This window comes from Mytilus californianus, unplaced genomic scaffold, assembly GCF_021869535.1.
Source record: "Mytilus californianus isolate M0D057914Y unplaced genomic scaffold, xbMytCali1.0.p SCAF_3, whole genome shotgun sequence".
NCBI lineage: Eukaryota > Metazoa > Mollusca > Bivalvia > Mytilida > Mytilidae > Mytilus > Mytilus californianus.
The window spans coordinates 45,410,100-45,482,188 of record NW_026262679.1 but is presented as its reverse complement, the minus strand read 5'-3'; the positions used below and the strand labels follow the sequence as shown (position 1 = coordinate 45,482,188).

General features: G+C 31.7%; 2 protein-coding genes across 6 annotated transcripts; one reads left to right on the top strand and one right to left on the bottom strand.

Annotated features, from left to right (window-relative positions):
* The first annotated feature begins 17,377 nt into the window (after positions 1-17,377).
* On the top strand, positions 17,378-46,375 carry LOC127734672 (mucin-2-like). 5 transcript variants are annotated; one of them, XM_052244669.1, is made up of 23 exons: positions 17,378-17,493; positions 19,994-20,104; positions 20,391-20,525; positions 21,661-21,711; positions 23,027-23,137; positions 24,921-25,070; positions 25,747-25,806; positions 26,989-27,012; positions 29,986-30,258; positions 31,463-31,495; positions 33,208-33,237; positions 34,547-34,573; positions 35,086-35,427; positions 36,629-36,670; positions 37,353-37,484; positions 37,764-37,811; positions 38,700-38,729; positions 39,178-39,354; positions 40,124-40,171; positions 41,241-41,306; positions 41,533-41,649; positions 45,625-45,756; positions 46,253-46,375. In XM_052244669.1, exons 1-23 carry the CDS (start codon positions 17,400-17,402, stop codon positions 46,324-46,326), a joined length of 2,307 nt encoding a protein of 768 aa, XP_052100629.1. In that variant the 5' UTR covers positions 17,378-17,399; the 3' UTR covers positions 46,327-46,375. The 5 variants fall into 5 exon arrangements, with proteins under 5 accessions (XP_052100629.1, XP_052100631.1, XP_052100632.1 ...); XM_052244671.1 differs by lacking the exon at positions 25,747-25,806; XM_052244672.1 differs by lacking the exon at positions 39,178-39,354.
* A 9,899-nt stretch (positions 46,376-56,274) lies between these two features.
* On the bottom strand, positions 56,275-70,889 carry LOC127734678 (uncharacterized). The gene is made up of 8 exons (XM_052244678.1): positions 70,798-70,889; positions 64,322-64,432; positions 63,894-64,028; positions 61,584-61,634; positions 59,999-60,109; positions 57,969-58,118; positions 57,191-57,271; positions 56,275-56,356 (listed from the first exon to the last, which is right to left on the bottom strand). The coding sequence occupies exons 1-8, from the start codon at positions 70,886-70,888 to the stop codon at positions 56,325-56,327; spliced, it is 762 nt and encodes a 253-aa protein (XP_052100638.1). The 5' UTR covers position 70,889; the 3' UTR covers positions 56,275-56,324.
* Between the last annotated feature and the right edge of the window lie 1,200 nt (positions 70,890-72,089).

The window sequence follows — 72,089 nt, the reverse complement described above, 5'->3', positions numbered from 1 at the left end:
GTTGGAGAAAGTAAGATTTCTTGAGAAAGCTACTAGTTTAAGGCAAGTCAATTGGTCAGATATGTATTGACTAGTCCTCCATTTGCAGAAAATCTTCAATAGATTTGGAAACTAGAAAATTTGCCATAGCCTTTGGGATGGCATGACGTCATATTTACCATAGATTTGGAATCTGCCATAGAACTGTAACCCGCCATGCATGTGAGTCCTACACATAAACTAGAATGCATCCAGAAATTTTCTTCTATATTAGAGGAGTATAAAACCTTGTAATCTTCAAAGTATGATGTACAGTTGTTTATCATAACTTTTGTTTTAGAAAATGTATCATGCAGAGGAAAGCTAGTATGTCGCTTTAAAGTAGATCAAATGCATCGAAACGCTTTAGATACCACTGCTATGTTTGTGTTTTATATACTTGATTCGTTTTGAATATCGCGAAGTTAAATCATTAGTAGCAATTAATTAAAGTAAAAAATGACATGATTAGAGACATTTACCAATCCGAAATGCCTTACCACTGTATGTTTGATCAGCGATTTTAAAGAAAATAAAAAAATGGTTTACACGACGAGTGTCACCAGCGAAGCAGGAACTGCTTTTAAATCCAGAGCAGATGAGTTCATTTCCTTTTTAGAGGGGTTTGTATTGCTTATATTTCCCAGATTTTATGGTTTTTAAGTAAAAGCGCATATCGTCATTAAAAGTTGAGTTTTAACATATCGCTTTTGTAAACCTAACGGCGCTTTTTTTTCGATAAAAGGAAATGTGAGGAAAACGACAACGAGACAACAACATAACAACACAAATAACCAAAAAGACATCTTCAATTATATTTTACATTTTGTATATATATGTTAATCAGTCCCATGTTTGATTTTTCATATCACCAACACTTGCACGGATCATCTCACGCTAAAACTTATATAACAACCATTGGTATATTTATATCAAGCACGGACAAGAGGTTTCCGAATATAACATCCTTGGATATACCGAATTTGGATAATGATATCCTTAACATATAAACAGTAAAATATAGTACAGATCTCAATGAAATACAGGTCATGGTAGAATATCATGTTTTACTTCGAACTCTCGTTAGTTAATTGTTGGTAAATATCCTAGCAGCCAATATTATAGCAATATTACACGAGTACGTAAGTTTGGATATTAAATCGTCTATAGGTACGTCTATATGTATGCGAATTTTCTACTCAAAGGTCGCTACCGGCATGTACGAAATGTCTTGATGAAAACTGTATTAAATGATTAAACTATTCGACAGAAAATCGTTGAAAGGACTCTTCTCTTTTCTACACTAATGGTATGTTTTCAAATACACCTGCATCACGGGAGCAGTTTACTTCGTCGCGTCCGTTCATCCGTCTGTCCACAATGTAGCACATTTGTGTCTCATTTTTTCTCTCTGCAACATGTCATATTAGCTTATAGCTGTATGGCACCAAATTGATGGGTTTGCACATCCATACGACACGTTTTCTGTTCCTTCGATGTTCTAGTGCTTGTTTGCAACTAACTTATTACATTTGAAACCTCCCACAGAAATTGTCATAACAGTTTCCTCAGTAACTTCATCATTATTATAGCATCATCTGCATTCTAATGCCAAATCGTGAGCAACTTTTTCAATTCTTACGATGTTCTACTTCCTGTTTGCATAAGCCAACAAGGTTTGTCATTTTCCTCTCGTACGGTTTCTATTTTCTCAGAAAAATGTATGTTAAATAGGTATCTATGTACTATGCTACAGATACATTGACCCTCTTCTAAAACTATTCTGACTTTATTTTTCACAATAAGAGAAGACGATTTATTTGGGTTTTCAGCAAAAAAACGTAGCTACACCAAGTAACTTTTGCAAAAAACATTTAAACTATGTTAGTGTATAACCAAATACAGAAAAAGGGTGGTGGGGTTGATCGGGTCAACAGGTACCTGTGAAAAATTGCAATATAATTCATAATATATATAGGCAGCCTAAGGACAAGTGAATCTAAATTGATGTTTATATCGTGTTCCACGGACAACCAGGTATCTTTCATGGAATTATTTGAAACAGAATAAATGATATTTTAAATATCTGTCTAATATATTTATATTAATTTTCATAATAGACTTAGATTTCCTTATGAAGTTTTCTTGTTATCTGAGATACGATATTTTATGTCAAGTATTCAAATTCAAGACCACTAATAAGTTATGACAAGAATAGGAACGAAAAGGACATTTAGGCTTTTGTATATGTATATATTTTATGATGGGTTTTCCCCATTGAAAAAAACCCACTGGTCTTTTGAGAAATTAAAATATGAAAAAACAATGAAATATATGGTACCTCAAGAAATCTAATTTAAGTAATATTCCACAGTTTTCAACCCTGGATCAAGGAAAAAATAGTTGAAATTTTTTGTCACTTGGTTTATGAATATATTTTACGCTTATTGGTTGGGATTTCCCAACCACACCCAGTTTTTTTTTTGCAACTCAAAGGATAGAAAGGATAGTTTTAAATGATATCCATATGACACTACTTATAGTTTGACAAATGATACCCGAATTGCCGCCCAACAAAATACAACAACAGATTTTAGAAAACACCTTTGGAAATGGGGTAGACAGGCGAAAGATACCAAAGGGACAATCAAACTCATAAGTCGAAAATAAACTGAAAGCGCCATGGCTAAAAAAGTAAAAGACAAACAGACATACATCAGTACACAAAACACATCACAGAAAACTAAAGATTGAGCAACACGAACCCCATCAAACACTTGGGGTGATCTCAGGTGCTCCGGAAGGGTAAGCAGATCCTGCTCCACATGTGGCACCCGTCTAGAATTAAAGACTATCTCATATTGTCGCTGTGCAAGTAAGTTTCATACAAAAGCTTTGTGATTCATATCATATCTTATATCAGAGGGGCGTCATCCCCGAAAATGGGAGACGACCGGACCACATCTGATTAACATAGAAATATTGAATAAATATTTTATCTTTTCCGTTGTTCTAACAAGAGCTATTACTTTTGATAAAACAGGAACAGTGTCATTATCTTAAATTTTCCAGATACAGTAGCACTTTCAAAAGGTATTTTGTAGTTATTGATTTGGAATCAAATTTTAATTGCGTGTATTTTTCTGTCATCAAATTGATTCCTTATCACTGCTTTTGTATGGCAATACGAATCACTTCTATGTTAATATATAATGACATGTGGGGTAAACATTTAATAGACAGCAACCTACTTACGCAATTAAATCAAATTATATATTTATTTTTGTTTTGTTGTGTTCTTGGATTGCTGTCTCACGGACGTCTACCAATTGAAATGTCTCTCTATATTAAAATCTAGGGGATCTGATACGGTTTCCGATGATTGACATGCTATTTATGTTGGTATATAACCAGCGTCTTCGTAAAGGGAACAGTGCTACTGTTGAAGTAATTGTAAAATATATTCATTATTCACTCTGAAAATTGGCAAAAGAACATTGAATGCTCTGACATTTTATACCTTAATTTACATGGACTTATAGGTGAAGTCATTCTATGACAACAAAACTAGTAAATGAATGCATTTTTTATAGACGTTATATATGTACTTTTAAATATTGGACAACGAAAAAAATATTAGCATTAACGGAATGCAGTAATGCAGTGGAAGGCAACTTTTGTTATAAGTATAAATATTTAATCTACTGCATTTGATGTCTTCCGTAATGAATAAAGATAAGCAATAAAGTTTTATTACTTTTGGAACACTTAAACGATTTGGAGTGTCATTAGGTAGTAGATTTTATTTAATTATCTTGATTTTGTTATTGTAATGATAACTTTATACTTTGAATTTCAGACTTTGCCTCTCCGGTCACCTTAATTTCTTACTAATGAGCGATAATTAAATTGTTTGTTTCATTCAGGAATCCATAAACGCTCTGTGTGATATTTGTCGCAGGACTCCATACGATATGCATGTTTTTGATTTAAATCAGAAAAGCCTCTTTGCTATCTACATTGCACTCTTGCATGTTAAAAATTAAAGCTGAAGTTAATGGTTTATCATGACATTATAAGACGAAAAATTATACATTTAATTTCAACGACAACATTTTGCTCCAGAATATAATTAAAGAGCATTTGAAAAATGCACTGACATTCATAATACGTTTAACAATGAAGAAAAAATCAATTCGTTTTCATTACTCTATTTAAAACCATTGAGAATTTGCCATAATTGCTCGTAGATGTCTTTTTTATTTAGCCTCATTATCGTTATTTAGTTAATGACAACGTTTCACAACTACCACCCATCTGTACGTCATTTCGGTGGATAATCTTATAAACGATGTCATGAGCAGCACACAGTAATTACACCGTAGGAACATTATAACAGACACCACTGGGAGTTGTGATAGCATTGTTACAGTTTATCTTTAATTACCAACGTTTACTTGGTCTTCAATTGCCCTCAGAGAATAAAAAATGCAGAAAATCCCTTAGCTATCTAGTAATAGCTGCAGTACGTTAATGAGACGGAAACACACCTAATTATTGGTTAGTTATCTTGGTGATAGGTTTTTCATGCTAATCAGCTTACAGTTCCCTAGAGTTCACCTTTTTTCTACCAAGGAATAAGATATGAGCGTTTCAAATAAGTATTATCATCTGTTTTAATTGTTTACTACTTGTACACGAAGATACAATGGTATTTACCGAGAAACATCTGTAAAATGGTTTCGGTTTTTGTCTTAATTGTTCGAAGATGGTGACGTGATGGGAACAAAAACACAGACCAAAAATAAACTACATTGCTTTGCCCTGGGTCAGAAAGAGAAAGTGATACTTTATTGCAGGTATGCAAAACATGCTGCTGTTAGTAAGATATTCTCTGGCGTGGAAGTAGTGTTTTAAATGCACTTCAATAATCTACTTAACAATAAGATCGACCACGGATATTTAGTAAAGTAAAAGAGGACCGAGCGTAAATGTCTAAGAGACATCTACCCGAACCCCCAATATTAACAGTAAAATGAATGTCCTTGTTTTAAATGAACGTAATATTTGCAATATTATAGTATTTTATCTAAGTGATATATACTTCATTAATTGATCAAAACTTTTACAACATGTTATCAAAAGTATATAGATTTATGAATATTGTGAAAGCCGGTATGATTTCTTCCGCATTATATAATTAAAAGTGGTATCATAAACTAAATTTTTAGAGTAATGTTATTTATGAAGCTAACAAAGTTAAGGAAGACTGTCATTTAAATCGTTTCCTTTGGCTTTTAAAAACACATTCATACAGAGTTACGCTTATACTGTTGTTGTTAATTCATTGCGTCTAGGTATCTTTTTTAAAATACTAATTCGCCTATCTATATTTTGAAAGAAAACTTTGAAATGTTTCTTTCACATTTTCTGCAGTGTTATTCTTTACAAATGTTTCCTTGAGCGTTATACAAGATCATGTCTTCCTGTACTGTTTATGAAATTGCTCCATTATATCTACTTAAAAGTACAGCCACCGGTATTTTTGTAATGGACGGCAAAATTTCATATCAGGAGCTAGGTCACTTTGAGTTTCATTTTTTGCTTTTACAGTAACTAGGCGTTTATTGATGCAGTATTTCATTCTTATTATAATTCGTGTTAAAATGCCAGTTGGATATTGGTGAATACGAGGGTCACATTCTACTCTATCAAATGACTCATGGAGTAACTTTCTATTTGCTAATGTTACCCTCACTTACACAGTAATCAATAAGCAATGATATAAAAGAAACAATTTAATTTTAAATTAACAATTTAAAAGACAATAATAACAGAATACTCAGTATGATAAATTAAATAAAACACACATATAAATATATATATATATATAGCCGAGATTACCCTTCTTGGTCTCGTCTCGGTTGACTATGTTTTTCTCACTGTAAATTTCTGCTCTATCCGACCCAATCGGCAAAACTTGGCAGATTCCGCTACCCTAGATTGTAAGATATGCCGAGGTGAGCCGAATGCTCTATCACCCTCTCAGCTGTGTATTATTTACATATTTTTTACTTTTTTTTTCTATTATAGCAGTGTTATATACTAGAGTTAAGTTGTTCTCGAAGTATTGATATTTTTGTTCATTATTCTATTTGGCTCTTGTTGTTCCACTGGTCAGGTTTAACATGGAAGAGTTGAGCGCTAAAAATATTTAGTTTAACCACTGCACATGTCCATACGCGTGTCCTAACTCAGGAACCTCGTCGGTGGCTGTTTTTGGTTATATTAGCTTAATGTGTTTTTTCATTATATTTCGGAAATTTGGTGTTTAATCACATATATCGATAATCTCTTGTCAAGTTTCAAGTTTCAAGTTTTATAAGTTTTTATTTCTCAAGACCCTTAACCAGGGTATGTGAACAAATGCAATTGAACGTAAATTAACATAATTTAACAAAATAGGTTGATTCAATGAACAAGTTAACATATATACATGATAGGCATTTCCAAATATATGGAAGACAGACATATTATATAAACATAAACATCATATTTGAATAAATGTACGAATATACAGTTACTTCAATCATTTACTAAAGAAAGTATGATTTTATAAAATTTTGCAGCTTTGAAAATAACATTATAATTGTCTGAGTTAAATAAAGTATGAAATTTATCAACATTTTGATTTGTAGTGAATTCTTTTGGCAATAACTTTTTCCTCTCGTTTTTGAAATAAAAACATTGGAATAAATAATGAAATTCGTCACCTAATGAGTTACAGTCACAAATATCACAAATTCTATCACCTCTTGCTATTCCCCAAAACCTGCCCATGTCAACTGGCAGTTTATTATTAGCACATCAAAATTACATACAGATTTCCTTAAATCTCTAGGAAGTTCTATTAAATATTTCTCAAAACAACGGTTTCTTTTAAAAATTCTATAATTGAGACATTTAGGTGATTCATACACAGTAGCATACCATTTTTGTTTAAATTGGTCACATAACCTTTGCTTTACAATCTTAGCTAGGTTGACAGATTTAATCACATGTTGAGTTAACCAATATTCAGAACAACCACATTTATTTAGAGTATGTTCAACACAACGTATCCATTCTGAATGGTACATATTTGTCAGATTTATTCACAAATCTTCTACATGTGCAATCGGGTGATTTTGAGTTTGACAAATTGGATCAAAGAAACTGGGTGCTATTGAAGATCATACATGAAGGTCTGGATGGGGTCCTTCATTTCTTTAATTTTTTTTTAATATTTAGACGATTTTCTTTTCTTTATCTATATTTACCCTTATTTTCTATCCTTTATATTTCTGCATCCCATTATTCTCTATATGCTTCATATTTTTATTGAGTTTTCTTTATTCTTTATATTTTTTGCCCTTTATTCTGCAAGAATTTACCCATTATTTTCTATTTTGTAAATCCCACCCGGACCCTCGAATATTGGCTTCGTTTTCTGTCTTATCTTCACCGTATATTCCGAATTGAATCTTCAAATAAATATTTTAAACTCATCGGTTGTTCATTGCTTATGAAATTGTCACCATTATCCACAATATTATATATATTTTATCAAATTTGTGATTGTAGAGTTCAATGAGTTCTGTAATATAATTCTTGAAATCTTAATTTTCATAAGTGAACGGCAACCTTTATTTTGATCTTGTACAAAAAAAAAGCCATTTATCAACTGAAATGAGTGTTTATCGCTGTTTTCACCTTGTTTTAGTTATACGGTGTAAAATATTAGAGTAAGTTGGAGTTAAATAATTTAGGGCAGTTTCATTCTATTTTGTATGTATGTATGTTTGTTTGTCGCTTCTTGTTAATTTGTTAGGCCAATTGGGCATTAAAATAAATATTACAAAATTGACTTAATAATATTAACGTTTTTTTTATTACCGAATGTACAGATCTATGTGTTTCGAAGGGGTTCATTTAGCAGGAAATGAACCGATTCCATTATAATGCAGCTTATCAAATAACAGCAAATAGCGACACCTGTCTGGAGGTAATCTGAATAGGTTTTTAACGACTTCGCGATTACGTAGATTTCTGGCGTAATTCACTAACAATTTGATGCAGTTATGTGTGGCACATTCTCGATACTTTATATCAGTGCTAATAATACCTGAAGCATTTCATCAAAGATAATTTCTAACTACGGAATGATTATTTTCTTCCCATCGGTTTAACGTATAATATAACTTTTCGATCAAAACAATGCAAAGAACGGTTCATACATTTTATATGTAACGATGAATCCACCTTCTTTTTTCTCTTTTTCAATAACAGGTTTTTGCTCATTGTTGAAGGCCCTATATTTGTTTGCATCGCCGTTCTTTGGTCTCTGGTCACAGGCACTTATCTCTAAAAAAAATTGTCACGTGTCTCTGGTGGATGGTTGTCTCATTGACAATCATACTACACCTCCTTATTTTTCAACGACATTCAATATCGAAATAATTAAAATTTTCAGCAATAGTTATGTACGTTTAAGGATGGCTTTTTGTGTTTGTTTCAGACTTTAATACGTTTCAGAATGGCTGTGCTCTTTACGTTTTGTTTATTTGTTATTTATCAAAAATCCATCGATATGTGCGAAGAATATGAAATTGGGAGTTGCAAATATTTACGATTTAGAGCGAAGACTGGTTACCTCGGAATAGGAGAAATATGCTCTAGGGTTTGCCGAAATATGTCTTCTTACGAACTGTTACCTTGAAAACTAGCATGTAAAATAAAAAAAGATAAAAATAAAAATCTTCTTATTTAAAAAAAAAAACCCGAGTTATTTCACATTTATGTACATACAAGATTCGGGGAATTTTTTGAATATGAATAGAATAGAATAAACAGACAACATCATGACAAAACATACAAATCTATATACAAACAACAATTCACAAAATACTACACGGAAAACTACAGGAAACGCAACAATACATCGGGAATTAAATCAGTTGTCATGGAATGATATTATAAGCAGTTCTTGCATGCATCCCTTGAAGATGTGATACTTTGAATTTAAGTTTAAAAGACTTGAATTAAGGGGAAAACGCCCCTACCACTTTCAATACTATGTTTTCAAATAAAATAGCAAGAATAGAAAATGAACTTGAATAACGATCTGTTTGTGACCTTGATTTATTAATACTTAATTTTCCTCAAACGTATATATGAGGATCGGATGAGAACTACGCTTATCCGCGACACGAGGAATTATTCATTTGTTAGATTTATGTTTAATAGCATTACATCTTCGGGAGTACATGTATATATCTCTCAATTGAAACGATATGCCAGATATTCGTTTCTTATCATGATATCCTTGGAAGAGGATTTCTGCTCACAGGAAAGGTTTACAACCAAGTGTGCCTAATTGGTAAAACTGAAGTCATCCCTTTGAAAGTTGTACGCTGCCATCATGATTTGTTGGACTGTTATGGAACATCTATTTCACAGAAGACCATGGATATGTTCCACTTGTCTTAGCCTCATCTTAAACGGATATTAACTTACTTGATATTACTCCTGAATGCGGAACGTTAAAAGGTTCTGCACACCTTTAATAACAGACTTGTTTGTGTACTGTTATGAATCACAGTGTATGACCAAACACAGTAAAGACCCGTCTAAATTGCATTTAATTGATAAATTCAACAACACTTATCGTAATTTGAAGATAATTTTTCGTTAAATAATCAAGAATTTTCTAAACATACCGCCGAAATTTAACCAAAGGAACCTACTTTAAATAAACAAATATAAACGAAAATAAATGTTCTTTCCTAGATTAAGATATTTCAGTTTTACACAGAAAACTCTACACAAAACTTTACGACAAAAGGGACGATCTTTCGTTCCCTATTGTTAATTTTCCTTTTTTGGACGGTGATGTTCCTTTGGCACCATCTTACGGTATTTATATATCACAACTCGTTCGCTATGCCCGTGTCTGTTGTGACGTTTAGGATTTCAATGAACGTAGTCTATGTATTACTGGTAAATTATTAAATCAGGAATTCCGTTACAACAAATTACTTGAAACCTTTACAAAACTTCAATAGATTCAAAGATTTGGTTTGGAAGTTTGGCTTTACCTGTAAAAAACTGATTTCAAACGGGATAGCACATTTTAATTTTTTACGGAGATGTTGTTTACAGAGCTCAGAAATTTAGATACGATCAGGGTAAACTTATATATTGATCCTTTAGATAAATTTATTCTTAAAGGTTACCAGTCCAACACTGTAATTTGATCTTTGAATATTGTTTTTATTGGTATAAATATTGATTTTGTAATCAGTAAATTAAAATCAAACTAAATGTTATCTTTATATACATATGCACACTCATGACTCTATAATCTTTCGATACCTGTATCTTGGCATTGCACAAGGTCAAGTCTTTCTATGGCTGTTAATGACTTTACACTAAATCCATTGGATTTTGGATGTGAACTGATTGGTATTTTAGTCTCAGATGCATAATATCTTTTATTAGTTATTATTGGCTTTGAACTAGCTGTCAGCAGCTGCGAGTACTCTCAGATCTGTACTTAGTGTCTTTTTTGTTGTGGGGATGTATACATTTAAATACCCTACCACATCAGGTCTGTTTTTTTTTGTTAGATGTTTTCTGTTTTGTATCGATCTGATGAGTTAAATCCTTCTCAACTGATTTTTATAGTTTGTTCTTATGGTGTACTGTTACACCACTGTCCCAGGTTTAGGGGGGTGGCGCCAGCAAACTAGTTTAACTCGCCGCATTCTGTATGTGTATGTGCTTGTCCCAAATCATGAGCTTGTAATTAAAATGGTTGTCGTTTGTTGTTGTATACCATATTTGTTTTTTGTTTATTACTTTGTTCATAATTCAGGCTGTTATTTTCTCGTTTGAATTGTTTTAAATTTGTCATTTGAGGCCTTTTATTGCTGTCTACTGTAAACCAACTTATTTTCGCGGATACTTTATTTCGCGTTTTACCCTTTCTAGTCCACTTTGCGGCTATTTAATTTCGCGATTTTCTAATTTACTTGATGTGGTTTAATAAGGAAAGATCCATGTTTTACATATTCACGACGATTTATATTCGCGTTATTTTTCTACTCGCGAAAAATAAGTTGGTTTACAGTATGCGGTATGGGTATTACTAATTGTTGAAGGCCGTATGGTGACCTATAGTTGTAAACTTTAATGTAATTTTGGTCTCTTGTGGAGAGTTGTCTCATTGGCAATCATACCACATCCTCTTATTTTTATAATTAGATTGTTTTTCATGAAAAGAAAGATAACTCTTGAACGATTTTCAAACTGTAAGTTCTCATTTTTGTTTCATTTAAAGTAATAGTATTTTCTGAAGGACGGCATATGATAGCCAAATATCTTATTTACTGTTGGATCAGTTAGGAAATTATTGCGGGCATTTATTAATGCAAATTGTCAAAAGTTGACTCAATTTATTTACGAATGCTAACCGAATAAATTTGTTTTCATTCAAATATGGATTACTACACTTTTATGCCTCGTCTACGATTAAAGGGGACAGAAAAGATAACACCAATAAATCAATCAAATCGTCTATCAGTTCGTTAGTCCGTCCCTTCCGCAAAATGATAAAGTGTTTGTTTTAAGTAGTGTATCATTAGTGGTCATATCTAATTATAACTTATAACATATGTTTTTTAAGATGTGAGCTTTTTAAAAAAAATGCCAAATTAGAGTTGAGTCCAGGTTTCGCGGTTCACTAAATATGGAAATGTGAAAACGCGATCGGGGCATGGTGTCGTATGTATAACTGAATGCATTCGTAATTTTGGCACAGATACAAACTTCGCATTCAATCCAGAATTTATAGTATATTTATAAAGATTTTCCACTACAGTTACGGAAGATATGAAACATTAACTTTTCATTGGAACGATGAACATTATATATTATATAAAGAATGCACATATTGATAAATTTTAAGGTATTTTCAACCGGCAATGTTATACAATAAACAAACATATGTGTTCCTTGCACACAATGCCCCGGTCGAATTGTCACATTTCCAGGTTCAGTAAACCTTCAAATATTGATAAAAACTCTAATTTGACATATTTTTGAAAGTTCACACCATAAAGAACATAAGTTGTGTCTCAAGTTTTAAGTTGAAGCTACCGCAACTTCATGGTAAAACCACCTTAGCATGAAGGAACGGACGAACGCACAGACCGAAAACCATAATGCCCCTCAACTATCGTAGGCATGATATGCAAATGTTTCAAACTGACAGAAGCGGCTTTAATAAGAAAAAAAGCAAATATATGTGTCCATAGGACACCATATAACGCGTTCAGTAAATCAGAAAATAGGGATAAAAACCCATATATTTAACAAAGTTCACATCATAGTGAATATATGTGTGTCTTTCTTGGTTGTGATGTTACACTTTTTTTCAGGGTAGGGTGAAGGTTGGCGCCTATTAAAACGTTTAAACCCGCTGCATTTGTTTTCACCTGTAACCTGATGTTCAGTGGTTGGCGTTTGTTGATGTGGTTCATAAGTGTTTCTCGTTTTTTATATAGATTAGACCGTTGGTTTTCCTGTTTGAATGATTTTACACTTGTCATTTTTGGGGCCCTTTATAGCTTGCTGTTCTGTTTGAGCCAAGGCTCCGTGTTGAAGGCCGTATTTTGACCTATAATGGTTTACTTTTACAGATAGTGACTTGGATGGAGAGTTGTCTCATTTGCACTTATACCACATCTTCTTATATCTACTTATAGTAAAGTTTACATATATATATATGACCATAACTTCGAGGTAAATTAAACTAAAACCCTAATCTTAAAGGGGACGGACCGACATACAGACTGGAAAACATAATGCCCCTACAATTGAAGAGGGCGCATAAAAACAGATTCCCGATATATTGCTGTATCCCTCGGTGCTGGAGATCTTGTATAATATCTATCCTTTATGTTTGGAAGTCTTTTAATATTAATATTAACTTATTATTGAACTTTTACTTATATTTACACAGAGTTTATGAACTAAATGGTCTTTTGATGTCATATCAATTTAGTGCAGGTACAAAACAAAAATAAGACCCACAATCTTCTGAACGTGACTAAACAGAAAGATTTTCTACGCGATTCTACAATAGGTACAAACAAAATCAAAGTACTATGCGAACCCATACATTCAATTTATCATTGATTTTAAGTGTTAAGTTTAAGAGGTAGACGATAGAAATTAGCAGCTTTCATAAATATTTGATAAATAGCTTACATTCATGTATACTGGGTCTGACAATATGTTTTTTAGAAATAAAAGTCCTTGCTACGAAGTTAGAATATATTTTGAAAACAGACACCAGAAGAATACACCAAAGTGTGTACAATGTGTTTTATATATGTACTATTATAGATATTTTTGCGTTTTTCAAATATTCGGTTTCCATGACAAAATAAAATGGTTTATATTTAGAAAAATGTATGTATAGCATAGCCATACGTCGAATCATATTAAATGGTTTTAACAGATCACCGAATAGTTTGAATTTCTATCGTTCTCTTTGGTCAGCCGACGCACAGGCCGGAAAACCAACATAGTGCTCCTACTATCGAAGAGGGAGTAGAGAGAAAAAAAGATCCAGATATCAATAAAAAAAATATAATTGCTTTATCCCTCGTGGCTGGGGATCTTATATAATAACATCCCTTTTTGTTTGGATGTTTTTAATTTCAATATTAACTTAGCATTGAACTTTTCTAATACTTATATTTACGCAGAATTTATGTACTAAATGGTCTTTTGGTATCATATCAATTTAGTGCAGGTTCGAAAACAACTACAAAACAAACTCACTTCTCACAACACAAAACACAGAAAGATTTTCTACACAATTCTGCAATAGTTACAAACAAAATCAAAGTACTATGCGAACCCATACTTTCAATAAGTATTTAGTTTAAGGAGTAGACAATAGAAATGCGCAGCTTTCTAGTTTCAACCATACCCGATATATAATTTATTAATAGCTTACATTCATGCATACTGGACCTGAAAATATGATTTTAGAAATTAAAGTCCATTCTTCGAAGTTAGAATTAATTTTGAAAAAAGACAAAACAGAAGAATATATCAAAGTGCTTGTAATGTATTTTATATATTCCCTATCCTATAGATATATACTTTTTTCAATTATTAAGATTCCATGACAACAAAAAAATGGTTTGCATGTTAGAAAAATTCGGACTACATTCGAGGATTTTAGATACTATACATGTATATGCATATATTCGTATGTCGAATTGAATTAAACAATAGATTTTTGTAGTTTTAACACATCTCCAAATAGTTTAAATTTCAATCGTCCTCTTTAGTTATCGAAGCAAACAATAAGGTTTTATCTTGTTCAGTATATAAAATGAAAGAGAACAAAAGCGACTGGTTTTAAACAAATATGAAAGTTGCTAGTTTCAAAGGATAATACAAGTCCAAGAAGCACAGTCGGACGTGCGACGACAGGGCCCTGAAGTGTGCCAGGAAAATGAAGGCTACTTTTTGGTAAAGCAACATAGATATATCACACAATTTTGGCATGCGTATAAATCTAAGTAATTTTCATCAGAAATTACATTGTAAATGAAGCAAAAGCAATCAAAAGTACAAATGTTTTTTATACTTGTAGACTGTAATACTATCTTTTTTAAAATTTATATTATTAAAATGTGCGAACTTTGGTGGACAGTTGTCTCATTGGCAATCATACCACATCTCCTTTTTTCATTATGGTGGTACACATTTATTTATCACAGGCTAGCGGCACGTGATTTGAGTATCAGATCAGCTTGGAATTTGAACTTTAGCTGTTAGTAACGACGAGTACACTTAAAAGTCGGTATTTCTTGTATCTTATTATATCAGTAGATATTGTCGTCCTTCATTATGAGATACGTCAATTTCAATTGGATGATACAGTTTCGTGCATCGTTTTCTTTTTCTTTCACCAACACTTTCATAGGCAGAGGGGGAAAGCATTTACAATCTTGTTTAACTCTGACACACACTACATGTAACTATACCAAGTAAGCCTTTTGCAGAGTATTGTCTTCATCCATTATATTTATTTTTTTTCAATTGTCATTTAAGGAGGTCATTAGTTTTCTCTTTAATTAGTCCCCATAGAACTTTTATCAGCCTAGCTGACGTCATGGACAATTGTACATTATTTTTGTCTTTACATACGATGATCTGCATATTACTAGTAGTAAATATACTAATCATCAAAAGAAACGATACACAAGTTTGAACTCCAATTTATCATAAAATATAATAAATAAATAGGAAAAACTGTTAAATTATTCAATAAAAAACATTCAATTGCAAAGCAAATGCATATAATTAAAAAAATCTGACCAGATCGGAAAGTGAGAAAATACCGTGTTATTCAACACAGGGGTCAAATTTATCTTGCGGAAAATGATGACAAAAGTCGGCACTTAATTTCGAAGATGAGAATTAGGTATTCAAATATCTGAAAAGGCATTCAAAATTTTCAAGCAGACCATGTTGAAGTTTAAAGTTTTAAGTTCTAATATCGATTTTTGAATTTGGGGTGAAAATACTATTTTTGAAATAACAAAAATTGCAAAAAAAAAAAAAAAATATGCGTATTTGCCTTAAATCAATGGTTTTGATAAGAAAATATTGCGAACCCAATGAAAGTTTTCCACAGTGCCATCTCTATCTTGACCAGGTATTTAAACTTTTGCAAGTTCACCTGTCCTATTGAATAAATACAATAGCTATTGTTCTCTGTGTAGTTTATTCTCTGGGACCTTTAAATTTCTTCTAAGAGAAATCTATCATTCATTGATTAAATTACCTGAGTAAAAAAAAATTCTTACATGTAGACAAAAATACTTTTTTTATACTCATTAATTGCGTGTGATGATGTAGTTATTCAATATTAATAATATATTTTCATTCAGTTTAATATAAACATTGATTCAATCATAAAAAGTTGATTTCTGACAAAACTTTCAACATTGTTCCTTTTAAAAAAAATTTGTTTGACATGAATAAGAACTTGAAAATAATGATGTTTCAAATTAAGATCTTCTTAAATGTATTCTATAACCAAACAAAAAAAAAAATCAAATTTCAATAGAAACATTGATAAAACTTTTTTTAGAAATCAACTTTTTATGATTGAATCAATGTTTATATTAAACTGAATGAAAATATATTATTAATATTGAATAAATACATCATCACACGCAATTAATGAGTATAAAAAAAGTATTTTTGTCTACATGTAAGAAATTTTTTTTACTCAGGTAATTTAATCAATGAATGATAGATTTCTCTTAGAAGAAATTTAAAGGTCCCAGAGAATAAACTACACAGAGAACAATAGCTATTGTATTTATTCAATAGGACAGGTGAACTTGCAAAAGTTTAAATACCTGGTCAAGATAGAGATGGCACTGTGGAAAACTTTCATTGGGTTCGCAATAACACTCTGTAAATATTAGACCAATTGGGCAATTATTTACCTTGGTACAGTGTATCCAATTTCATTATATATGGAAAATACATTGCCTTGTGTCGTTTCTTTTGTTGACTAGTATATTATTTCCAAGTCGTTTGGCCGGTAGTGGAAAATGTCTTATATACAATCATACTACCACATTTTATTTGATATAGCTAGAAATCATCAAAATTTAATACTTGAACATGCCTCAGACGATATTTTTTATAAATGCGCATATGGTCCAACAAATTGATTGACAGTTTACAAATCACTTTATAGAAAACTAAAGATTGTGCAACACAATCTCCACCAAAACCGGTGTGAACTAGGTATCTTGTTATTTTGCAATGAATATATGAATGAACAGGAGATGTAGGTTATATACGTCAATGAGAAAACAAAACAAATAATCAACAAGTGCTTATATAATATGCCAAGCTTTAAAACTGTTCCTTGTCTAAAAATAAAAACATTGCGAATATATAAAACAATTTTGTCAAAAGTTAAAAAAAACAAAACACAAATCCAAGATCCGTCCTATATATTTTCACTTAACTCTCTATAGACCTGAGATTGTTTTTATTTTTATTTCCTCTGCACCGTTAGAACTCTCTCGTTGTTTTATTGACAACAATAAGAATTGTATACATTAAATTTATAGGTTACTCTGATTTGACCCACTTTATGGTGACTATTTCGTGTCATATCGTACGTGAACCCAACATATGGCGCTATCTTATCGTCTTTAAATTTCCAAGTTTTCAATGTGGACATTATCTTGTCAGTCTTTTTGGTGGCTCAGCTCGGACAGTACACAATGTGGACCTCGTTAATATTTTTGTCTCTGGCCTTTACTCAAATTTATGGCCAAGGATTTCAATTATTTTTTGGAACAACACAAGGAATAACTGGTAAGCCAACAATTATCATTCATGTTCTTTATCATTCTTTTGAATGAGTTACTCTTTCTGTATTTCATTGCAGAAATATGCAAAGTGAGATATATACATGTACATAAAAGATCTGCACGATGCCATTTCACGCGAACTCATTACTATCAGATATATGATATTGATTTGCACGATGCCCTTTCACGCGAAATTAGTATTGCAGATATATGAAAATGCTTTGCACGATGCCCTTTCACGCGAAATCAAGACTACAGCGCTATATGATATTTGTAGTCCGTCTCTTATTATCGTAAACCAACACATTTTATGTCGTATTGTCTGAAATAAATAATATCTTTAAAGATTTTTTCAAAACGCTGTTAAAATGCATTTTAAAAAGCTGCCCACACTTTCGGACCAAGATTAAAACTCAGGTGAATACACAATGTATTGTTTAAAGATACATATAAGTATTAGATAATCCCTATATATTACTATTACAGTAACCCATATTTAATATTTGTAGGAATAAGACAAGAGGCGTGTTGAATACAAATCGATTAGACAGAAACGCTAATGTACATACAAAAGCATGCATTAACTAAAATGTAATAGATTCAAATAAAATATAGGTTTCGATGGGCACAGGACGTTTGCGCCTTTTTACCTGTAACACGAAAAGATATTTCAAACACTATGATATTTGCGTTTTAAACGTTGATACGCCTGTATTTAATTGACAGGACATTTGCGCTTTTACCTATGAATTGTAATTATTACGCATATTTCGAGAATCTACGACATATGTCAAAATCTGCCAAATTAATGTTTCCTTTAACTTGTGTTAATGAAAACATTAGTTATCCAATTTCCGCATACCTTTTTTTTCATTTAACAGGTACACAGAAATTGGGGTTCTTTTTTGGAATAAGTGCAATTAAAGTAGTAAATGTATTAGACCAATATATCGACATATTGAAAATTAATCTGTAGCATAATTAGAAAATAATAAAAAAATGTAATATTGATAGTTGTGATTACTATAGTCAACTCATCTTTTATTGTTTAAAGGATACCGTATATTGAGGGCCACATTTGACCAAAAATTAGTTACAAAACTACGTGAAATTTCAATAACTATAATGGTTATGAGCAAAATCATTACTGCAAGGTCTATCAGTCACAAAATTCTAAGGATGACGAATAACATTCTTTTTAAACATGACACACATTACATTGTCTTGACACACATTTGAGAGTGAATACGAGTAATACAAAAATCAAGTGAATATTTATGATAGGGCTATTAGTCGAATAGATAAACCCGATGGAATATCTGATATGTTACTTGTTCTCCCACGCGGTCTTATTGTGACTCCTAAATCAGCCTAAATCAATGCATTTTCATGACACTTAAACTGGCCTTTTATATTGTTATCAAGCTCGTTCTCCATGTCCTCCATTTTGCTTTTATTTCGAGAAATGTTTTTTCTATGACGTACACCTACTTTAATTTTGACCTCATTGCTTCTAAGCTTTATTTTATGAGTGTTGTATCATGTCAACCGTAAAAGAGAGGCGAAAGATACCAAAGGGACATCAAACTCATAAGTCGAAAATAAACTGACAACGCCATGACTAAAAATGAAAAAAAAGACAAACAGACAAACAATAGTACACAAAACACAACATAGAAAATTAAAGACTGAGCAACACGAACCCCACCAAAAACTGGGGGTGCTCTTAGGTGCTCCGGAAGGGTTAGCAGACCCTGCTCCACACGTGGCACCCGTCGTGTTGCTCATGTAAGTACAAACACGGTGATAAGTCTAATTCAGTAGGTCATATTCGGGGAAAGGGGACGGGATTATAGTTACGACAATTGGAACATATCCGTCGTCATCTGTGAAACAGATATTCCATAAAGGTCAAACAACTCCGTTATATAGAAATAAAAGGAATATAGATCTTTTAGTAAATGAATTTTAGTCCTAAACGGTCATTTTGATCTTGACAACATCTGAAAAGTCTGAACATATATAATAAAATCATGTTCAGTCTTTCAGTCAATTTCAGACAAATCGACTGTGGTTAATTCGGTACTGTTAAAACAATTCCATGCAGTCAATTGAGCATTTTTTTTTCAGACAAGTCAGTATGTTATTAGTTTGTACAGGTAAAATCAACCACTGAACAGTCTGAACATAAACTGAACAGAGCTTGATTAACTAAAAGCGAATTGTCTGAATAATACTGTATTTACCGCAGCGAGTAAGTCTAAAAGTCTGAAAAATACTTAATGATTTATTATTCAGTCTTTTAAGAACTATTTAGATCAAAATGACCGTTTCAGATCTTAATCGGTTTACAAATTTCAGTGCAAAAATTATCATTATCACTGCCTATCCTTTACACATGGTACAATGTTCATTTGCATATGCAAGTGTGTTTCATTATAAATCTTGTTTGAATATGTTCTTTCCAAATTTGATTTTAGAATACTTGTTTAATTCTATTTCAGAATGTAAAGACAAATTACCAAATTGTTTTGCATTTAAAAAAGATTCTTGTAAAGCACCATATGAAAAATGGGCTCATGATTACTGTCCACTGTATTGTGGATTCTGCCAAGGTAAGACCATCATTATAGAAACAAACAAAAAACATAAACAATGTAACCTAATATACAATTTTCCTATTGTTGTGGAATTCGAAGTTGATTTATGTTTTCAGCATTTATTTTCAAGAAAGAAAGCTCCCAAAGAAATTGGTGAGAAAATCGATTTGTTACTTAAAATCAATTGGTATTGCTAATAGACGTGCCGCCAACTTTCGGAACTTGGCTATTGAAAAAAAACCCGCATAATTTCGAGAACGCGAGTTTTTGTTTTAGTGAAATTCATATTCGTTTTATGAAGGTCCACCAACTCCAGCACCAGCTTGTGAAGACACGAAAAGTGATTGCGATTCATACCAAAAAAGTGTGTGTACTGATGATGTATACAGACAATGGAGCTATGATAATTGTCGGTACTACTGCCGACTCTGTACACGTAAGTCTAAATATACAATTTTCATAGGTTTTGATTTAATTAACGTAATCGAAGCCAATACATACAAAACTTCAATCTCGTTAATCTCAGTGCTAAAAATGACTACTTAAATTAAAAATCAGCATACAGACTTATCTACCACTTTAAGATAAATAACTGTCAACCAAAAAGAGTGACATGTAAACAAAACAACGGAAGAGAAAAAAGGCAATCTATATCAAGGGAATTATATAGTTGTTGGGATCGAATACGAAAAGTCGAACAACAGCACCACCTGATTTTAGCAACATATTATTAAAAGCCTTCTGATACAAAATGTCATACGAATATACTTTGACTTTTCGTAAACACCATTTTCCTCAGAGATATAAATTGAAAATACATTATAAAATCATACAAAGGGAGACAAGTTTACACTTTTGTGAAACTTAAAACACTATTTATTGTTTATAGTTTAATAAAATCGCATAACCCCAACTAATGTCTTTTAACATGTCTTTTTCTTAACACTTTAAAATTGTTAACCTTTCAGTGTTCTCAATTTTTATCAGTTGAACTGAACCTTTAGTTTCCAATCTTTTTTTTTTAATTTGAAAATACTTTGTCATTTGAGCTGATTCTTAAATGTCAAGAAAGGCATTGATTACGTGAAATTAGAATTATTACTTATTATAATTTAGGCAACATTCAGTTTTTTAAATATTTTGAAATGTAGCATTATTATTTAGCGTAGGATAATTTTTCATATAATTAAGTATTTGGGTTAATAATTGAAGAACGGATTTAAACCGTATCTACAAAAATTTCAAAAATTTCAAGTTTCGGTTTAGTAGTTGTATTTGAACAGAAGAAGGTTTTTATAATTTCATTTTTTTTTCTTTGAAAAATTGGCAGACAATATTTCGTCTAATCCCAAATCACAAAACGTTTCTAAGTTTAAACGCTCGTAAGCCAAAAAAAAAAAAATGAAATTAACAGATAAATAAAATGATAGATATAAATACAGTATTACATTATCTATTGATTATTTTATCAATTTTTTAATTAAAAAAAAAACTCTACAAAAAGTTTGTTGACTATCATTCGCCACTGCCATATTTATAAAGATGTTTATTGCACAAATACTTTTCTTCAGCGGCACAGCTAGCCTTGAAAGACAGTCAAATAACAACTTTACCGCCAGCGTGTAAGTATATACATTTAACATGGAAAAGTATTTTGTTTAATTTTATACAGTGTGCAGTTAACTTGTCTATTTCTTTTTAACATTAAACGCTTTTAGGTACATTAAGATTTTTGCAAAACTAACGAATTTTAGACGACAGACACGGAACAATTTTCCCTGTCACATGTAAAGGAAAGGTTGAACCGCTCCCTGAATTTTTGTGGCTTTGGCTGTGCGTGATGTAAAATACGCAGGCACGTCCTGCTCGAGCCTATCGGAATGGGGACGTCAAACCCGATGCCTCGTGTAGGGAGGGTACCACGCCCTATTCATGTTTAGAAAACATTGTAACAACTCTTCGATGGGTCCGTAGGTTGCTTGTTTTATTGTCCCATGCCAACATAATCTCTTTCCAGTGGCTGTCTAAATTTCATCCCGGTCGACCCATGTGGCAGAACTTATCTTTGGTATGTTTTGTAAATGTGTGTTCATCCTGAATCTGCATGTAACATTTGCCATTGAAGGTAAAACAGGCATCAATCAATCAATACAAAATCTTCATGGATAAATTTTATTGATTTACTAGAATAATATTTGGGCGTTTTTATTGCTACAGCTTAAGGGTCCGAATAAGCACCTTTTTCAGTGACCATTTACCTTGTTGTCGGTCTACAATACCTATATGGAAACTGCATAACATCAATTATTTCGTCTATACAACTTAAAGCTGTACATATTTCGTCTATATATAATTTAAAGTTGTACTCATTTCGTATATATAATTTAAAGTTGTACTCATTTCGTATATATAATTTAAACTTCAACTCATTGGCGATTTGGAAGTGATATTTTTTGTACGATTCTAGCACAGTGTTCTCATAATCTTATTCCCAATAACACATCTTGCTTCAATATGAATTTTATTCTAACTTGAAATAAATAAACAAATATCAGTCTTTACAGGAAACTAAATCATTAATTAGCGATGCGTTTAGGACAGAATTAACTCAAACGAATACTGCAATATATAAGTTTAATATTGTGACTGGGTACCAGGACTAAATGTGACAGCGTTTACTTTCTTATATAAACTATTGTTATGTTGAATAGATTTCTGGTAAACTGAATATATCCTGATACGAACTGCGTTATGTTACAGAAAAAAACCCACAATATATAATGACACCAACATCAGCTTAATAAAGAAAAGAAAGATACCCATGATTTAGGAAGCAGTAACAACATGTGCTTTAAATCATTAAAAAACATAAAGAAACATATATTGCGTGTAAGCATGTCGTGTAAAATACTAAATGCTACATGTTTATCTTTTTAGTATGCGTTGATAAACTTGATGACTGTAAATTGTATGGTAAAGATTCATGTACTGGAGAATACAGCGGCTGGGCTAAGGAGAACTGTAGACGTTTTTGTGGATTCTGCGTCGGTAAGTATACACAAAATAGCAATAGTTTTATGAAGAGCACTTTCCTGTTATGCAGTATATCACGGAACTTGTCTACAACAATCAATCACAAGATTTAACTTATACGAAGCATTGAGGATGTCGATGAACATGCGCATATTTTCTCCCGAAATTTCCAGATCCTTCTGTTTTGCATTTCGGCAGTTAAAATTTGCTAAATAGCTACAAACGTTTATTTGTATTTATACATCCATGGCGTTTAAAAGTTTAGGTTTGAGCATTCTTGATGAAGACTCATTGGTGGCCTTGGGCTATTTTCTGCTCTTTGGTCGGGTTGTTGTCTTTTTGACACATTCCCCATTTCCATTCTCAATTTTATTGATGAAGATAAATAAAGAAAAGCACTTCGATTTCGGATACTCAATATCTATAACGTGTTATTTTCCTTTACTAGCACTGGGCTGATACCACTGCTGGTGGACTCTTCATTTCCTTATGGCTTCATCAGCCAAGTTGTTAGTGCTTCAGTACTGACATGATTAAACATATTTTTTAAAATAGATAAAAACGAAATTTTCAAAAACATAAGTTTCCAACTCCCCAAGGTAATGTTGACCTTTGATTGATTTGGCTATTCTTTTATGTTCCTTTTAGGAATAAAGCAAATATTTATACATGCCTGGCTGGTAAATGATTAGTTTTGAGCTATACACATAATGTATATAGTGTTTTCATTTTTAAATCTTTTGAATGGGACTCTAGCTTGCTCCTCATGCCTCAGCTACCTCTACTGACTATTTTTGACGTTTGACATATATCATAAACTAGTTCGTCAACACACGTGAACTTTTTTTGTTTATAAAAACTTACCTTATAGATTACTTCATCTTTCAATGCAATGTTAGTCTAAGAACATTGATAAAATTAGAACAAAATGAATCTAGATCCGTTCGTAATGATGTCAACATGCATCACATATGAAGCTTACGTAAAACTAAGACAATGCTGCCAACCATTTCTGAAAACGATTACCTTTGTCTTGTCTATATTAACAATGATATTTCACTTTTTACAAAAATGAGTGTTTTCAAGTAGAAGATGTAATGTTTTGACATATCTTCAGAATAGGACAGTATCGTCTGCAAGCATAACATATATCCCTTTATATTGTCATTATCAATTGGAATAGTTTGCATTATGTCATTGATAAAAAATTAAAATAAAAGAGGAGATACCGCTTCACCTTGTGTTTTCCCGCATATAAATTGACAAAAACCACATTCGTTGCGAATACTTCAACGAACAGTTTCACAGACAGCCTTTAGAATTAAATACTTTTTGTGATAACACCGCTTTGTAATAGTTTGTACCATTGAAATATCCAGAAATCCTTATCAAATGTCTACAAAATTCAACGAATGCGCAACAAGTTTAAATTTCTGTTGTAGAATAAATAGTTGTGTTATGATACCGTGCAATACAAATATAGCGCCATCAGAAGAGTAGTCAGGGCGAATCCAAACTGGTTATTGATAAGTTGTTCTTCGTCCTAAGTCAAATTTACTGATCGGTCAGATAATATAGCTTTAAAAAGGTTTGAAAAAAAACCTCACCAAGACGATAAGCAATTACAAAAGTAAAAGTTAATTGTAGATGATTTATTAATTCATATATAATGAAGATAAACTTTACATATCGGTTTGGTTAATAGCAAAAAATGTTCGGGCAACAGTTTGTCTGTCGATCATATTAACTGGTTATGAATTAAAACACGACACATTACATTTTTATGTATATTTCATAGGTCTACCCACACCTGCACCACCATGTAGAGATGTTATACCCAATTGTAATCGGTACCAAAAGAATACATGTACAGACATTAAGTACAAAGGATGGGCGGAGGAAAACTGTAATAAATTTTGTGGTTTCTGCTCTGATGGAAGTAGTAGTGGTAAGCAGACGATTACCGGCCATTTACAATTTATGTATCGAAACCTTTTGTTTGTTTGTTCTACTCAAATTATTTTTGAAACAATAACTATATTCATCCGTTTATCCAAGAAAACTAATAAAACAATTATTTCTTTTGATTTAACGGTCTATCTTGTATAATGGTACACAAAAATTCATTGTACCACTATTTTTTATTTTGTATATTTTATAATCAGGCTGATGTTTGTATTTTCTATCCGTTTAATTCATGCCTTGTTTTGCTTTTTGTTTGTAAACACTGTGTTGTTGACCTCACTGTTTTTCAAGTGTGTATTAATGTACTGTGCAGCTTATTAAGTTGAATGTTATTTATCTTCCGAAAAGGTAAGCTCATATAGAAATACTAGAATAATTAAGCAAAACCAATAAAGACCTCCCAATAAGTAAAAAATATATTTTCAATATTTTTTTAAGGAAGGGGGGATGGGTCAAGTAGATTAAATACAATGTACTTGAACTTCAGATACACAAAATTGAAAAAAAATTGAGATATTCTTTACATACCTTGACAAATGAAAATACAAAATCAAAAACTTTAAATTCAAAATAAAATTGGAAATACACGACTTCAATACTGTTTTGAAATATTATCAGAACGTTGTGAATCGTAACTTAACATTGTCATGACACTGTAGGTAATCAGCCATCTGTAACCTCTGCTCCAACATTTGCACCACCATTTCCACAAGCATCAGGTAATCAACCTACCCCTTCAGGTACGTTTTTAGGTTTTTTTTATACCCGTCTTCACAATATTTGATGGGTAAGTTGGTGAGTATGATAATTCTGTTTCCGTTCAATCTGATATAGGTAAACAAAGGTCATTAAACTCCCATATCGGTCCAATTACTTTCAAAATTTATTTTTTACAGATATCAATATACGATACAGATACATTTTGTAAGCATAATAAATAATCTTCTTCTTCAGTTGTTTTTTTTCTTAACCACAAACATTAGTCTTATCACATATAATATATGCAAAACGTTAACAAAAACTACGAACAAGATAGGATTTGCATAAACAAGTTTGGACCAAATGGGACTCTTATTGACCTCTCTCCTTATGCAACAGTTACCGGTATTTGAGACAGGGATATTGTATCTTTGTCATTACCTTAATATGTATTTCTTTGTTATCTGTTAGGTTTTCTCGAAGTTAATACACAGTGATTACAATGTGTAACGATACATTTGTGTGAAGGTAATACTATATGTTATTCGGGATCTTCACAGAGGATATGGGCTCATATTCCTAGTTACTCTTTTACTATTTTACTCGGGCACTGACTGGGAATTTAATCCCATATCCCTTGTGAAGCCCGAATAACAATTATATTATACTGGAGTGTCCTGATTTAAACACTTATTACCAATTTAATCTTTGTTTTCCTTCACAGGGGATATGGGTTCATATCCCCTGTTTAGGTTACCAATCAAATTGCAGGATTAGCCAGGATGTTTCACTCCAGTATAATATACAGTGATTACAATATTTAACGATATATTTGTGTAACTGTATGTAATCGTCATCCAATTGTTTCAGCTGCCCAAGATTGTAAGAAATTTACATTATATATGTTTTGATAAATGGAATTATTAAAATTCTTAATTTTTTTTATATAAAAATAGATGCTGCAATGAGTTACATGTAGCAATGCTACATTTATTTTTGACTTAGATTAACCTAGTCAAAGAAGAGAATTAATTTATTTTTGTATAAAAAAAATCGCTTCAAATAGCAATTACCTACCGAATCATATTGTAAGACTTATATTGACCTATTTTCATTCAGCGTGTAGCTTATTGACAGTTACACACGTTCTATGTCAATAATTGTACAAACATATTTCAATGTTCATTCTTTTTTACTTGTAGGTACAATGGCACCTCCTTTACCTGGTAAATAAATAATTATTTATCAAGCATTATATGTAAACATTATTAAAAATGAAAAAAAATATCTGATTTTCCTTGTCATTTTCATCACCTATTCATCAATATATGCACTTCATCTAGGTTTTTGAAATATTTGTATTATTCATTCAATTTAAAAGTTTTTTCCTTTAAGATGTAGTGCCTATGACGAAACAGCCAGATGATTACATATTTATTTAGATTTCCATATCGTGTTTCATATAGAGGCTTAAATGACTGTTTCATTTTATGAAGCCAAGTGTTCACATATTTTAAAGATTAAGAAATCTCTCTTTTTAAGTACATATTAAGTATGAAGTTTGCTTGTTAATCACTGCTTTGAGATTCTTTACACTCGACAATAAATTTCTAATCTTCTATATATATAAGTACCTTTTCAAAAATATTTGATTTAACCCAATAATACTATGCTTATACTAGTATTCGAAATCGTTTCCAGTAGTCTAAGCAGACAGTTTAATTCCTTTGTTCATAGTTGGAGTAAATATTTTACAGATGAAATGTCATAATTTGACATTGATTGCAATGCTGACAACATATTTCCAATCTTCCATATTTTTGTTACCTTCATGACAGTTGTCTACATAACCAGATCAAAACTGAGGTCCTCAAATATATTGATTTGATCATCCATCCGGCTTATTGAAAACACATAAATGATGTATATTGATGTTGTGGATTATATTTAGAACAGTGTTATACTGTTGTTAACTTTCTTTTTACTAGTATTTGTTTTTTGTTTGTTTTTTGTTTGTTTTGTTTTTTTTTGTTTTGTTTGTTTTTTGTTTTTTTTTAGTGTTTGTTTAGTGTTTTTAAAGGGGGAAGGGATTGTTTTTTTTAGCTAATAATTGAATCTTAACTAAAAATTGAACTTATATTTTCCTATTGATTGTTTATATATATAGTACATTAATAAATTCCTACTAAAATGCATATTGTTCACATCTTTGTTTTATGGTCTTTCATGATAGTTGTCTCATTGGCAACGGTAACACATATCAAAATGTACTAGGCTTTCCAAACTTATGAAAGGTAAACCAAGAAACACTGAAATCGGCGTTTTACTTTTTTTTAATGCATAATGATTCCTTGTCCAGTTTTCCCTGAAAATGGGCTGACAAATATTAGATAATTAAATCGCTATGTATAACCCTACTGAACTAAACTTATGGAACTTAATATGACATGTTTTCTGAATAAAGTAAGTGATAATTTTATAATTCAGTGGATTTAAAGTATGCTTCTTATACCTTTACCTTATTGTATGTTTTGCTTTGAGTCAAGAGCTTGGTTTAACCTTTGCTTAATTTCTCAACTTGCACATCCAGTTATTGTGTACGTGCATAAAAGTTTCTTTGTCAAGCTTGCTATTTGTACGTTTTGATTAATAACAAATTACAATTTTTATAGAATACATTGAATAATATATGCTTGTATATTCCACCAATTTGACTAAACTTTATATTAATCTTTGTGTAAGTCTGTTGAATACGAGACAAATGACGGTCTGGTGCTTCGATTGATCCGGCTACCCATGGACACCGTTGTATAACCAGAAATCACATATTCATATTTATAATTACCAAGAACAAAATATACCAGATTGTTATATATTTTTTTTAAATGTATTATTCAAACTTCTATTGTGTCTTTGTTATTTTCTGTTGATAAAAAATATTTTAATGGAAGGTCAGCATAAGAATAAATTAAATAAAGATGTAACTGAAAGGTCTGAAAAAGCTTTGAAGTCTGTTCAGCTTTATTTGTTTTTGCGTTAATACATCTAGTATTATACATTCACCGGTGCTTAAGGTACTAGGTGTTCTAGTAATATGAATTCAATTTTATCAACTGCAAAACAATAGAGAATTATTTATACTGCATTTGACTTACATCTCTCTGATATTGAAATTAGGAAATCAATTACTGAATAAGCAAAGATAAGAGTTGCACACATATGACGAAAATCTTGCGAAACACTTTATCCTGATATTCGCCGAAAGATCTAAGACGATGATTCTTAGCGCACACATTTTATAGGCCCCATGTATCGACCTATGTTGCCATCTTGATTGCTGGAACATTATCATATCTTGATAACAAATGTTTGCCCATATAGACCCGACTAGACGTTCGTTTTATCGTTTTCTGTAACGAACAAAAGAAACTATAACTAAAACTTTGACTGTTTATATATTGTGTATTTTTATCTGTTCTTCTCATTCATGAACACCATTGTCACCTCATTGATCATTTATAATAGCAATTGATAGAACATCGAGTGGTGGGCACAGCTTCTGTAATAGTAAACGTTGCAATATAACTCTTCCGCCATCATTCAAATACCTATTATCATACTTTATCGTTTTATTCAAGTGCAGTATCTCTTGCTTGAGCGTATCTAATTGAAAAGGATACATTGTATATGTTTTGCTTTTTGTGTTTAGATCAATTTTGTTTAAAACTTATTTTATTGTTAAATTAGAAAATTCGCTTTCAAACTTATTAATAATTTATAATAATTATTATTTTTTCTAACTTCAACCCTCAATTCTATAATTCAGATTAAATGCAAAAATTGATTCAGAGTTAAAGTGTATGAGACTATATCTACAGAATTAAAAAGCAATTGAAGTTTACCAAATGACAATTACCAATGAGCCTTAAATCGTCGCATACATAATGATAAATATGTGTTTACAATATCGAGTCGAGTACATTAACATACTAAATTAGCTATTTTAGCTCAATTCCAACATAAAACATTAACAATGTTTTAATACTCCAATTAGCTGTTTTTCAACGATTTAGTGTAACGAAAAGAAATATAAATCGAACAGAATGTCTTATAACATGAACCTATTTGTTAGTTATTCTGTTTTTGACATTATGAAAAATTTCATGTCTCGAAGTCTATATATTTTACTTTTAATATAGGTGGAAAACGAAGAAATCTTGGAGCAGGATCAAGTGCCTCGGAGGGAAATAATGTATTTTTTGGAACAGACAAACCTAAAGCCACTCAAAAACCTACACCCGCACCAACAACAACAACCCCAGCCCCAACAACAACGACCCAAGCACCAACTACCACTACTCCTCAGCCAACAACCACTACAGAGGCCCCAACAACACCTAAGCCAAAACCTAAAGACAATGCTCTATCAATAGGATCAAGTGCTGGAGGACAAAAAAAACCAAACGTTATTGGTAATATAAAATTATGTATTTACATTTGTATTTATAAGTAATAGAGCAACCATGTTGCATATACATACAGGTAAACAAATTTTGTGCTTTATTAGAGCTATTATATTTCAGATTTGCTAAAAACGAAATGTTTTTTAATTTGTTTACTCTTAAAACTACATAAAACTGAAAAATTTGTAAAATATTACATTCAGCTGTGGTCATTTTGTATTTACTCAGTAGAAATAAAAGGCTTTTAGGGGTGATCGTACATGAGATTGAAACACTTTAAAGACATATCAAGGTCAGCAAACAGTCTACATGTTTTGTCGTCTGCTTTTATCTGTGTTTATCTGTGTTTAGTCGTCTGTTTCTATCTGTGTTTTGTCGTCTGTTTCTATCTTTGTTTTGTCGTGCGTTTTTTCGTGTGTTTCTATCTTTGTTTTGTCGTGTGTTTTTTCGTGTGTTTCTATCTGTGTTTTGTCGTCTGTTTCTCTGTGTTTTGTCGCCTGTTTCGATCTGTGCTTTGTCGTCTGTTTTCTGTTTCTATCTGTGGTTTGTTTTCTGTAATATCGATATTATACAATTAAGTCCTTTTAAGAACTGATTTATCATTTTTACAAGGAATCCTTAGTTATTTGAGATTTGAAAACAAATAAGGTTGACTACTAAAAATGTCTTACCCCGTCATAAGTTTATGTGCCTCCCGAAAGTCTGGAACCTCGTCGATGTTAGTGTTTGTTAATATTAAACTGCGTATATCCTTGAAAAAATGATAGACTAGTAAATTTATTTACAATTTGTATAGGCTTGGTGCAATTTTGAGCTTGGCATAGTGTAATATACATTCTGTATTGCTGTCTTATTGTTGACCTGTCGATATCGTTTCTGATTTTATTGAGTTTTTAGATTGATTCATCATGGAAGTCCGCGGTCATCTCATTTTATCTTCATTAACAAAAAAACAAATGTCTGTACAATATGTCCAGTTTTTATTTCGCTCACAGGCTACACAGATTTTGAAGGAATTTATCAGAGACGTTTAAAGATCTATAATCTACAGAAAAATATTTTAAAAACATAGACTCATAGATAAGAATAAAATCAACCACCCCGAGAATCCGGACAAGCACGAACCCGGAACATTTACATGTAGAGGGTTTGAATTGGTTTACTTAGTACTTTTAGAATTCCATTTCTGCGACGTTTTTGTTTTTCTTTGTAGATTTTGGAAACAACAGTGAACTGACAACCACAGGTAAAATATAGATAAGCTTATTTGTCTTAATGGTTTTGTGATGACACTATAATCGAACTTACATTCCATAATAAAATTTGAAAGACCAAATGCAATATATATATTGTGTATTTTCGTTTGATGCCTTTTCAGAGAAGTTGCAAGTAAGAGGATTTTTAAGCCGGATTCTTATGAAAATAATGGAAAAAAGGATACACTCAGAACTTATTTGTCAAATATAAACAATCACTCCAATTTACAGTTGTGGATGTAAATAAATTAAAACGTTGGTGACACTTTACGTCTTCTGAACCATACAACCTTCAATTTCTCTGGATAATATCAAATACAAATATGTTCGCTTGTACATTATAGAGGAAAATAATGAAATAATCAGTTCAGTTGTAATACTCCTTCTGTGGTTTATGAAATAAGGATAGCAGACAAACAGTCGTAAGCGATGCAAATGTTTCTTAATCTGATGTCAACACAAGATCTGATAAGAAAATAATTGTTTTACATGTAGAGTAGGAAACGATTATACAAACTTCACTTTAATAAGTTATTTTCGGTTTTCTCTTGCTTAAACATTATACATTTAACACAAACTACAACTAATAAATAAACTTTATCAATTGAAATTCTTTCGATCATTAGCGATGGGCTGTTTCTATTTCTGATGTCAACACAAGAACACAAATGTTTTAGAATAGGAAACAATTATCCAAACTTCACTTTAATAAGAAAATTATGGTCCTTATCTACTTGAAAATAAACGATATATCAAAAGAACAACGCTTGTACTGCTATTCTATATCTTGGAAGGTCTTCAAAGATGATTTTGAAAGCTACAATAGTATACTTAAAATATTGTATTAAGCGTCTGTCATTTCAATGAACAAAGTTGGTAATTTATCTTTCATAGAAGTGAATTATTATTAACAGAAGTATATGGAAGAAATAACCGAAACAAAACTACAAATTGGCATCAAAACACATTTAATTATATCAATACATTATTTTAGAGGCACCAGAAGCTACAACTAAAGGTGGTACAGGTAGGTGTTTACGTGTTTTCTTGAATTCAATGTACGTCCGTATGCAACGAGTTAGAAGTAGCCTATAATATTTGCTCAAACAGATAATAAGAAATAAAAGAAAACAATTAAAAAAATGTTCATTGTCGATATGTATTTATTTCTTAAAAAAAAGATCCCGTTTCAGCAATATAATTACATAGCTGATATGCCTGTGATTTGGTTTGCTTTTACCATTTGTGTTTTACTAATATTTGACAACCCTTCATGTATCTAGCGAAAAAAACATTTGTGAGTACGTTGAAAAGGAAAGTGTAGGAGGTGCTATTATAATGTCATTTTACAAAGAAAATAAACATTATCAATTAAAAGAATTGTCCATCATTTTACATCAGACGAATTGAGAATGCGTAGAAAAAGAAATAGTTCCTTTTATTTTCTACTTTTTCCATTAGAGTTCCATGGTCTATGTAATAAAAATTAACTAATCCAAGAATTTAAATATCGAAAAATACTGAATTCAACTTGTGGCAAAACAGCTATGAAAATTTACTCTTTCCTTTAAAGGTGAAAAGTGATCCCATGAAATAATTCAACTTAAGTAGATTAAGTAAAATTATTCCTATTGACATTAGACGATTACTTTTTTTCCTCGCATTTTTATTCTTTTTAATATCTGAATATGTTTTTGAGCAGGAACCGGAACCGGATCATCAGCAGGAGGAGGTGAGTAACAATTTGATAGATGTATCATATCTTTGTCAAATGGATATGAGGGTTTGGATGGGGTCATTAATTTCCTTATTCTGTAATTTGTACACCATTTTTCTATATTCTTTATTTTTTGGCTAATTTATCTCTATTCTGTTAACCCCATCCAGACCACCAGATATGAAATAATTATTGTAAGAATGAGAGAACAAGATGAAATGACCAAAAAGAACCATTAACCTTCTATAAGAAAAAGTAAACATCTAAAAGTAATCGTATGGTCTTAAACAACAAGCAATAGACATCAATGTATAATGAACTGTAAAATGAGAACCAAGTGTGAATAAATCAAAAAGAAACAAACAAAATCATTAATTAAAGATGAACAAGAAAGATGACAACAAGAACAATTCGCCGATACAAGAATCTAATGAGTATTATCTATACTACATATGCCTATAAAGAAACAACACAAACGCAAATATCAATTTGCCGACAGCCCGCCGTATTTGATGGACGCCGGATGTAATATCATAATAACAAATACAATATTGTTTCTAACAGCAAATAACAAATATGTCGTAATTCTATGCTTCTATACATTATAATAGAACATTCTCTCTCTTTAAATCTTAAATCTTTCGAAAATATTTCCCTCACGGATAGTCGAGGCAGTCCAGGAAAAACCCTATTGTTTAGTGGAAACCTGTATCCGACGACAATGCGCAAGCCTATCTCAGGAAAAAGGTGGTCGGACCTCACCTACTATAGTGAGAGAAATGACATAAAACAAAAATTCTTGCTATGAAAAAAAAATATACTTAATTAGTATATACCACATATATATGACTTAAGTTTTTAGTCATGCCCGTACGAACGGCGACTAGAAAGTGACAAACAAATCAAACTTGCCTACATACCCGGATCTAAATCAACCCCTCTGATTGGACCATACGCATATTATCCATAACGTCAATACAATATTTTCCCGCTTTACTTCGAACCGCGAGAAAATATTATTATAGGTAATATGTTCACAAGCGTGCACTCAAACTTAGTGATTGGCTTACAACGTCCTAAACAATGGGAATTTAACCAATGACGTGGCACAATTTTCACTTTGGGGTACGAACAATGAAACCCTAAAGATTTTTGAAACGGCGAATTATTGACAATATACACATGGAACAAGACATTTAGAATGTTGAGAAGTTAAATAAGTTCATATGAACTAAAACCTTGACTCTCCTAAAATTTACCTCTGTTCAAATAATACATCGTTTACCTTTGGTTAATATTTTTTTTTAATTTTTCTTTCTTTTAGCAACAACCGCACCACCTGATAAACAAAGTGAGTAACATTTTTTATTATCGTAATTTTGTTGAAAGTTTAAATATAAAAAATGTTGTACTCGAGCTTTTTAATGAAACCTTCGACAAAAAAAGATGTTTAAAAAACATCTTTTACACAGACCCAACGATAAGAAAACCGAAGAAAGAAAATTAAGATAATTTAGATATAGTTTTCGATCATAGAAAAGGGACATTCGTATTTGTGTATTAAGTATAATTTCAGTGCCTTTTATCATTTTTGTTAAAGGTTGTGTTGAATTATCAGAGGGTTCTGAACACGCGTCATATCCCCTTTTCAATTAAGATAGAGGTGTTTTTACCGTAAACTAAATTACCTAATGGAGGTGTTTTTTGCTTTAAAACTTCAAATGTGCATTTGAAACTGATTACTTTTGGAATTGCTTATTCGAAAACATTTTAACTTTTCTCCATTGTAAAGAAGATATGAAACTTTCGAACTCATTTCGTTTTGTCAAATTATATTTTTCAAATAATGATTTTCATTTAAAGGTACCGAACTTCCAACACAAGCACCAGTAAAAACGCAACCTCCAACACAGGCACCAGTAAAAACGCAACCCCCAACACAGGCACCAGTAAAAACACAACCTCCAACACAGGCTCCAGTAAAAACGCAACCCCCAACAAAGGCACCAGTCAAAACACAACCTCCAACTCAACCTCCACCAACAAAAGAAATCCCAACTCAACCTCCTACAAAGGCTCCAGTAAAAACACAACCTCCTACAAATGTTCCAGTAAAAACACAACCTCCTACAAAGGCTCCAGTAAAAACACAACCTCCAACAAAGGCTCCAGTAACAACTCAAGCGCCACCAGCAACTACACAAGGTAGGTACTATTTCTTTAAATTCCATTCAAAATCAAGTATTTTTCGAAAGATTGTTTACAAGGCATATTTATGGTGCGTCGACAGAGAAAGCGTCTCCTGAAGAATAATTAAACATCATAATTAAAGTTAATTCAATCACTGGGAAAGGAACTGTCGATATAAAATTATGTAATTATTCTAAAACTCCATCAGTCAAAATTGACTTTGAACAGTTTTTATTATTCAGTTATTCCCTTTTGTTTATACGTTCTAAACATTTAATAATAATGGTATTCCAAATTTGGTCACAACCGTACCAGACGGGGGTTGTTCTGAGTGCACGTCTTGTGTGCACGCACATAATTTCAAATGCACCAAAGAAAAAGACTATAAATATTATCAATCAGTTCTTTTATTGAAAAAAAACTCATTTCATGGCTCATATAGATCTTCAACTGGTTCGGTTTTTATATATCATTGGTTTCCAAATATTTAGCTTTGAGCGTACCTGATGAAGGTAAACCCAGAAAAGCACTTCGGACGCATGACATTTATAAAGTGAAATTTTAATGCCGACTCAGAGTGTTATCGACATACATGTATCAAATTCTTGTTCCTTCAACGCGTTCGGTTCTAAACATTCATACCGTTTACCAAAATCATATGAACTTGCTGTGATAGAGGATCAGGGCATACTCGTATTTTTTCTGCTTTTTTTCGAATATAGTTTTCATACTTTGTAATATTGTCATAAATGAATAACTGTTGTTGGTGCCATTTTGTGAAATTGTGTTCATGTTTATCAAGTCTGTGTTTGGATTTTGTATACATTATATCCATCTATTCCGTTGTTGTTATGACATTAAAATGACTTTCGATATTTTGCTGCTATATATTTAAACGAAAACACAAAATTGCCATGAACTGAATGAGCATTAAGATATGCATTATTCCAACAAATGAATAGTTCATATGAATAACTGACGGATCAAATTTAACTATCTTGTTTTTGACTTGATCAAAATCTAATTGCAGATCCTATTACTATCATTTTCTTTCTAATCACCCAAGATCGGTGTGGCCTCATGATATACTATTTAATTAATATATATCTTCTCACAAAAAGTAAGGGAAACGGAAAACATAATGATAATCAGAATAGATAAACATAATTCATAGTCTCATCGTCCAAACATATTATAAAGTTTTTTTCTTACACAGGAACAACAGCTGCAGCAACAAATGCAACTGGAAACAATACTGGTAGGTTAATCACATAAAAATAAAACATTACATTTGAAAATGATGATTTTTAAAATTATATGCAATAAAAAGATACAGACAAAAACAAAATGAAAATGAATCAAACATTGGCTTTGGAGATCAATTCAAATAAGCTGATAATACAAGTAACATCAAGTAACCTTTAATCTTCTACACATGAAATTATTGACATATAATCGGGGGTGGGGGTCTGCTTTTTGTAATCTTTCCTGTTACTGAGATAAGAACGGCCGAAATATGTCAAAATACTTTATTTAGCACTTTTTTGTCCTGACTATCGCGCCTTATAAACCATATTTGATACAGGTGGTGCTTTGTAATATTTCAATTAGTGGTGTTTCAGATGATAAGAAATGCATACTTGTAATTGGTCTCAAAAACAGAAACTTACCAGATGCAAATACATTTGTCTACTTTTGTTTTTGCCAAGTTTTTAGAAAAAGATGTTTATTATAGGAAATTCATTGTCATTACAAATTATACCTCAGGACATATATATTTTAGATAATAAATCACTTTCTTAAGTTGTCGTTCGTGTGGTTTAATAGCTAAATACTAGTAGCTAAAACATTTGCCGATAAATATATATCCAAAAATAAAGCAATGTTTAGGTTCTCTTAGATTTTACTTTTGAAAGTAACATTACAAATACTTAATATAGATAGTGGTACAGGATCTCAACCAAATAATAGTAAACCACCAATGAGTGGAACCACAGCCAGTCCAGCTGGCACAACTTCCGGTTCAGGAATGGTTGGATCAACTGCCGGAAGTGGAAGCGTTTCAACAGCAGGTAAAGCTAATAATTTTGTTGAATACGTTAATAGCAATAATAGGAAGAAAGGAAATAAAAAGTACTTGTATCTTGTCAAGATGAGATCGTTTGCAAAATTTGCATAATAATTCATAGTTGGAACGATATTTTTGATAACTATAAAATTATAAATCCTCTACCTTTTTGTTACGTCAACAACAGTCGATACAGTTATTTTCTTTTTCTCCCTATATCACATAATTTGAAACGTAAACATCAAAAAATGAAAATAATGTTAATCATAATTTAATGTTAAAGGAACCGGAGCTGCTACAGGATCAAATAATGGTACTAAAAACGGAACATGTAAGTAAAAGACTAAATTTTAAACAATTATATTATATTTAATTAAAATTATGTGCGCTTTGTTCAATCATGTTTTTGATAGGGGTAATTTAGGTTAAGCCTGTTTCTGTTTGGTGTGTTGTCAATTGTCTTCTGTCATTTTTTGGCCTTTTGTTTTGGCTTTTTGTTTTGGCCATGCTGTTTTCAATTCTTCTACGACTAATAATATATTAAAATGCACCCTAAGTCTCTTTCTATTTTAATACATGTCTTGTGAACTTTAAAAAAAACCCATACTTTATCCTGATTAATATTAATTCATTATACAAAGATGCGTATTTAATCAATATTGGTCCCTTTGATAACCTTTGGTCCCCAGGTTTTGGAGGGGTTCGAGTTGTTCAGTCTTTAGTTTGCTATGTTGTGTTTTTTGGGTACTTTTGCTTGTCTTCTTTTCGGTTTTCGTTTTTGGCCATGGCATTGTCAGTTGATTTTTGACTTATGAGTTTGAATATTCCTTTGGTATCTTTTGCAATTCTCAAAATATTTACAAATCTGTCAATTCAAAATCGAATGTGGCAGTTGTTTTCCATTTGTTTGATGTGTTTGAGCTTTTGATTTTGCCATTTGATAAGGGACTTTTCGCTTTGGGTTTTCCTTGGAGTTCGGTATTTTTGTTATTTTACTTTTTATGATACAATTTGAAGCTTAGTTTATATCAATAATTATTTCCTAAAAGTAAGACAAACACAATTTTGCATTAGAAATTCAAATTAGCCAGATGATGATTTCAAAAAATAATTTCTGATAATGGATATTTTCAACATATGCAAAATGTCCATGTAAAACGATGATTTTCTCATTTTTTCACTACATTGAATTATAATTTAAAAACATTATTTATTACAGCTGCCGGAACAGGCTCCGGGCCAAATTCAGGTCAGTAGTGCCATTTCTTGACTTACATATTCACGTTTATTTCTTTCAATTGCAGCAGTCGGTCAGAATAAATATGTTTAGCAATCAATCCAAAGCGTGTTAACGGATAGAATGAATTAGATTACAAATAATGAAAAATAAAACAAAAACCACATAAATAAATATCATTCGACGATTTCAATACACGAAATCATTCAAATAAGTCATATATGTTCGAATTCATAGGTTCCAGTAAGTGTATCTTTCAATTAACAGAAGATAGAACTAATTAAATGTCGAAATTAGTGAAAGTTAATTCTTAAAGGATAGTTCATATACTTGCATCAAATGTACCAATTAAGTTCAGTTCAGCTACCTTTTGCTTTATGTCTACAACCTTTCCAATGCTTGCTTAATGTCTTTTTGCTTTACCTGCTGCTTTATCCATGCATTTATCATTTGGTGCAAGGAACTACTATGAAAGTGCCACCAACTCCATTAGCTTCATCAACCATGAAAGGACCCACCAAACCTCAAACAACACAAGCACCTGCTCCAACAAACCCTCCGTCATCCAAAGCTCCTGTCACGTCAGCCCCTGTTAAGACCAATCCTTCTCAATCTAACCCTCCAGCTCCAACAAAACGTAAGTATACATGCTTAAAGGTGAAATGTTCCATTGTGTAGTAGAACATGAACAAATTGATAAAAAATACATGAAACACGAAGGAATTTTATGGGAAATAATAAAAACTGTAATTTTGAAAAAAAAAGTTTTTGTACAACCAATAAACTTCCCTGACAATAAGTCAAGTGTACAAACAATAAATAAATTTAATTAAAAAATGAGCTTCTTGTTTTCGTTTTTTTTTTCTGTGATAAATATATCTTTAAGAAAAATGAGTTTTAAAAGCAAAAAGTATGGTATCTTACATCCTTTACTTCGGAAGTAAAATTATAATTTGTATAAAATGCTATGTCATCAATTTTACCCTTTGACTTGCTGCCCTTGATTAAAAGAAATACTAAAAATAACCCAGTAGATGCTGCTTTAATTGTGTATGTATGATTGTTTGTATGCTGGTTAATAATTCGGGGCATGGTGTTTAAAATATCACGTTGAACGTATATAATTGTTCATTTTTTTTTATCTTGTACACGTAATTTGCTTGTCCCTAATATCTAGGAAAAAGCTTTAGACATTTCATTAAAAAAAAGGTTATTTTCAACAAAGTATTGAATTATGGAAATGACCAAATATGACAAAGTTTGTGATGCCATCTAAATAAGTATTTTGTAAAATGTTGAACATATCTACTCTTATTTTAAATGTCTGATTTCGGACATTTTCATGATTAAGGAATTTAAAACACTCAATCTTTACTCAGTGATAACCACATATATTTCATTCACAGCTGTCACAACACCAATGCCAGGTACATTAACGCCACCTACAAACACAGGTAGGGATAATAATGACGTATGCTATTGATTTCAGTGCAAACACACACCATCTGTTTCTGAAATCAATCGTCAATTACGCACGAGACCCGAAGTTCAGCTAAAACCGTACATGGTTTAATTTTTCCTGACGGAATTTGCGACAAAAGTTTAAGTTAGATATATAATACTAAGCTGAAGATAAATTCAAAATATATCATTAAAACAATACATATATCCTAAAGTAGAGCATTTAATTTGACAAAACGCGCATTTCATTTTAGTAGAGTACAGAAACGTGCATGCAAGTGCCTGTATGTTTGACATTAAAAAAAGATAATTTAAAACTAACGAATCCATACAGATAGGGCCCAGAGTTATAGAAATATTCACAGAAACAAAGTGCTATTAAATGTTTAAACAATACCAAACCCGGGTCTGGATATACGTCCCTTTGCATAAATAATTGAAATACCAGACTATCAGCAAACAGGAAATAGCTGCACGGCAGATTTAAAAATATTGTACACGCTACAACTCAACGTTATCAAGCTGCAAATTAAATATAAATCATTTCCTTTCATGGAAGCCAAGAACCTTTGACGAAATTTTCTACAAAATGTTTTCGTACGGACGGAGTCGAGCAGTTAATAGACCTGCTTTTACGACGACTCGGGTAAAAACTAAGCGACACATTCAGAAACATCTAAGAATGAATTACATATAACGTTTACTGCCTTTTTATGCCCCCCCCCCCCCCGACGGTTGGCAAAGGGGGCATTAGGTGTTATCCTTGTCCGTCCGTCCGTACGTATGTCCCAAAATTGGTTTCCGTATTCTAACTTTAGTTTGCCTCAATAAAATGTCATGAAACTTATACACTATGCGTATTATCATAAAACACAGATCATGTTCGAATTTAGGTGTTCTCTAGTTATGTCCCTTTATAACATTATATGCACTCGGGGGCATCATATGTGTCCCATGGACACATTTTCCGTTTGTTTTTTAAATTGATTCTCCAATTGCATTACTATTTCGTATGTTTGCAATGTTTTGTGCTTTAGTATTTATATACACTCGTTTTTGCAGTGACCTACCCGAACATCAACGTTACAGACAAGTACAGCAATACAGATGCTAATAACACAAATACAGGTACTGTTTACCCATTTTCTCGTTGTTACATTTTTTAGCAACTTAGCAAGATAGACAGAATTAAGCTAAAATCGGGTCACGTGTCGCTGAAAGATTACATATTATGTACAGAACCTATGGTTTAATTTTTATTGGAACCCTATTCGGATCCTTTTTTTATATTTATTTTGTCGACTTTGTAGACATTTTATTCTATTTTCATTGTGTTAGATTGTTTGTATTTCAGAATGCAAAGATTTGATAAATTGCCGAGCATATCCTCCTGAAAAGATTTGTGTCAACGATAGCGTTTATAAGCCATGGGCTAGTGTAAGATGCAGGGCATACTGTGGATACTGTATTCGTAAGTAATTGCTTTTCATTTGGAATAATCAGCAGATTATTATTAATCAAGTCTGTTTGAAAATATATCAAGATATCTTTTTGATTTATTTTCCTAATCCTAAGTTGCACCATATAATAATTCAGAATGCACTTTAAGCGAAACAAAAAGTAAACGTTTATTTCAATGACAACGAAATGCTCTCACAGGCGTGAACGAAATCGCCAAAACTGTATTCGATTCCATCAAACATTTGGTTTGTTATTGTGTATATGTTTCGTAAAAGTTGTTATTAAATACACAAACTAATTTAAATATGATTGGTAGAAAAATCACGGAGTGTACACTTATAAGTAAGAGTCATCTTATAGATAATGTCTGTTTAAATTTGTCGAATTTGAACAGCACATACAAATAACTAATCAAATGATAATAATCACGCCACAGAATTGATAAACAAGACTAGCGAAACTTTTACTGACCAACAAGAAGAAGTTGTGTACTACCTTGATGTTTTGTAACAAATTTACTGTTTATAAAGCAAGAGGGTTTCCTCTAAATCTGTCAACTGTTACCAACTAATTTGCATTGAACTTGGAAATGCATTGTTTGCTTTGCCTTTCACATCTGACATTAATCTTCATGTTTAAATCATCATTCTGTATGTATCTCTAACCGATACGATATTCCAGTACTTGAGTTTCATATAGTAATTTCCTTAATAGATGGTTGTTGCTTTATAACATGAATCTATTAAATTAAGGTTTAAATTGGTTAAATGGAAGTCATTGGTTAGACATTTTTACTGACGTAATTATCATTTAGTTGACCGTGTCGGAATATCTCTGTCGGTTTTCATTGGCTTATGATTGCACTTTGGAATCTTCGTTTTTTCAAATCCAACTGCACTTGCATATTATTAATCGGAATAATAATATTTTAATTCCTACTCTTTTTCTTATTTGTCGTAATTTAGAAGTGTCAATATGCATTTTAAGATATATGGTTTCTATTAGCACACTGCATTAGGAATAAAATTTTCAGAGAAGTTTCAATTGAAAATTATTTTTACTTATCCAAAAGAATTCTAAGAGCAAATTAATGCAAATATAAACAATTTCTTTCACTGAAAATGTTGATTGTGAAATTACTATAAAAAAATATTTTTCAAAGTAACGATTGACAGTCAGATGTGTACGAATGGTTCATTGCTCCTTGAGGAATTTTAGATAAAAAGGCAAATTAAGTCAAAGGTTATTACAAAAACAATGTAAGAACCGTGCTTTAACTACGGCGACTCCCACTTTATACATGATGCAGTTTCTAGATAAAACCTTCATCTCAACTATTACGACTAACTTGAAATTATGAACACTATGAAACACAAAGAACTCTTCCATAATTTGAAACACACTCAATAATATACACCACATAAAGATACGTTTGAGCACACAATTATTGACGATCGTCTTTATTTTCACTTTCAAATGGAGAATATTTCTATTCTGAGTGTTTAACACATGCTTGTGGTATACAAGTATTAACAGTTGTTTTGCTTTTCATAGGTGATTGTGTTAACCACATTATCTTCCTTGAGGGGCATAATAATGTCTAATGAAAAGATAAGTCATGTTCAAATAAGCTTTGAATGTTATTATCACTAAAAAAGTTTATAGTGCGAAACGATAAAGGTTGTCTCGATAGGTGTTATTGTTTGTGTTGTTTAATTGCTGTCTTAATGGTACACTATTCGTATATGTACGTACGCAGATTTCTTTGCTTTTGATATCATGTATTTCCTTTGGATTACAACTCATCTTCTGTGCATCTAAACATATTTTGTTTGATATATTCCACCTGTACAAATATATTTTTGCATACATGTTTATTATGTTAGTATATAAATCTTATATGATTATCTCATAGATTAATGGTTTTTAAGTTATAAAGTTAAATATAAGTACGTGTCTTATTTGAAAGTAAATACCTAATAAAAATACATGTCTTCATTTCAAGACACATTAAGACAATCACATTTTATTTTAAATTCTTATAAGACAGGAACCAATCAAATATCGTGATTCTTGGTGAAATGAATTCGTAGAAAAATTTCACATGATTTTTAGTTCCACATGTGTATAGCCCTGTCAATTAATTTGTCGGTTTTTTTAGCCAAACATTTTAACAAAAGACAATATTATTCAGTCATCGATTAAGCACATTCATAAAATGATATGTTTCGATCATTTACTATTTCGAAAGTCTCCGAAATTGTCTCCATTCTTCACCCAGAAGCCATGGTATTTTATCGCTTCCAATATGATCTTACATTCATATTAATGTAAAACTACTATGTGCTTCTTTCCCCACTTTTAAAGCTGGAGGTGACAATATAACCTGCGACCACAACGGACAATTGATCCGACATCCTAAAGACTGTCATAAGTTTTATGAATGTGCTTACTCTATACCAAGGGAATTGACATGCCCTTCTAGTCTAGCGTGGAATGACGTCATAAAAACCTGTGATTACGTAGGAAATGTTCCATTTTGTAAGCAATTGGAATCAAATAACGACTCTTCAGATAAAACGATCCAAGATTTAACAGGTATGAGAAAAGGGCCAAGTACACTACAATAACGTCTCACAATAATAAAAGATACGCGTTTGTTCATGTTGCTCTTTTGTATTTCCAATGTTCTTTTCTAAACATTATACCAATAGTCATAAGTCACATTTGATATAACTTCGGTAGATTTTTTTTTATGCCTCTTACATTGATTTTATGTTTTAAAAATTATCAATGTTGTTACAACAATGATCATGTTACTGAGTTGTGGTCGTTAATTATAACAAAAAAGTGATAGTACCAAGTTTCCAATATCAAGTCCTCAATGTGATTTGCACCTTTTTTCATAAGTTCCTCCGTTTATGCTGTATACTTGGACATTCATTCTTGGTACTCTTTGTGTCTATTTATTTACCTTTAGAAGTTTAAGTGTAAATTTTCCTTAACAAATGTATTTGTTACACCGACTCAAACCATATAAATACACGTAGTTTTCATTTTCGTTGTAACTTTATTTTTATCGTCATGACGTTGTACAAAAATATCGAAAATTTGAGATAAATAATGTCTTTCCAATAAATTCATTATTTCATAAGTATGAAGATACCAAGGACAGTAGGAAGCCATTAGTCAAATTACTAATAACCTTAAATGGTACCTATTGCACTGCACCAGTTGCGTATTTCAATAAACACTGTCTCATCAATAATGGGAAATACAAAAACTAAAATATGAACTCACCAAAGATTCCAGTCTTATAACTAAGTATGTCAGACGCGCGTTTTGTCGAAATAATAAGATTAATAAGTGACGCCGAAATACAAAAAAATTAAAAACCATTTTAAGGATGAAGTTGAAGAGCATTGAGAACCAAAAAATCAGTAAATTTATAAAAAAGAAAATGGCCATATCAATGATAGAATTTTAAATCTGCAAAAATACCGAAAAGAAATAAAATAAAGTTCAACCAGGAGAAGGAATCAAAGCTATACATAAGAGAGAAAGAAAAAAAACGCTCCTTAATTTCAAACAATTTCATTATTATTTTAAATGAAATTTCAAAGATAGCCAGACAACAAAAGGACAGAAACAAAGTTATAAACAACATAAGACAACAATCATGCAACACTTACTCAACATAAACCGAGAATTCAGATGTTCCGGAAGGATTAACAGAACATGCCTCAATAACTACACCCGTTGAATTGCCCATGTTTAATCCGACGGGGGCAAGTCTGTGATAATGCATAATACTGTATTAGTAGATGTTTCTGATCTTACTTTAAAACATAACCAAATCCATAAACCGTTAGTACAAGTAAACGTTTTAGTAACTTTCAGTATATCACCTAAAAATGCATGCACCCTTCAAACATTGTATAGCATACTTTTTCACAATATTGGTAATTTCTTATATACTTTACAGAGAATACCTCTCCAGTTCCATGTGTAGATAAGATTCCCAACTGTAACGAATATGATGCAGATCTTTGTACTAATCCACTCTATAGATTGTTTAGAGAGGATAACTGTCTGAAATTCTGTAATTTATGTAAAGGTGAGTTTAAAGTGATTATTCATTTTTATTCCAAATAACTATCACATGTAAACAAAAAGTGCATTTTGAGTTATACATACATTTATGCCTATGTGATATTCAACATTCGAAGTAATTTATTACTTGACACACACTACTTAAACATTTCTTAATTGGAAAGGCTTTGTTTTTTTAGGATATGGAAAAACCAATAGTCGATGATCTAATATATATGGTTTAAAGTATACTCAACACTGATAAATAAAACGCATTAATTATTTCTATAGATTCGATATGTATCTAATGAAACATTTTGTACCGTAAGTTAATTTTACATCATCTGCGTTGATAGAAATCGGACTAATGCTTATTGTGTCACATGATGTTTAAAACTATATAAATCCAATTGCATAAACTTTTATTTCAAACTGCCAAAAAAAAAAAGCCAAACGTTGCAAGACCATATCTGACGTCACAAAAAAAAATTATTCTACAGTTAACCTTATTCATTTTTTAGGTGGTTCTCCTACTGCACCATCACCAGGTAAAAGAGATTATGAAAAAGAAGATGAAACTATAGAATTTTACTAGGATTATAGCATTACTTACTCATTTTTCATATTAAAATGTATTTATCTCGCTTATGATTTTTTTTATTTTGTCTCACAAATATTCATAATGATGCTAATAATAAAAGTACGATTAAAGAACTATTTTACAAGCTGCTCGATAATTTGTGATTTATGTAAATGAGTTAGACTATATCCTATGTCAACTATTAACACCGAACACGTTTTGCGCGTAAAATTTGCATCTTTGAAATGGTATCACTATGTAGAAAGTTGGAATAAGAGTAATCACACAAACAATAAATTATTCTTAAATAATACCCACATCTTTTATTGATAAAATGTATTCAATTCATCATACACCTGTATTAGACGCATTGAATAACTAGATTCTTATGCAATTTCTCATGTGATACCACTCTTGATTTGATATGGTTTTGTTCAATCGTAGTTAGTATTGTCGTTTTGTTTTAAAAATTGTACAATTTACGAGTATTGTACTGTAATATGAATATCAATGTGGATTTGATTGTCGCAATTGCAGTTTGACATGGGACGCACAGCCAAATTGACGTTGGTAACCTTTTGAAAACAACACTATTATTCCCTAACTGTTAGGATGATGTATCAAATTGAGATTTAATTTAAATGAAATGAAAGGAAAGGTGAACGTTGCCCTCGTGTAATCAACGTAATTGTATTTGGTTTATATTTACAATATTCATATTTTTGTGTGAATGAACGTTAAAGGATATTGTTTTGAATCACTGCGTATTGATCGAAGGTTTTTAACTTTTGTTTTGAATATGTCTGCCAGCTATGTTGTAAAGGAAAGAAATTTGATAAGGTCTTGTAAGTTACATACTGTAACATTGCAGTTTGTCTGTCCAATACACGAATGGCAATACTAGTTGGTATGTGTGTTATCTTGCACTATACATATGCATGTACTAAGGGATTATTTTGTACTTGCTGTATTTCGTGACGTTACTGTTATCAAAAGTGGCTTCACAGTGAACTACTGTTGCTGTATATAATTTGATATGCACGTTTGGTACTTTTCTTGCTTTCATTACTAGGATTCATATCTGATTTCCATACTAGGACCTATTTATTTATTTTCATCGTTCTTTTATTTTCCTCTGGATACACCATTTTGGTTTCCTTTCAGGGAAATCATTTCATTATCGTATATCTTTTGTCTTCGTTATATCACAAGAAAACAGACAGGTACTTTAGAGACGTTCTTCCGGATAAATAATCATAAATACCCCTCAACGTTATTGATATAGAGGTAAAGGTGATACATACGATCGATATAGACCTCTTTTAGATAACACAATTACTAGATTTCATGTTTTAAGGAACTAACATATGCATTTGGGTGGTAATAAACTAAATTAGAATGGACGAAAGAGTTTATTTTTAAAGTTTTCTTGACATAAGAGGCAACCGTAGTTTATCGATGTTTCTCAGGCAAAATTGATCTTAGATGGATTTGGCTATTGTTACGGTCAGAAATCACCTTTAATTATACAATGTTACACGAAATATTATACAAATTGAAATGTAAACTTAACTGTTAAAATATATGTCAGATTATTTGTCTTTTCTTTATCCGGAATTCTTCTATTAACTGTACGGAATCCAATGAAATATATATGTCCAATAGGCTCACAATCTAGTATGATGTTGTTCGTAAATAAAAATGGCAATCCAACAACTCCAGAGAACTTCTGAGAATACAAGTATATTAATGTCCGATAAGTCTAATTTCGGTGTCTGTATATAATTATATAGTTGTCACGGAAACTTCTAGAACACTGTAGAAGAGAAACTCCTAGAAAATTAAAGACGTGAAAAATTCAAAAGCGTTTTGACAATTATCAATCAAGATGAATTTAGACTATTTCCGTAAAAGACGAGTCAATGGTTGAACAACAGTAGCAAAATTAGAACAGAATTTCCTGTAAAATCCAATCATGCCTAAATATCTCATAAATTGCTTTTTATTTGTAGGAGGAGAAAATTTGGTAATTGCATCCACTTTAGCCATAATAGGTTTCACTTGGCCTTGGGCAACTCTATGCCCTAAATAATCCACAATGGCCTGACAAAATTGGTAGCAAGTCATTTCGTACCTTAGACATTTCGTACCTCTGCCGTTTCGTTCCCAAAATTACCATTTCGTACCCAACATTTACCATTTCGTACCCACGATAAAAACCATTTCGTACCTCATGGACTATATACATGAAATGGTAAACATATAATTCTTCCATAAGGTACGAAATGGCGCGCATCAATGAGACAATTTTTACCAAGAAATCAAGAACATATAAATCTTCCATGAGGTAAGAGATTGCTTACATCTAAATCTTCCATGAGGTACGAAATTGCTAACATCTAAGTCTTCCATGAGGTACGGAATTGCTTACATCTAAATCTTTCATAAGGTACGAAATTGCTAACATCTAAATCTTCCATGAGGTACGAAATTGCTTACATCTAAATCTTCCATGAGGTACGAAATTGCTTACATCTAAATATTCCATGAGGTACGAAATTGCTTACATCTAAAACTTCAATGAGGTACGAAATTGCTTACATCTAAAACTTCCATGAGGTACGAAATTGCTTACATCTAAAACTTCCATGAGGTACGAAATTGCTTACATCTAAATCTTCCACGAAGTACGAAATGGCAAACATATAAACTTTCATTAGGTACGAAATGGTATACATATAAATTGTCCTTGAGGTACGAAATGGTATACATACTAATATTCCATGAGGTACAAAATGGTCAAGGTACGAAATGGTTTCCGCCAGGGTATGAAATTTCCTGTAAAATCCAATCATGCCAAAAAATCTCATAAGTTGTTTTTTATTTGTAGGAGAAGGGAATTTGGTAATTGCATCCACTTTAGACATAATAGGTTTCACTTGACCTTGGCCAACTGTATGCCCTAAATAATCAACAGTGGCCTGGCAAAATTCACTTTTACCAAGATTAACAGTCAAATTTGATTGTGACAATCTATCAAAAGTATCATATAAATGTGTTAAATGCTTTTCCCAGCTATCAGTACATACAATAAGATCATCAATATAAGCATAACAACAGTCTAAATCTTTTATAACATTATTGATCATTCTTTGGAATGTAGCTGGAGCACTTTTCATACCAAACGGCATGACAGTATACTGAAATAAACCATTTGGTGTGACAAAAGCTGATATTTCACGAGCTCTCTGTGTCAAGGGTACCTGCCAGTAACCTTTCAATAAATCAAATTTTCTCACAGATTTGTCTTGCCCAATGTTATCAATGCAGTCGTCTATCCCTGAAATCGGATAAGAATCAGATTTTGAAACAGAATTAATTTTTCTGAAATCAGTTACGAAACGAAAGGTTTTATCTGGTTTGGACACAAGGAGACAAGGAGAGTTCCCTTCACTGTTGCTCGCCTCAATAATATCATTGTCAAGCATATATCTAATTTCTTGTCTAATAAAATCAAGTTTTAGTGGATTTAGCCGGTAAGGATGTTACTTAATTGGAGAAGCATCGCCTACATTAACATCATTACAAACAGCATTGGTTTTGTTTGGCACATCTGGAAAAAAAATTAAAAGAAAATACCAAATTTTTCAATTTTTCTCTGCGATAGAAAGTCAGATGTGCAAGTTTTGAGACTAAATTTGACAAAATTTCTTAATTTTTTCAAACTTACTGTCTCTTTCATAGTCTTGGAATCAAAAGGTGGTTCAATTGTATCTGGTTTGTTATGATCGTTCTCCAGTTCTCCAATTTAACCATGGCTAAAAGTAGCAACTGGTTTTAATATATTAATGTGACACACTCTATTTTGTTTGCGCCTACCTTGAGTTTTTACAATATGATTCAAATCATTGATTTTACTCTCTATTGTATAAGGACCACAGTATTTAGCCTGTAAAGGATGTCCAGGTACCATATCACCAGGCTCAAAAACTCTGTCCCTGTCATCTTTATCATATTATATTTTCATCTTATTCTGAACAGCTGTTAAGTTTTTCTGAGCAATTTGACAAGCAGTATGCAATTTTTCTTTCAATCTAGATATATACATAGTCTAGAAGATTTAGTCAGTGTGTTCAGTAAGCAATTTTTCTTTAACCAATTTTTCCCATACAGTATGACCAAACACCAACTCAAAGGGGCTAAAACCAAGTGATTCTTGAACAGACTCTTGGACCGCAAAAAGTAGAAAGTAAACACCATCATCCCAGTCCCTGTCAAATTGAAGACAAAAAGTTCTAATCATGTTCTTCAATGTTTGATGAAAACGTTATAAGGCACTTTGAGATTCTGAATGATAAGCACTTGACCTATACTTAGCAATCCCTAACTGGTAAACGACCTACTGAATTAAACCTGACATGAAATTTTAACCCTGGTCGGACTTTATAGACTTAGTTTACGCAAGGTAGATTATGAATATTCCGGAATTATTATGCCAGTCAAATAGAAAGTTCTAATCATTCCATCAGTATCTATGATTGTTTCAGTGATTTATAAACTGCACAATTATAACATTATTTTGTAAACAACTATGTAAACATCTTATAACACAAAACAGAATAGGCCAAAATAAATAAATATGATAATTACAATATCATAACACTATTTTAAATGTCCTTTTTGGTCATATAGCTCTTAAACTGTTTCGGTTCTTCTACATTTCAAATATTCGGCTTTTAGCGTTCCTGATACAGGAAAATCCAGAAAAAGCGCTTTGGGCGCATGCAATTTATAATTCTTGTATTAATTTTTTTAATTTTTAAATACCTTTTCCAACCAAGATAATAAACCTGAGTGCATTGAAGGAATTGCATTCAGAGCGAGCAAGTGCGTCAATAGGGTACGTATCTCCTGTTGTACATGTCTAGCCCGCCATTCAAATCCTGACTCTGTAAAAAGATGTCACAACAGGGTTTAAGACACAACCTGTTTTTTTTCAGATAGGACGATAATTTCGGTGTCTTTATATGTTTGTCATTAATTCTATTTTTGTTTCAAATTGAAAGAAATATCCAGATATCAAGCAGCCCTTAAATATATAATGTAGACAATCTTTAAATGAGCACGAAAATGTGTTTGAAAAAAATGTAACAATATTGCTGCAAAATCTTCAATAATTGTGATTGAAAATATTTCAGTAGATCTTAATTCACATCCGATTTCCATCAACTTACCAAAATTCGTAAGTTTGAAATTAAGACAAATTATTTAAATTAGCTACACGTATTTGAATTGACCTTACCACAATCATTTTGAAGGCGATATTTAATTATTTTTCTGTTTGAACGATCGGTAGTAAGAATTTTAGCTAGGCGTTCAGTGAACCATCTGGAAGAACCTACACTATATATATATATACCAATCTTTTTAAAAAGATAATTGTGATTGTTTTGGTATAAATATATGTTAATAGCAAAGAAGAGAAGGCTAAAATGTTTTTTTTTCTAAAATAGTCTCTTTCTTTTCAAATGTAAAATGTAAACAAATTCTTAAGTTGATTAGAAAATATAGACCGACGCTATTATTTTCGATAAATTTGGAATTCAAACTTAACAACTTTATATCTGTTATAAAAGGCGAATTCAAATTATAAACCTATGTATAGAAAGAGATAATAGTTTAGCAGTACATTAGTTATTTCTTTCCTTTATTTGTCTATCTTCTAAAATACCTATGACAATAGAGGTGACTTCATCAGCAACCGGAGTTATGAACAAATAACAACTACCTTCTTGGAACCCTGCTTGAGTTGGATGGAAATCAAGTTTTGTGGGTCGATGCCACTGCTGGTTTAGATTTCTCCCCCAGGGTATTACAAGCCCAGTAGTCAGCACTTCTGTGTTGGCATGGATTATCATTGATATGGTCATAATTATAAATTAACTGATTCTAAACTTTAAATTTTTCAAAATACTAAGGATTTTCTACCCCAGGAATAGATACCCTCAACTTTATTTGACAAAATCTTTCGGAATTTCTGGTCGTCAATGCGCTTTAACTTCGTAATTTATTTGGCCATTTTAACGTTTTTAATTGGAGCGTCACTGATATGTCTTTTGTAGACGAAACACGCGTCTGGCGTACAAAATTTTAATCCTGGTATCTATGATGAGTTTATTTATAAAATGAATATACTTATAAATTTTTCCATCAATAGTTCCGTCTAAGCCACTTTTGATGTCCTCGAAGATAAATCTATCAGCAGTAAAATCAACCATTGGTCAAATTATATAACCTCATTTTCAAAAACAATGTTGGTGTCATAAAGTGTAATTTGCTGCATACCAACGGGCGGTCATACGCATTATCATTACACCACACTTTTTCTCGATGCCCTTCGATTCAAACAATGACTTTTCAAAGTGAAGTAACTGTTTTAAGTATCGTCACCGAACTGATAATGCATCAATATTTATACGTTGAAGGGATTTATTTGTCACTCTTCATATAAGAAGATATAAGAAGATTAGTCCACATCCAGTTTGCTTAACTTGAAACTCATTAAATATTGCAAAAGTGAGGCGAAAGATACCAAAGAGATATTCTAACTTATAAGTCGCAAACAAACTGACAACGTTATGGCTAAAAAAGAAATAGACCAACAGACAAACAACAGTACACAAAACACACAACATTGAAAACTAAAGACTGAGCAACATGAACCCCACCAAAAACTGGGGGTGATCTCAGGGGCTCCTGAAAGGTAAGCAGATCCTGCTCCGCGTGTGGCACCCGTCGTGTTGCTCATGTTTGTACAAACCCGGTGATAAGTCTAATTTTGTAGAAAATAAAGGCAACAGTAGTATACCGCTGTTCAATAGTCATAAATCGATTAAGCGAAAACAACTCCGGGTCACAAACCAAAACCGAGGGAAACACATCAACTATAAGAGGAACACAACGGAACACCAGAAACACTGAACTTCAACAAAAACAAACGCTAACATACATAGAAACGGACTAGTTAATAACAACTGCCATATTCCTGACTTGATACAGGACATTTTAAGACAAAATGGTGGGTTGAACCTGGTTTTATGGCTAGCCAAACCTCCTGCTTATATGGCAATGTTAAAAATATCGCTAAAATGACAACATTACGTGACAGGAATACAGTACAAATAAATGCAAGAACACTCAGGACAGAGAAACACATAAACAAAGAGTATAATAGTACATTACAACATGTTAACCATAAAATAACAACGGACACCTCCCATGAATCCACGACAGCACACCAGTACACCACCAACATATTATAAACAGTCACGTTAGGGGAAAAAGGACAGAATTGCAGTTACGACAATGGGAACATATCCGTTGTCATCTGTGAAATAGATTACCATAACGGTCAACCAACTCATGATGGCGTCCGTAAAATTTACGAAGGGATGATTTCATCTTCACCACTTGGATTTTGTACCCATTTTGTACTAACATCAGCAAGACGATGGTTGCCACATATGGAGCAGGATCTGCTTACTCTTTCGGAGCACCTGAGACCACCCCCAGTTTTTGGTGGGGTTCGGGTTGCTCAGTCTTTAGATTTCTATGTTGTGTTTTGTGTACTGTTGTTTGTTTGTCTTTTTCTTTTTGGCCATGGCGTTGTCAGTTTGAATGTCCCTTTGGTATCCTTCGCCTCTCTTTTGGAACTCTTGGTTTAATTGCTTCCTTGTGAGCAGCAACCCTCTATCAAGGAAATTATGATAAGAAATACAAGCTCTGGAATATCTTATCAACTGGGAGATGTATACTCCGTATGCAGGCACTGCTGGAATGTTGCTACATAGAAATGGAAAGTTCACTATTGGGAAGCTGACAACATCTCTTTTGTTGTAAAGGATACAAACAAAAAATTCTCTGAAACTGACATTATCAAGATGCTTAATTTTTTTTTATTGATTGACAGCGTATTTGTTACGTTTGGAGGACGTGAGAAATGCTTGTGTAAAGAGTAGAAAAGTCAAATGTTTTAATACTAATGCAAGATGAAAAAGTCCTAGATTGAATGTACTCTAAAAGATCTTTGGAATTTCAAGTATCTACATCTGATTCACGCCACCTATAGAATATGCAGTTTCACAATAACTTTGAAGCCCTGCTTTGAGTGCTGATAAAATTGATGTTAATAAGTAGGAAGGAGGTTTAGTGGAGAACTTGGAAGACCCAGCAATATCACGTTGTTTGTAAGCACACTAATTTGGTATCCAATACAGTGAAAGAATATCTAGTTCTTTATCTTTGGTTGAAGTTCTAAAGGAACATAGAACAGACCTATGCTTATCCAGGATCTCCTTCTTGGTAAGTGTCGGTTGGGTATATGTTGAGTTTCCAAGTAAATTGTTAATAACTTACTTATTTATCAAGCAGTTTATGTAATATGATTTACACAAATAATAAAAACGATGTTGTTTGGGGCTTTATCTGCGGGAAAAACAATATATTTGTCATGGAGATAGGACAGGTGTTTTGTAACCTTTGGGTCTTTTAAAGATTGATGTCGCATAGGTATTCATAGACCCATTCAGTTTTTTCTAATTCTGATTTGTATCAACGACCTCACACCCTTAATCCATTCGGAAAAAGTATCGATGTCTTCTTTCTCGCGTTTAACCCAATGCCTGGAATAATCCTGGACTGAATCCATCAGTATTTTGAAGTTGTGTATCCAGTTGATGCATTTAGGCTCACGATATTTCGGGCCTTTGGATAACACATTTCGCAGAGAAGTATTATTGACAATGTTAAGGTCACCAGTAATAACGTGGACAGTCGGATTATATATGAACGGGGAACTAGCACAGATGCAATCAGGAGGTTGAGACTTGAAGTCGTCAATATTGAGATCCTGCAACACATGTTTGTAATTGAAAATTTTAGTTGCAATTGGTTTGGTATAGGCTTAAGAAATGATAGGTACAGACTGATCTTTAAAATAGGGCGGTATTTTCGAGTGAACTGATTTATGATGAAGGATATTGCCCAAGTTGATTGCATCGAGACCTTTGTTGGCAAAGGAAAGTTTTAGAAAGGATATGTTAACTTTTCATCCTTTCCAATGCAAACTGGTTTTGTTTATGTAGAAGTTTTGGTTTTGTAGAAGTTTTCCATGTTTGGACACCAATGTGTATTGATAAACGTATAATACCGATTTCAGTGTTTCTTGGTTTACCTTACATAAGGTTGGAAATCCAAGTAAATTTTGAAATGTGATATCATTGCCAATGAAAAACAATATCATGAAAGACTATGATCAATATGCTTTTTTGTCGTAGGAATTTATTGATGTACTGTATATATAATCAATCAATAAGGAAATATAAGTTCACGGTAATAACTATAGCAAAAGATGGAATATTAGATATATGTTGTCAGCTTTGCATTCAATTTCAAATTATAACAGGCAATCAGTAAGATATTTACTTGAACGTTGAACAAATTCAAAACACACAAAGGAATTAAACTGACTACTTAGACTACTAGGAACAATTTAGAACATCAGCAATGATATCATTGTCTTAAATTAAGTATCTTTGAATAGATACTTAGATTTTTGGAAGGTTTGATAGGTATTGCTGAGTTTCAAAAATCTCAAAGAAGTGATGTTTAAGTAAAAATGCATATCTAAGCACAAAGTGATGGACTTTTTTTTTTGAAAGAAGGATTTTCAACCACCTTATAATATGCCAGAACTTTATGTAAATCTAAACTAATATGTAACCATGACTGTTTCGTCATCTGCAATGATGCTTAAAGGAAAAGAAAAACGCTTTAGAATATCTCGTTCAAATGAAAATAAATAATACATGCATTTCAAGAACCCAGACGATGTGCATACATTCACGAATATGTCATTATACAGGGTGATAGGTGAATAAAAAGGACAAGGAAAATCAGATTTGTTTTCCATTTTTAATGATCATGTTTCCATATAATGCATGATAAATAATTAATTATTTACCAGGTAGAGGAGGGGCCAGTGTACCTACAAGTAAAAAAGAATGGACATTGAAATATAACTGACAGTAATTACAGAAATATAACATTTGAAACATACAATAAGCTACCCGCTGAATCAAGATTAGTCAAAATAAGTCTCACAATATGATTTGGTAGTTAAGTGCTGTTTTGAAAGCAATTATTTTTATCTTTAAAAAAAATAATTTTCTTTTTTGACTAGGTTAACCTTTGTCAAAAATGAATGTATGAAATGGATATCGCTAACTCATTGCAGCATCTGTTTTATCAACAACAAAAAATTAAGAATTTAAATAATTCCGTCATATAATGTTAGTATTCTTACAATTTTGTGCAAATGAAGATTATATGTAGTTACACAAATAAAGCGTTAAACATTGTACTAAAAAAACTAAGTCTAACAGATAACTAAAAACCAATACATAAGGTAATGAAAAAGATACCTAGTCCTTGTCTCAAATATCGGTAACTGTTGCCAACGGAGAGATGTCATTAAGAGTCCCATTTGATCCCAACTTTTTTATGCAAATTAAAACTCTATCTGTGCCGATTTTTTTTAATCGTTTTGTATATATTATATGTAATAAGATTAATGTTAAGAGTTTATAAAAACAGGCAACGCGTTTGCTACCTGATGAGGATTACAATTTATTATGCTTGCAAAATGTATCTGTATTATTTATTGATATCTGTAGTAAAAATATTCTGTAAGCAGTTTGGCCGATATAGAGTTTAACGACCGTTCTTTACCGTCATCAGATTGAATGGGAACAGAACCATCATACTCACCAAATTGCTCATCATATCTTGTGAAGAGGAGTATAACATCATTAAAACGTACCTGAAGGGGTAGGTTGATTTCCTGGAGCATGTGGAAGCGGCGGTGCAAATGTTGGAACAGGAGCCACAGATGGTTGATTACCTACAGTGTCATTGCAATGTTAAGTTACGAGTGTTACATATGGTTGATTACATACAGTGCCATGACAATGTTAAGTTACAAATCACAACAGTCTGACAATATTCTAAAACAGTATTGAGTCGTTATTTCCAATTTTATTGTGAATTAATAATTTTGTATTTTGTATCATATTGGAAAATTTAAATTCAGCAAGTTGTAAAAAATATCATAATTCTATGATCTGAAATTCGAATACATGCTACTTGTTGCCCCCCCCCCCCCCCCAAAAAAAAGGAAAATTATTGGAAGCTTCTCCAGAAATAAAATGGTTTTGCTTAAATTTTAAACTATTAATAACTGAGCTTACCTTATCTTAAGATATATAACATTCAAATTTATAAGCTGCACAGTACATTAATACACATTTGGGTAACAGGGAAGTCAACAACACAGTGTTTACAAACAAAAAGCAAAACAAAGCATGGATTTAACGGATAGAAAAAACAAACATCAGTCTGATTACTATATATACAAAATAACCAATAGTGGTATAATTGATTTTTATACCAACATACAAAAAGATCGTTAAATGAAAGGAAATAGTTAAATTAAAAATTGCATATAGTTATTGTTTAAAAAATGTCGGAATTTCAAAATAATTCGTGTAGAAAAAAAATTTTATACATAATTTGTAGACGGCCGGTAATCGTCTGCTTACCACTACTACTTCCATCAGAGCAGAAACCACAATATTTATTACAGTTTTCCTCCGCCCATTCTTTGTACTTAATGTCTGTACATGTATCCTTTTCATACTGATTACAATTGGGTATACCATCTATACATGGTGGTGCAGGTGTGGGTAGACCTATAAAAAAGACACAAAAATGTAATATGTCAAGTATTAATTCATATCCAGTTAATGCAATCAGCAGACGAGCTATTACCAGACCATTTTCTGCTATAAACCGAAGCGATATGATTATCTTCATTATAAACGAAGTAATAAATCATTTACTGACAATTATCTTTTACTTTCGTATTTACTTATCGTTTTAGTAAGTGTTTTTTTCAAACCTTTTTACAGCTATATTAACTGACTGATCAGTAAGTTTGACTTAACTGATAAAGAACAACTTATCAATAAGCAGTTTAAATCTCGTACTGACTATTCTACTGTTGGCGCTATATTTGTATTGCACGATATCATTACATTTATTCTACTATATTGCGCATTCGCTAATTCCCGTAAGGCAAGGATATTTGGTTACTTCAATGGTACAAACTATTACAAAGCGGTGTTAGCACAAAATGTATTCAATACTTTAGGCTGTCTTCAAAACTGTTCGTTATCGAGTTCGCAGCGAATGTGAATTTTCCGAGGTTTTCGTCAATTATTTTGCGGGAAAATACAGAGTGAACTGATATTTCCTCTGTTATTTTAATTTCTTTTATAACTGACATAATACAAGATGTGCCAATTGATAATATTCAGGGATATCTGATTTGTTTGCAAACGATACTGTCCTATTCTTAAGATATGTCAAAACATTAAAAATCTAACTAAAAAACACCAATTTATTGTAAAAAGTGTATTATAGTTGTTAATGTAGACATGACCGAATGCTATGGTTTTCAGAAATGATTGGCAGCCGGCTGTAGTTTAATGTAAGCTTTATATAGGATGCTTGTTGGCCTGTCGACAATTTCGAACGGATCAAGATTCATTTTGATCTGATTTTATCAATGTTCCTAAACTAACATTGTATTGCAAATTAAGTAGTCTAATGAACTTAGGTTTCATAAACCAAAAGTTTTATTCAATTGTGTCGATTTTCTGACGAACTAGTTGTGTGGTATTTGTCAAACGTCGAAAATTGTCAGAAGAGGTCGTTAAAGATAAGACACGAGGAGCAAGCTAGAGTCCCATTCAAAAAAATCAAAATTAAAACACTTTATATAGTTCATGTATCCGAAGCGATATTCTGGATTTACCTTCAACAGGAACGACCAAAACAAAACATTTGCAAGCCAGAAATGTATAAATACATGTAGGCAGAAACATAAGCAACTGTATAACCTAAAGGAACATAAAGAATCGCTAAATTAATCTAAGGTTAACTTTGCCTGAGGGAGTTGGAAATTTAGTTTTTTTTCAACGGCGAATTTTAGAAAATATGTTAGTTTTAATCATGTCAGCATTGAAGCAATGGCTACTTAGCTGATAATGCCATAGGGAACTAAGAGTCCATCAGCAGTGGAATCGACCCAGTGCTAGAAAGGAAAACACGTTATAAATTTCGTATATACGAAATCGAAACAATTTTCTTTTTTTTATCTTTACCAAGAATGCTCAAACCTAAACATTTGAAAGCCATGGATGCATAGATACGAAGAAACGTTAGGAGCTATTTGACCAAACGAAATAAAACTATCTATGGTATTTTGTTTAGAAACAAATGTGTTACAGTTTGTACATGTTTAATTTCAATTCAAGCAATCTCAAGTATTTCTTCATGAACCTTGTACGTACAATTCAATTTTACTTCTGTAATGATGTTGACATGTCGGTATACAGAAGAGAAGGGTCGGTAAGTTTTGAGAGAAAATATGTGACTGTTCATCGATATCCGCAAAATGCTTCCTGTTAGATAAATATTGTTACTGTGAGAAACAAGTTCGTAGTGATTATACCGCGTAACAGAAAATTGCTCTTTTTAAAACTATTGCTATTTTGTGTATACTTACCTTGGCAGAATCCACAAAAACGGTTACAGTTCTCCCTACCCCAGGTGCTGTATTGCCCTTTACACGAATCTTTACCATACAGTTTACAGTCATGACGTTTATCTACGCATACTACAAAATAAACATGAAACGTTCAGTAGTTTACAAAACAAGCGTAAACTAATTATCTGTTTCTTTTTTCCATCATTATGATTATTGTGGGTTTTTTTTATCTAACCTTTTCTAATAATATCAAGGACATGTTGATATTGCTTCTTATATCATGTGTCTCTTTTTCTTTTCTTGATTTTGCTTACGTTGGTGTCATTTTATATTGTTTCTTTTCTTTCTTTAACATAGTACAATATCCTGATCAGGATATATTTAGTAGACTGGAAACCTGCTCAACAAATCAATAGTACATATAAGGAAGTAAACGCCACCAGATGTGATACGGATACCCATTCAGGATATCAATCTTATATATTGCACTATTCGTGTGTGTAAATTCTGTCCTAAACGCATTGCTTATTGATGATTTGGTTTGCTATGCAGTCTGATTTTTTTTTCAGTTATATTATAATTTTGTATACTACTTTCAGATAAGGTATAGTTATATTTCTTTCATTTAGAATGAAATTTATAGCAAATCAACATGTGTTATCGGAACAGAGAATATGAGTTAAATTTTTTGAACACTAAGCAAGAATCGTACAAAAATATCGATTGCAAAACGCCAATGAGTTGAAGTTTAAATTAAATAGACAAATGAGTACTACTGTGATGTTGCGTAGTATCCATATAGACATTACAGACTCACAACAAGGTAAATGATCACTGAAAAGGCAAAGATGCTTATTCGGACACCCACCCTCTTCCAGTTAATTTCAAATTGAAAAACACAAATGAATGATGTATAAAATTATGTATATACACAAATGTGGAAAAACACTCAAACACTTAGCAATAAAAACGAACAATTAATAAGATTTCTATATTAAAATTTGTATTGATGGATTGATGTTTGCTCAACCTCTAATTGCAAATTTTATATGCATATTCAGGACGAAAACTACACGTAATACAAATTATAGGTTCTTCTTAGTGCTTCAACCATGATGAAATTTAGACAGCTACTGGAAAAGAGATTATTTTGGCTAGGCACAATAATCTTACCTCGCAACAGGCATATATTTGTTACAATGGTTTCTAAACGTGAAGAGAGTGTGGAACTCCACCTACATGAGGCATCGGAGTTCACGTCATTTATACATCACAAACAGCCAAACCGACGCCCACCTCTAACATGGGTTTTATTGTCTGAGGAGAGAAGACAAGTTGACTAAAATTCTATACACCAGTCAACCCTTAGGGTATTATGATTATTCACTTTAATGACTTGACAAATTGGCAGATGTGGTAATCAGTGAAGCATATGTGAATATAAACATAAGTACGTGTAAGGACGTGTCTATCGACTGTTAGTTGTGCAGAAACTTAGTGTGTATAAATATATATATATTATAAAACAGAAATAACCAAATAAAACTGTAGACTGTGTAATACATATATTTTTTGCTTTTCTTTGTGAAATGTTTATACTTACATGCTGGTGGCAAAGTTGTTATTTGACTGTCTTTTATTATTAGCTGGCCCGCTAAAGAAAAGTATTTTTGTAATAAGCATCTTTATGAATATGGCAATGGCGAATACTATTTTACATAATTTTTGTTAAGTATTTTAAGCAATAAAAATTAAACAAAATATTCAATAAATAATGTAATACTGTATTTATTTTTATTATTTTATTTGATATTCAAAGTATTTGCTTACGGACGGTTAAAACCATAAATATATTGTGACTTGGGATTAAGGAAATATTGTCTGCCGATTTTTAAAAGAAAATAAAGAAATAAATTTATAAAAACCTTCTTCTGTTCAAATACAACATTACTACTTAAACGAAACTCGACATTTCTGACATTTCCTGTAATTATGGTTTAAATCCGTCTTTCAATTTTTAGCTAAATAACTTAATTATATGCAAACATCTCATGTGCTAAACAAAAATGCTATATTTTCAAATATTTGAAATTAACCATATTAAAAATCAGAATATTGCCTTAATTCTAATAAGTCTAATAAATCAAATAAAATCTAATTCACTTAATAAGTGTTTTACTTGACAATTATGAATCAGGGGGCCATGTCAATGAAAGTATCATAGGATATGTCCTTGGATATGTCTTGGACTTTAATTAGGATGATCTTAGGACGTGTCCGAGACATGTCTAAGGATGTAAAACAAAGCTAGCTTAAAACAGTCCTGACTACGATTGACCTTGGACTATGCTAACACATTTATTTAATTGATAAAAATATGTAGAGAATGAAATGAAATATATTTTAATGTATTTAGTGCATATGTAAAGGGCGGGAGGTTGCACATTTTATGAAATAAGAAAATAACGCAAAATAAAATTTTTACTTAATACTAATAGATACATTATCATAAACTTTTAAGACTAAAAATTAATTCCATACAACAACTAAACTAAATTATCACAAAACTCTGTTTGAGGCTATTATCTTGCTGCAATCTATTTTTTAAAAACTAGTTTTGTCCTTAAGTCTTGTAAAATTTATTACATGTATTGCATCAGCCTTAGAAAGAAAAGAAGTCCATTTTTTTCCTGTAACCGAAAGTCAAATGTTTTCCACATTTCAATTATTGTTGTACCATTTGATCAGGTGCAAAAAATGTTGCTTTTTTTGGTAGAATTTTTAAGCTTCATAAAAGGGCAGAACGAAATATTTTAAATGAGCATAATAGTATGACATCGTCAACTTAGTTCTAGAACAACCAGCCAAAGTATTTGTAATATGCTTTTTGTTTCAAAATAAATAAATAAAAACTGAATGCTATAAACGCTCCTTGTTGATATCTGGAAGTATTTTATGGAACAATTTGTTTACAAATTTAAAACAATGTAACACAATTGAATCTTGAAAAAAACATATATTTGATAATAATTTGTTTAAACCTAATAACATTATAATAGTTTAACATTTACATTAGAATTTTTATTATAAAATTTTATACATTATGTTGTAATATATGTATATTATACAGGACCTCATTGTAAAAGAGATCAGAAAGGTACCAAAGGCACATTCAAACTCGAAAATAAACTGACAACATCATAGCAAAAAAAAAAAAGACCAAAGGACAACTAACTCAACATAGAAAACTAAAGTCTGAGCAACACGAATCCCACAAAAAACCGACGGTGATCTCAGTTGCTCCTGAAAGGTAAGCAGATCCTGCTCCACGTGTGGTATCCATCGTGTTGCTCATGTTAGTACAAAACCTTTGGTAAGTCTAATTTTGTAGAGAGTGATCTCAGTTGCTCTGATAGGGTAAGCAGATCATGCTCATCACGTTGCACCCCATCCCACGTGTTTCTTAATTATTATTTGGTAGATCACATTCGGGGAAAAGGTCCGGATTTTTGTTGTTAACTAGTCTTTCGACTAAATATGTTATCCTGTTGAAATAAAGGAAATTATTATTATTAAAATTAAACTCTGCTTGCCGAAGAAAATAGCATAGGGGAACTTCATTCAGCAAGCTATCATATGTGGCGACGAATAATTTTAAGGAGTAGGGGGAGAAGGAGGATTTTTTCCGGATTGACCATTTATTTTCATTTTTTGTTACGCATGCTTATTTTGCAGAATCTTCATTTTTATCCTGTCTTGTGCAAAATTCTTTATTTTCAGTTTTTATCAGGCCAAGTATTTTATTTTCAACATCAACCTGCCCTCCACCACCGCCAGAAAAAACAATTGTTTGTCCAATTACGTTAATTACATTCAAACATATGATTTGGAATACTTGTATTTTTGGACTTACGTGAACAAAGTCGGCAGTAGTACCGACAACTATCATAGGCCCATTGTCTGTATGCATCCTCAGTACACACAGTTTTTTGGTATTTCTCGCAATCAGGTTTGGTGTTCTCACAAGGTGGTAATGGGGTTGTTGGACCTTCATAAAACGAATAAACATTTCACTAAAACAAAAACTCGTGTTGGAGTTGGTTCTCCAGAGTATTCGTTTTTTTAAATAGCCAATTCCGAATGTTGGCGGCACGTTAGCTAGTAGTACCAATTGATTTGAAGTAACAAAATAATTTTCTCAGTATTTTTTTCTGGGAGCTTTCTTTTTTGAAAATAAATACTGGAGACGTAAATGAACTTAGAATTCCCACAACAACAGAAAATTGTATAGTGGGTTACATTCTTTATGTATTTTGTTTGTTTCTATAATGATGGTCTTACCTACGCAGAATCCACAAAAGTTTGGACAGTAATCTTTTGCCCATTTTTCATATGGTGCTAGACAAGAATCTTTTTTAAATGCAAAACAATTGGGTAATCTGTCTTTACATTCTGAAATAGAATTAAACAAGTATTTTAAAATTAAAGTTGGAAAGAACAGATTTAAACAAGGTTTATAACGAAACACGCTTGCACATGCAAACAAACATTGTACGTGGGGTACCAGGCAGCGATAAGGATAATTTTGCACTGAAAATCTTAAACCAATTTTGATCTGAATCAGTTCTTTAAAGACTGAACAATAAATGATTAAGAACTTGTCAGTCTTTCAGATAACTTTTAGACTTATTCAGTTAGGTAAATATCGTACTGTTCTGTCAATTGGCTTGCAGTCAATAAAGATCTGTTCAGTCTGTGTTCAGACTGTTCGGTACTTAACTTAACCTCTACACAAAAATAATTTACTGATTTGTCTGAAAAGTTACTGAACAGTGCTGAATTTACCACAGTCGCTTATCAAAATTATCTGAAAGAATGAACATGACGACCGTTCAAGGCTAACATCCCTCTACTAAAAGATCTGAATTGCTTTTATTTCTCTATAGGGATTTATATGATACAACTCTTATAAGCAATCAAGTCAAAATAAAAGTACGTGTACGTCATAAAAAAAACCTTCAGTCGCAACCAGAGCGAATGACGGCGAATCTTGAAAAGATTTGCGGAGTTACAATTAGACCGCGTGGGTGAACTAGCTTCATAACAGAAATTCCCCCAGGTTTGTCTATTTAACTAATAATCCTATCAGGATTTATTCACTTGAGTTTGTATAAGTCGTATTCACTCTCAATTGATATCTTGAAATGAAAAGAAGAAAAAATTAAAACAACACGTTATAAATTTCATGCGTCCGAAGCGCTTTTCTTGATTTACCTTCATCAGGATATGAAGAAGATATGCGTTTTCATACGTATAAGCATTTATAACAAATTCATTCAAATGAATCATGGAGCTTTTGATAATTTAAAACAAAATGTAATATTAAATCCAAATGGTCTTATTTATTTTAAACACCACACAGTATAGTCAGCATGAAACACGTCGCCCCGCAGAACACTTCTTCGAAAGTGGACGGGATTGATGCTGTTTATGAATGACTACAAGGACCAACAACAAAATGTGATGAGACAAATTCATAGTCCAGATTTTTGTTCGATTAAATATTAATGTCACAGCGTAAGTACCTTGTCACTCTTAGACCTTTCCTTTTTGAATTTTCCTCGAAGTTCAGTATTTTTGTGATTTTACTTTTTTGTACGTAACCTTAAATGTATCTTTATATCAACTGATGAAAAGGAGACCTACTGTTTACCATCGTTTAAAATATTTTATTTTATTTAAAATTTTGGCCAAAATGAAACATTTACGCTCTCCAAAATGGCAAAGAATAAAAATATTGATATAAATAAAGGCAACAGTAGTATACCGCTGTTCGAAATTCATAAATCAATTGAGAAAAAACAAATCCGGGTTACAAACTAAAACTGAGGGAAACACATCAAATATAAGAGGAGAACAAAGACACAACAGAAACACTAAAATGCAACACACACAGAAACGAACTATAAGATATCAATAGCCATTTTCCTGACTTCGTACAGGACAGTTTAAGAAAAAATAGTGGGTTTAACCTGGTTTTGTGGCTAGCCAAACCTCCCGCTTTAATGGCAATGTTAAATATAACACTAAAATGACAACATAACATGACAGGACTACAGTACAAATAAATGGAAGAACATACAGGACAGAGAAACACACAAATAAACAATACAATAGAACATTACGACAAGCTAATAGTTATTAAAGGTGCCAGTCCTAAAGATGAAGAGCATTGATGACCCAAAATTCCAAAAAGTTGTGCCAAATACGGCTAGGTTATCTGCCTGGAAAAAGAAAATATTTAGTATTTAGAATAATTCATATTTTTGCAAACAGTCAATTTATAAAATATAACAATGACCATATAATTGATATACATGTTAACATCGAAGTGGTGACTAACTTCAGAATAAAAACGAATACGTAAAACAATCTAGATAAGCACATAAAAACAGCACAGCCGAACAACGCATTGTATGTCAGCCGAATAGATCGACGCACAAAAGTGACGTCACAGGTAAATTTCTAAAAATTTCCAAAAAATTGGATAGAGTTCAAGATTATGTTTGTAATACTGATATTACATGTATTTAATAACAATGAAAATTACAATACTTATTAATATAAAATTGTGTTAGTAATTAGATAATTAATTGTATTATCTAGCTATGTCGGTATTTCTTCTAAATCGAACTGAAAACCAAATACATAGTGTAAGTTTAGTTGACCAAATTCTAAAATCTTATAAATGAACTGGGTGATAAATTATCTTTACCCGCACACACGAATAGAACAGAAAAAAGTAAGAATTACAACTATAAACGATAAGACATTTGACAATAACAGATATAACATCAAAACTAAATACATGAATTTTGGATAGCAAAATACCGTGACACGTCTTATAGCAATGCGAATTCACACTCAGCAAAACAGTCACAATCGGGAATAGGTCACGTTCGGTACTTAAAAGATCAGACGACGTAATGGCAAACCACAATCTAAGACGTGGTAAAAATGTCCTTAGTTAGTTTGGACAAAGGCACATCGTATGGATCAACCAATTCGTGATGGTGTCCATAAAATTTACAGAGTGTCATTTTTAATCTTTCCTTTTAATTCTTATCATGCACAAAATTGTAAGCCATTCTTGAAATAACTGTTATCTATCGTTCAGGACCCCGTTGTTCATCTCTTGGTTAAATATAATCTTTGGTTCAATATATACAGGGTTTAATCTTCTAACTGAGGGTTACGTAACCAAGATTTAAAAATTAAGTTGTTCAACTTCTTTTTAACTCTTGGTTACGTAACATATGGTTAAATTTTCAGTGGATGTAAATTTTTATCAAATTAAGAATTATCAACACTTTTCTCCGGTACGAGAAAAAAATGTTTGTTTAATAAATATGGTATCTTATTAAAAACAATACGCTTTCTAAGTTCATTAAATAGTACAACAACGACGCGGACGTGACAGAGAGCACCTTTTGTTTAAAAAGAAGCGTTTATCGTAAATTATTTGATTATACTGTAGAGATATACATTATCTTACTAAAAGATGTTTAATTTTGCTGCATCAATTTTTTTATTTATATAGATGACAAATAATTTGCATTTGAAAAGTTAGACAATATGAAAGTAAACATCGATGCAAAAAGGGGGAAGGACTGTAAAACGTATTCATTAGTTTTTGATTACTATTGGTAATAGAAAACAAAAAATATGTTGTATCAAACGTTTAGTTTCCTTTCGAATATAGTTTTAAACAGGGAAGCGTTCTTTTAGACAAAACTATTTATTGATTGAAACTTTATCCGAGGTCCGCAGCAAGGTTTAATCTGAATCATGTAACAAAGGATTTAACAAAGGCTTAAATTTAAACACAGGATGAACAACAGAAATTAACCTTATGATATTTAACCCTTGGTTAAAATTTAACCAAGAGATGAACAACCGGATCCAGGATGTTAATTCATGAAAGAAACATCTGAGTCAATTGAAATTGGTGATATGATATTTGCATAAAGAATAATGTGTTATGGAAAGCATAAGGGGAGGGGAAATGCTGATCATTCTTTGCACTCGAACACACTGGGAATTATATGCATATAATAGCAACTTTCATAACTATTTTCCTCTCGAACAAAAGTCAACACTTACCGATAATTTATGCGTTTGAATATACCGATTATATAATAGCTATCAACATTACGTCAACAAATGTTTATTATTCTTTCTTTATGTTAAAGATTAATTTTCAAATTGTCGATACATTGGTTGAATACATTTACTACTTTAGTTGCATTTATTCCCCCTCAATTTTTTAAGTTTACCTGATAAATGCCAAAATGAAAAGGGTGTACGCAAATTTAATTACTGAAGTTTTCATTCTGACATCACAATAACACAAGTTTAAGGAAACCGTTAATTTGGCAGATTTCTAGCACGACACCCATATTTTATTTAAATCTGTTACATTTTATTTAATACATGCTTTTGTATAAGAATTCCGCTCAAACCGGTGCAAGTAGCCGTCTTAAACTTGCAATGAGGTGAGAGTTTTTTTTTGCTCAGTGTTGAAGGCCTTACTGTCTCTTTCAGATTAAAAAAAAAACAATACAAGCGTTGTTCCTTTGCTTTTTGTGTGTTTTGTTGTGCATGTACTGATTTTGTGTCATGAATGGATACCCCATACTAAAGTATACTTTCTTTTCTATTATAAAAAAGTTTCTTTCATATTTTTTGCATTGTTATTCCTTACAAATGTTTTTAAGGGCATTGTACAAGATCATGTCTTCCTGTCCTGTTAATGACTTCGCTGCATTAAATCTACTCAGAAGTACCGACTCCGACACTTTATAGTGTAGGACGGCAACATACCATATCAGCAATTGAGAAACGAGTTTCCTTTCTTGCTTTCCATAACTAAGCATTTATTGATGCAGTAGTATTCATTATTATTATAATTCTGGTTCAAATTCTAGTTGTTCTTTAGTTAATACGAGGATGACACATGACTCAACGGACAACTTTATTTTAAATGTTATCCTATCGTGCAGAGGAATCAATTATATAATAGTCCCTGTAATAAACAATTATAGATCTATTAAAGGATATAGTTTAATTTTAAATCAATAATTTAAAAGACAATTGTTTTAATTTTAAATCAGTTATTAAAAGGACAATAATAACAGAATATTCAGTATAATAAATTAAATAATTTTATATACTGGAGATTATCCCTTCTAGTTTGCCTCGATTGACCATGTTTTCACATGGCAAATATCTGTTCTATCACCCTCTCATCTGTGTATGATGTATTTATTGTTGTCCTTGCTTTTTGTTTACTAAAATAGTAGTATAATAGAGTTATTATTGATATTTATTTTTTTATTCGATTTGCATTATGTTCCGAGTTTGAAATGGAAAGATTGAGTGCTTAAAGAAACTACATTAGAGTTTAGCCACTGCACATGTCCATACGCGTGTCCTTACTCAGGAACCTCGTAATTGGCTGTCTTTAGTGATATCTTAATGTTTTCTTTTTCTTTTTTGAAATAGAATTTGGTGTTGATGGTTAATTTCGATAATCTCTGTCAGATTTATTTACAAATTTCTACATCGGGCAATTTTGAGTTTGACAATTTCAATAAAAGACACTTGGTGGTATTGGAGATCATAAATGAAGATCTGGATTGGGTTCTTTCATTTCCTTATTCTTTAATTTTTCGAAGATTTTTCTCTTTTTTCTTTCTTTATTTTTTACTCTTATTCTTTATTTTTAATTTTTATCTTTATTCTTTATTTATTTTTACTCTTATTTTTATCATTTATATTTCAGCACCCCATTATTCTTTATTCGTGAATTTTCGGGGTGTTGTGAATAAGAGAGTGTGCGTGACATTGTTAATGGTGAATAAGTACCCTTTCAAAAATGATTCCAGCTTCACTGATGAGTCTTTTTTAAACGAAAAGGGCGTCTGGCGTATAAAATGTTAACCCTGATATTTATGATCAGCTTTTTATCCTCATATTTAACTTTTCTATGGTTTTTTCATGTAAACTCTCTTCTAAGACTAAATGGTTGTTATGCCAGCTGACAAAACGCTCAACAATTTTTTCGATCTTAAACACTAATAATAATATATTGAAATATTAGATCACATTTTTATTTACTTTTGCATAAACTGAGAAAAGGATGGCATAAAGTTAATGCATTTTAAAATCATGGGGTTACTTTATATATTTACATTTTTAACTTTTTATGAAATAATTCAATTTATTTGTAAATGAATATGTATTATCATATTTTAATCTTAATTAATCATCATTATATATTGTTTAGAAATGTTTTTACGGGTTAAAATATTGGAAAGTGATCAGGGAAATCTTGAAAAGACATAAACATAGGATGCATAAGGATGAACAAAATATAGCAGTGGCCGTCCCTGACATATTATAGAGAGGTAAAATAAAAATTTAAATCACAAAGATATATTTGGAATGTTTAGGCTGTCCTTGTTCTGGTCTGTAAATATCATAATATATTTTTCAAGTATGATATGTTTTAATTTCCTATCGCGGAAATGAACAGTGCAAGTTTTTTTGAAGAGTTGGTACTCCTTTCCCAACAACTAAATAAAAATCAACCCATCCACCCCAAGGTGTCAAATTTAGGGACTATTGTCCGAGGTACATTAAATATTTATGGGTAAATAACGTGATTGTACTTGCCATTACTCTTTTCCCTAGATAGACATTTTTTTATAAAAATTATACGACATCACATGAAACAAATTAAAAAAAAAACATACGTGCACTTGTTACAGTTGGTGGTACAAACTGAAATGCTTGACCATAAGTCTGAGTTAAAACTGAAGACAAAAGTATAAACGACTTCAACATTGTCAGCCTACAGAAAGAGTGATCAGATAAATCTTGCACTGTGTAGATAATACTTGCACCAAAGACGTCAAATCCTAAAGCGATAAGATAATATACTATTTAACTCCTCCATACAGAAACGTTTCATTCTTTATCGATAATACTTGATACTTTAATCAATGTCATTTTTCGATATATATTGCAATATGTCTAAATGTACGACTAATTCTGTCATTTCTTTCAATGCTAAATCACAGTTAGGTAAAAGCTATCATATATAAATTATGAATTACTATGTAAATGATGTAATGTTATACCTATTCACAACCTTATGAAGATACCAAATTAACATCGGTGTAATTTGTTTGTTCCTTTTCTTCACTTTTAAAGGTCGGTGTAGTTCATTCTTTTCATAAAATTTAGAAATTCATAGCTGTTTCTCGAGTAATCAAAATAGAAGATACCCGTACTAGTAACATTTAACAGTTTTAATTCAGTACTACCTTCCCTTCACTTTTGGTCTTCCTCAGAATTCAAATTGGCCGCTGTTCATGTGTATTTGAACTGGTTATATTCCCACGTTGTGTCTCTATGAGATGAAACATAGAGATCATATCTTGGAACAGAAAGGTAACCAGAACTAAATATCTATGAATGTCCCCAAAAGAGGCGTGGTTTGTTTAACAACTATTTACACAATGCAACTTATACTAACATTTATTCCAAAAGAAAAATCTTGAAAAACACTTTTTCTCACAACAATACATATTTATCAGAATCATAGATTAAAACAAATCACTGCATGTACTCTAATTTTTCTTTTTACAGTACATTTAATACCCCCACTCCTGTATCATTTTTAAGGAATTTGAAAACAAGACTTTGTTAGCTTACAGTTTTCTGACATGAAGTGCCTAGAACCTTTATCAGACTACTCTTATAACAATCAAAAACAATTCAAAATACTATAAATGTAAAGTTTAATAGTGAATCATTCAAGATTATATAAAGTATCCAATCCTGCCTCTGTCTCTAGTCCACATCTTATTGAATACCCATTTGAAGTTCACAATTTCTACCTCAAATGTTTAATTTTGAAGTTTTGTCACAATGATATCATCTCTAACCCATACATCTAACATAATTTGTCTAATATACTAGTATAAACTAGAAGTGATTAAACAAAGTCATTTTCTCTTTTTATATGCTACTGGTGCCTCCA

Coding starts and splice junctions, on each gene's coding strand:
- LOC127734672 (XM_052244669.1), top strand. CDS start 17,400: ATGTGGACCTCGTTAATATTTTTGTCTCTGGCCTTTACTCAAATTTAT. Junction 21,712..23,026: donor AACAACTTTACCGCCAGCGT/GTAAGTATATAC, acceptor TTATCTTTTTAG/TATGCGTTGATAAACTTGAT. Junction 31,496..33,207: donor CAGTGAACTGACAACCACAG/GTAAAATATAGA, acceptor GTTTTTGAGCAG/GAACCGGAACCGGATCATCA.
- LOC127734678 (XM_052244678.1), bottom strand. CDS start 70,888: ATGTTGAAGTCGTTTATACTTTTGTCTTCAGTTTTAACTCAGACTTAT. Junction 64,433..70,797: donor ACCAACTGTAACAAGTGCAC/GTATGTTTTTTT, acceptor ATTCTATTTCAG/AATGTAAAGACAGATTACCC. Junction 64,029..64,321: donor CTTTTGTGGATTCTGCGTAG/GTAAGACCATCA, acceptor CGTTTTATGAAG/GTCCAACAACCCCATTACCA.